Genomic DNA, 72,089 nt, shown 5'->3' with positions numbered 1-72,089 from the left:
CATGGAGTTGCGAGAGGTGCAGCGGGTGCTGAACCTAGCTGGCAAAAATCGAATGGACCATGAGAGAGCAGTAGAAGGAGACTTAACGCTGAGTGAGCTTCTCATGAAGCGGCTGCTCAATAACACGGCTGTAGAGCAAAGTGCCACGGCTCTAGCAACATCGCTGCTCGTAGGATTAGGAGCAAACTAGGGCTCAAAGAGCCAGTCTAAAATCCCTATTGTTTCCAAGCAACTCAATAAGTACCAACCCCATGATGATCCATACAGCTTTGTTGAGCAGTTCGAGCAGGTCTGCGAAGCCAACGGCCTCAACGACCTAACTCAACTCTCTCAAGCGTTCGGGCTTTGCTTGGGCGACAAGGGTAGGACGTGGTATATGAGCATAGATACTGCAGAGTGAGCCAACTTCGATGGCCTCAAGGATCTCTTCATTAAGAGATTTGCCGAGCCCGGATACTCCGATAATCTACTAGTACACTTGATGAATGTCAAGCAGAAAGAGAAGGAGGACATTCGCGATTACGTGACCCACGTGAGGAGTCTCTTCAAGAGAATCCCTACTGGAGAGCAGCTGACTGAAAGAGCAATATCAATTGTATTCATCAGCGGGATTCGGAACGAGGAACTATATAAGGCTTTGGTAGGCAACTGGAGCTTGTAGTGAGACGCGCTAGCTAGGGTCTTTGAAGAAGCCATCCGAGTTGACGATCAACTAAAGGAACGAAGCTCTAGGAGCTTGAACTCTAAGTAAACCAACTTGCAAAATTCAGAGAGAGCATCAGCCCTCGAGTGAGCGATCAGCCCCATCATCTCAGGATAAGGGGAGAACCACCAAGACGAACCAAGACTTCAAACCAAGACTTGGCTGACGTTAAGATGGAATTAGCCAAGTTGTAAGACATGTTGAGATGACCAATGCGCCCACACATCCAATGCATGTACTGTGGTAGAAACCACTTGCCAGTCGAGTGTCAAGACCCTAGGTCAAGACCTTGGGCTAACTATGGTAGGTTCGGTCATGACATCGCGCATTGTAGATTGCCAGGAAGACTTCCATACTCACAGCCATACGGCCAGCCTTACCTAGCAAACATGACATAGCCATTTTTTGGAAGGGGAGCCCCATTGGCCCTCCCTACGCCTAACGACATTAAGTCGGCTGTTCCTAGGATGGAAATAAATCCTACAGGCATTCCTAGACTGCATGGTCCTTACGTAACCCATCCACCGAGTGACGCTCCTGTCCACTATGTGGAAGAAATAAATGAAGAAGAGACCTACATATATCCTTATGTCTCGCATGACGACGAGGGAAAAACAGTCCTTATGGATTATCAACTAGTGCCGGTGATGGCATTGGGAAGAGGGCAAGGTAGAGGCCTAGGAGGGCAGACGCAGGATCCAATGTTGGACTTGTGGTCACCCTAGTTATGTCTCATCATGCTGCCCTGAAAGGGAGTAGCAAAACAGAGACAAGGCTGATCAAAGATGTGCAGAGTGCGGAATCACTCATCTTTTTGTTGATTTCCCAAAGCGGAAGCCATCTTCTAGTTCAGCCAACGTGCGATCTGTCCCATTGGGGCTATTTGGTGTCCAGAACCTCGATGGGGAGGCCATGCCTATCCCATTGCGGGTCATGACCATGCCCAAACGAAACACGCCGGCATCTCTCTACCAGGACCTAGAAATCTCGATGCAGCCTTGATAGGAAAGAAGAGCTGTAGATGGAGGAGGAAGAGGTTAGAAGCTAAAATCGCGCTAAAAATGGAGAGTGCTACAACTCTGCCTGCTGGAAAGAAGGTCTTTGACGTAGAGGCAGAGACTTCAGCCCCTAATATGGCGGCAAAGGAAAGTGCTAAGGTAGGGGAATACTCGCACCCGAAGCGACAGTTAGAGGCCATAGAAAAAGTGAAGGAATGGGTGAAGGAGACTCAAGAGTATCTAAAAGACGCTAAGCCCATCCTAGAGGATGAAATCGATGACCTCTCTAGCATAAGCGTGCCAACCTCACCTCCTCAACCAAGGTCGGGTGAGGGTGAAGCAACTGCACCACAAGCAGTGCCGCTGAGGCCAAGCCTTGATGCTACAGGGCCACAGATCAGTCACGGCCATTGGGCCAGGACAATCCAGGTTAGGAGAGAGACAAGAACCCAATGATCTCCTGACCACAATGGTGACTACCCCTGTAACACTTAGCCTGGGAGATCTGCTTAGGCAGCAGCCCACCCTATGGAAAGATCTTAAGCATTGGGTTGAAGGGTCAGGAGAGCAAGTCACGGTAGACTCTCATGACCATGACATAGAGACAAAAATACCGAGTTTGACACCGCACTCTATGCCTAAATCCTTACACGTCAATGCCTTCTGGGAAGGTTCGGAGATGCATGCGGTCTTACCGGTTGTAGCCCTAGGTGATACAACGAGAAAGGGAATCGTAGACATAGGAGCTGGGGTTAGTGTGCTTAGCCATGCAGTGCTTCAGACTTAGGGAAACCCACCTATTGAAATTTCTAGGTTTAATGTCACACTAGCAAACGGTATGAGAGTCAAGCCATTCGGGGTGCTTAATAATTGGCCAGTGAAGATTGTTGAGATGACAAGCTCAACACATGTGGACATTGATGATGGACCGCTTGGTTATATGGGTCCACACGTCTACACTTAGCACATCGTGGTTATTATGACTCTCATATGGCCACCACTGACTCATTACTTATCATATTCAGGTTGTTACACCTATTTACAGATGGCATAATTATAGTGCCAGTCGGCTAGTGTAGTTGGTTATGCATTGTTTTACTTAGTAGGCCACATTCCTTTATGTTGTATCTTATCTATACTTTGTGTACATTGTAAAGTGTGTGGAAGAAGAAGAAGAAACTAGCAAGAAAACGTTTTTGGCCTCCATCTCTCTTCTTGTCTCTTGAGTGAGCTTCTCCGTGTGCATTATGTGTGTGTTCGGTGCAGCATCTTGAGCAAGTCCCCCCACCAAGCGATTCTTGATGCGATTCTTGACATGGTATCAGAGCCACGCCACTGAGAGGTTGATTTTGAAGGCTGAAGTGAAAGAGAAGAAGCAAGGTTCGAGCAAGCAGGCCACGGGTAAGAAGCTCTCCCATCCTTCCACTCTTTCTCTTGGATAGTGCCTGTGGAGGCATCGGAAGCAGGGCAGAGCAAAAATCTCAGATTGCAGTGAGATTTGGTGTGCACGAAGAGAGCTGTGTATTTTGCAGACAAGGCCTTTAGGGCTTGTCAACAATTATTTTGGGCATTTGAGGCCGTTTCAGGCCTCGTTTTAGAGCCGCAAGGTTGTGGACAACAGTTTCAGGGTACATTGTGATTTTGGCTGTTTTGACCGAAAGTGGGTGCGCAGGTTACAGATTGCAAATCTGTAATTCTTGAGGTGTTTGTAGGAAGTAAACATAAGGTTTATCTGCAAACAGGTTGCAGATTGCATGTATTGTTGAGCAGACAGTGAAAAAGGCTGTCTGGTATATTGCTGTGCATTACAGGTCGAGGGTTGCAGAAGATTTGCTTGCTGTTTGGTATTAGTTTTGTGATAATGGCAGAGAATAGTGGAAGCCCCATCATTGAGAAGCTCGACAAGAACAACTACCCTTCATGGAAGTTCCGTGTCACAAACTTCTTTATTGGAAAAGGCCTCTACGAGTTTGTTTCGGGTGAAGAAAAGGAGCCGGAGGTGAGTGATCCTCCAACTGCAGAAGAGGCAAAGGCACGGAAGGAATGGAATGCAAAAGATAAGAAGGTCATGTATTGGCTGTCTGTAGTAATTGACAATAATATGCTGGGACATATTAGAAATATAGAGAATTCATATGTAGCTTGGACCATACTTGAAAGTATGTTTTCTGTAAATACAAAGGCACGAAAGATTCGACTCAAGCAAGAGTTGAATACATTGAAGAAAGGGAAGATATCTATCAATGAGTATGCACTACAGATAAGGAGCATTGCAGATGCATTGGCAGCGATTGATGCAATGCCCGATGATGATGATAATTTAGTGTCATCTACCTTGGGTGGACTTAACAATGAAAAGGCTTGGAAGTATTTTGTAACTTACGTATATGTCAAAAAGCCATTTTCGGGTTTCGATGAGTTGATCTCCCTTATGATCACTGAAGAGATCAACATGCAGAGTGATACATCTGAAAGAAGTGGTGAACAGGTCCAAGCTTTCTACTCCAGTTCAGGAAGGGGACGTGGCAGGTTCTCTTCAAGAGGCCGTGGTACAAGACGTGGTAGTTACAACCAACAAAACAGATTAAATCAGCAATTTGGCGATATGCAGGTTTCAGGAGGTGGTGGTAACTTTAGAGGCAAGGGGAGCTTTAGAGGAAGAGGTGGATGGTAGAACAGAGGTTCTAACAACTCTAGTATTGTGTGTCACTACTGTGGCAAAACAGGTCATATTGCAGCCCAATGTTATGCTAAGAAAGATGATATTTGCAGTGGTAAGTTGTAGCAAGGAAACTATGCATCATCTTCACGATAGAATGAAGACAAAAATGAATGTCTGTTTGTTATGCAACATATGCTGAATGATGTTACAGGAAAGGGAACACATGATGATGTTTGGTATGTTGATTCAAGTGCATCCAATCATATGACTAGCCATGTAAAATGGTTTGGAGAGATGTAGGATTTGCAAAATGCAGGTTATGTGCAGACAGGTGATGATTCATGCCACCCAATTTCACACATTGGAAAAGTTCCCTTGTCCTTGCATGATGGTAAGACAAAGAGTCTTTCAGATGTATTACATGTGCCATCTATTACAAAGAACTTGGTGTCGATCGGTCAAATGGTAAAGGGTTACAAGTCAAATTTAATGCAAAGGGCTACTTTGTAGAAGACTTCAATGATAAGTGCAGGTTGGTAGCAAAGGGAAGTAGAGTTGGATGTATGTTTACTCTGGATGCTAGAATTCCTACTATGAATGCTGCTATGTATGTTAAAGGAAAAGGTGTTGTTGTAAATATTGAAATTTGGCACAAACGCATTGGACATGCAAATGTACAAAAGCTAAAATTAATGCAATCCAAAGGGTTGGTTACATGTTTGCCTACATTTAGAGTTGCAAAATTTCATAAGGTATGCAAAGCATGTCAGTTTGGTAAGCAAGCAAGACAACCCTTTTCACTTGACAGAGATGCAAGTGGAAATATCCTTGATATTGTGCATACAGACATTTTGGGGGCCTACAAAAAATGTATCTCTTGGAGGCAGTTCATACTTTGTCACATTCATTGATGATTGTTCTAGAAAGCTGTGGGTATATTTTATGAAGGAAAAGAGTGAAGCGTTTAAGCACTTTAGAACTTTCAAGGCTGTAGTTGAAAGAGAAACAGGCTTGAAAGTAAAGTGCTTGAGGTTAGATGGAGGGGGAGAATACCTCTCGAATGAGTTCAGTGATTTTCTAAGGTCTCATGGGATAAAGATACAGTTCACATGCAGATATACCCCACAACAAAATGGGGTTGCAGAAAGGAAAAATAGCATATTGCAGAAGCTGCATGCGCCTTGATGGCTGAAAAGAATATGCCTAAGCATTTTTGGTTTGAGGCTATTCATACTGTTGTTTATATTATGAACAAAACTCCCACAGCTGCAGTTCATGGGATGACTCCTGAAGAATGCTTTACTGGCAAGAAGCCTGATGTATCGCACTTGAAAGTATTTGGGTGTGTTGCATACATTCATGTGCTAGATGAGCTATGGAAGAAGCTTGATCCAAAGGCAAAAAAATGTGTTTTTATTGGATACTCTTTAGAGCAGAAAGGGTATAGTTGTTATAACCCTGTCACATGTAAGTTTAGAGTGAGCAGGGATGTTATCTTTGATGAAATGAGCAATTGGTATGCATCTAGTGGTGACGCATTGGATGATGATGATTATCATGACACTCATGTGCAGACTGAAAATCAAGAATCACGGACTCTTAATGGACTAGAGACATCATTTGATAGTCCATGGTATGGGAGACTAAGGAGTAGCTCTACATCTTTAGGTGCATCTAATAGCACTACAGGTAAAGACAAATGAAAGAATAAAGTGCTAGATGGCATTGATGCAGTTCTTGATGGAGACTCCAGTGGCTTAGAGAGCTTAGATGATGAGCTTGGTATTCCTTTTGTTAGGACACCAGGTGTACAGAGAGCTCATAATAATATAAAGGCTCCATTGAGTGATCCGGTGGTACACAGATCTAGCAGGGTCAGATACCCTATTAGAATATTTGGTTTTGAAGGTTATGCAGCTCACCATTATGCTTATATGGTGAAACTAGTTGAGGATGTTGAGCCCACTTGCTTTGAGGATGCTGTTGGTCATACTCATTGGGATGTAGCAATGGATGAGGAGATGGCTGCATTAGAGGCCAATAAGACTTGGGATCTAGTATCATTGCCGAAGGAAAAGAAAGCTATTGGATGTAAGTGGGTTTATAAGATTAAGCACAATGCGGATGGTTCTATTAGTAGGTACAAAGTTAGGCTGGTTGCGAAAGGCTATGCCCAGACATATGGCATAGATTATGAAGAAACCTTCAGTCCAATTGCTAGGATGGCAACTATCAGATGTGTGATTTCTTTGGCAATAGCCAAAGGATGGAGGTTGTAGCAAATGGATGTGAATAATGCCTTCTTGCATGGTGATTTGCAGGAAGAAGTGTATATGGATCAACCAATAGGTTATGAAGATTTAGAGCATCCCACGTATGTGTGTAGGTTGAAGAAGGCGCTCTATGGGCTCAAGCAAGCACCTAGAGCATGGTTTGACAAGATCAGAGAGTATCTTGTCAATATTTTATTTTATGTTTCTGATGCTGATCACTCACTTTATGTGAGAAAGGGAGATGCAGGTTTGGTCATCATAGTCATCTATGTGGATGACTTGATTATTAGAGGTGATATTGATAGTGGGATTGCTGAAGTCAAGGATTTTTTGAAGAAGAAGTTTGACATGAAGGATTTAGGTGAGCTAAGGTACTTCCTTGGCATTGAGGTGATCAGATGTGATGATGGTATATGGCTGTCCCAAAGACAGTATGGCTTGGATATGTTGTCCAAGTATGGTATGACAGCATGCAAACCACTTTTAGTCCCATTGGAGCAGAATGTAAAGTTGAGTGCTGATGTTGGGGATGAGATAGAAGACCCTACTATGTTTAGGAGGATAGTGGGGAGTTTGATCTACATGACCATTACAAGGCCAAACTTGAGCTACGTTGTTGGTCTTGTGAGTCATTTTATGCAAGTACCTAGAAAGACACATTTGGATGTAGTTAGAAGCATATTGAGATATGTGAAGTCCACATTACATTATGGACTTTTCTATGATGCAGGTACAGATGTATAGGTGTTTGGATACACAGATGCAGATTGGGCTAGTAGTATGTCTGATAGAAGATCTACCAGTAGATACACGTTCTCTCTTGGTAGTGCAGCAGTCACTTGGAGCAGCAAAAAGCAACCTACAGTTGCTTTGTCGACTACAGAGGATGAGCTGAGGATAGAGGTGCTGCAGTAGCAGTATGTGAGGTAGTATGGCTACAAAAGTTATTGGCTGATTTAGATGTGCAGGTGGAAGGTCCAATTGTCATTTATTGTGACAACATGAGCAGTATACAGTTGGCTAGGAACCCTGTGTTCCATGCCAGGACAAAACATATTGAGGTACACTACCACTTTGTGAGAGAGAAGGTACTAGTAGGTGAGATTGACTTGGTGTATGTCAGCACACAGGATCAGATAGCTGACATCTTCATGAAGGCATTGGGTATAGAGAAGCTTCAAAAGTTTCCAAGCTTACTTGGAGTTGCAGAGATGCAGTTGAGCTTGAGGGGGAGTTTTGAGATGACAAGCTCAACACATGTGGACATTGATGATAGACCGCCTAGTTAGATGGGTCCACAAGTCTACACTTAGCACATCGTGGTCATTATGACTCTCATATGGCCACTGACTCATTGCTTATCATATTCAGGTTGTTACACCTATTTACAGCTGGCATAGTTATAGCGCCAGTCGACTAGTGTAGTCGGTTATGCATTGTTTGACTTAGTAGGCCACTTTCCTTTATGTTGTATCTTATCTATACTTTGTGTACATTGTAAAGTGTATGGAAGAAGAAGAAAAAACTAGCAAGAAAACGTTTTTGGCCTCCATCTCTCTTCTTGTCTCTTGAGTGAGCTTCTCCGTGTGCATTCTGTGTGTGTTCGGCGCAGCATCTTGAGCAAGTCCCCCCACCATGTGATTCTTGACAAAGATCGTAGGTGTCTAGTTCTCCGTTGACTTTATAGTCATGAAGGGAGTGGACTAGGACATCCTATTAGGCCGACCCTGGATGCGCAACGCTAGAGTCATATGTAATATTTCTACAAAAAATATATTATGAGGCCATGTGAATTCTCAGCAAAAGACAATGCTGGCATTGGGTCTCAGACGGAATGAACTTAGATACGATGTATCGTTATCTCCTTTGGCAAAAACCGGGACTATGAAACCGCATATGTCGCATGAATCCCATCTTGGAAAGAGGTCATGGGGATAATATTTGAATTGGATAATGGTAATTTTTTTTATTATTCCCCTTACCCCCCAGCTGACAGTCGTGCTGGAGGGGAGGGGAATAGCATGTATGAGCAAGCTCCTTGCTGGAGCTTGCTAAAGGTAGGGGACCATGCATTATGGCCGCGTGGGGGCGGGAAGAATCCCTCCCTCATCTATAAATACTATGGGAGGGACCGTCAAGTGGAAGGCCGACACACACTGATGCTGCCATAGTGGTGAGAGAGAGGGAAAAGATTGTCACGCTATGGCGGAGAAACTATAGCTGTGAGGGAGAGTGTGGGTGTGGAGAGAGGTGGAGGGACGGACTACTGTCATTGCCATTGGGGAAGGAGTCGAGACTGCTGCGTAGTCGTGAAGGAGGGAGAGACTGCCGACGCCGTCGTGGAGATTCTGTGCTGCTACCGCCGCCACAAGGAAATGCGCCAACTGCCGCCCAAGAACCATTTTCTTTTTCCTCTCCTCCATGTGAGCTTTCCAGGTGTCAAAAGCTCTTTGGAAGCTTCCAAGGGGGCTTCCTAAGCCCCCTTTCATACCCTTTCCTTACCCCCCACACAAAAATTCCCTCCTAAGGGCTCTTTAAGCCCCTTTTCCCCTCCCCACACAAAATCCCCTATTTCCTGTGGGTCTTAAAAAGGCCTTTCTAAGTGGGTTTGATAAATCCCCCTCCCCGGGACTTAAAACCCTCCTCGTGGGTTTATCCCACCCACCCCAATCCAAAGCCCCTTAATCTTTTCTTGTGGGCCTTTCCCAAAAGTCCCTATCATGGTTCTTATACCCCTACCCTCCGGGATTTTTTCCACCCATTTCCATGCGAATTCCACCAAATTCCCTTCCCATGAGGTTTCCCACAAGTCCTCAAAGCCTTCTTGTGGAGTTTTCCTCCCCTAACCGGTTTTAAGGCCTTCTAAAGCAAATTCACAAAGGGAGTTCGTGTATAAAGGAGATGGACAAGATCGTAACTCTGCACCCAAGGCGAAAAGGCTGAATTCGCAATGACTCCTAAGAAAGCACAAGGCGCCGCCGCAGGAGGATCGTCTCCTAGCATCCATGTGGACATTTCACCACAAGCCCACATTTTTTTCTTCCTAAATTTTGATTTATGTCATTATAATCCAATCATGCGTGGATCATTTTTGGAGATAGGATGCATCTTTCATACTTTGACTAATTTAAAAGAAATAGCTCACGAAGAAAGAATTCGATCATTAGTATTTTCAATAAAATGAACAAAATAAAGTGAGCAAAAGATTGATATGCATTTCTAGCAAGTAGTTCATGCATTGCGATGAATTGAAATTAGATTAATGTCCATTTTTACATAACGGAATTATGATAGTACACGTCGATTAAGCATGGAAGAAATAAACCGCATATTGCATTATTGAACATCTTTTTTTTGAAATGATTCCTAAAGAAAGTTGCTAGAAACCGTAGGAAATTACTAGGGTTGCATGAAGACGATTTAACTCTAGGCAAATGGCCTAAAAACTCAAATCAACGAAAGAGTGTGTAAGTTCTGCATACAATGAATTCATTCGGAAATGAAAGTAAAAAAGGCTGCATGGTTCAAAGGAAAAAAAAAAACCTAAAAGTTTAAGAAGCATGAATGCATGTTATAAAGAGATCAAATAGAATTATGCTATAACTTATCATATGTTTTGATTTTTTTAAATCTGAAAAGTTAGGATTGTAATTCAACTTATACATAGGTAATGAATTATGTGGTTACGGAAATGATAGCGTAATTATCTTCTAAAATAGACAAGTTAAATTGGTTTAAACCTAAACACCTAAAAACCGCGAAGGGACTCGTTTAAAAAGAGTTAATTCAATGCAACGTATCCCAAAGAACTAACTAGGGTTAGCATGTTGAAGATATTTACCTTGTCACTCGTATTACCAAAACTGAAACTCCTATACCCTAAAGACTTGCCCGCATTCGTGGAACGTAGGGACATTGGAATTTACTTGCGAGAAGTGATCTAGGGTTTTCCTAAGAATCTCTCGCTAAAAGGATGGAACTCGGAACCCTAGGACCAACAATGTTGGCCTAATGCAATCAGGAACGGATTGTTATATCTAATCATAATACCATGATTAGAAGACACCATTGATGGGTAGAATAGTCCCATAGTTTGATGCGACACTAGGCAATAAGTTTCAGAGTAGCATGATCTTGTGATTTGATCACAAGGGAATAGCCAATTACTCAGAATGAGATTGGCAGATTCTTACACAAGTTTATCTTGCAAGAGGATGAATAATTGTCATGATATAGTACCTTTCTTGGGTAAAGATAATTGCATGGAAGCAAAAAATCAATCAATAAATTGGGATAACATATGAACTTAAGGTATTGATCAAGTTGGGTTAATAGGGTACGCCCTAACCCAGGATATAGGGGATCTTGCGAAGTTGAAATTAATCCTGGATCAAGTGTTGGATGCATTTGGAAAGAAGGATTCACTCCTTAGCAGTTGGCCAAAAAAATAACGACCAATGGAATTTTTTGTGCTTGTAAGAATTTTAAGAGCACTGTTTTGCTTTGTTTGCTCAAGGAATTAAAGGATAAATGGATATCTAATGCTTCAGGTTGAAGGCCTGAAGGGAGAGGCAGCTTCAGTTACCCTCGACTGCCTGCCTAACCCTAACCAAGGGGGTTGTTAACCGCGCCGGGAAGGTGGACCGAACCCGCCGCGAGAGGTCTCTCCATTGAGCGTTACTTGGAGCAGGAGGATGCTTGGGTGCTAGGGGGGCTCTGGCCGTAAATCCCTCACCTTCCGGGCCCTGCACAAGAGGCCAACGTGGCTCAGGATTGGATCTTAAGGCTTGCATACTAGTCTACGGGTAGAATCTTGGATTAGTAATCCCTATGGATTGCTGGATAGCCTTCGAGTGGATTATAGATAAGCTTACGGGCTGGACTTTATGTATTTCAAATATAAATATGATAACCAGTTAAGAAGGAACTTGTTTGACATTTCCTTTCTATGTCAAGTGTCATTATTACGTGAAGGAACCAATGCTTATCGAGCTAATTAAGGAAGCTGATTGTTACATGTACAACTAAATGTGTTAGGTAATTAAATAACTAAAACAACTTGAGGAAAGTGCGGAGGATGTGGCCATAGGTCCATCCTATGGATGGGTGGTCTCGGCTGGCCGGGAACTTTTCTCAATCATAATGGACAGCAAGAAGATCGTTCAAAGAACACGAATAGCAAGAGCGTTGACCTAGAGTCTAAGTTATAGATGATCCCGATTTACACTGTTTTAGGGGAACAGAATGGGACTATGCCTTATGGCAGATAGATTAAGCTTCGCATCCCTCTCGTTTCCCATTCTCCTTGAACCAAGTGCAACGTGAATCCGCTTCGGACTTGGCGTTTCTGCGTAAAGTAGTTCGCTCGGGTTTGACGCTAGTTGCCATTAGGAAATGACGAATAGGAAAATCCCTAATTCAGGTCGGTCCTAAGTGGGAACGGCCAGAATACTTCCGCTACGTGGAAGATGCAGAAAGCCCTAGATCGCAAACCCCGTAACATTCCATGGGAGTACCGGGCGGAGCTTTCTAGACATCCTTTCCAATGGACTGCTAAGATGTGTCCTGAAGATAACAGGTGGACATGTTACATCATCAAAGATTGGGGTAACGACTTAATCTTTCTTGGCAATAGGACGGACGCCGTGAGAGTAGAGATGGACACCTGGAAGACCTCACCAGTCAACTTAGATGCCATCTCCGCTATGCTCAAGGGTAACGCCCAGGTCAAGAAACCCTATGGGCCCTTGACCAAGTATATCCCATGTCCAGAGGATGAGCGGGATTGGATGCACGTCCTCGCTACAATTGACCTATCGTTCTCAGATCATGAGGCGTATGAGCAAGCCATCAAAACAATCGGCAAGGCTAGCGACACACCCTCCGTGCCAGTCTGCATGATGGCACGAAGCCTTCGTGGGAAATCAAAGCCCGTCAACTTCCAAGTCCCAACCAACAAAAGGAAACTCCAGGAGATATTGGAATACCTAACGGACAAGCTAGCTAGCAATCCAGCTGCAAATTTCAAACCACTCCAGGATCTCTTAGATGAATCCAAGTAGCAATGGACCAGAGTGCATGACTTAAACCTCATGTATAACTGGGCCCTAGTTCTTGACCAATGACAAGAGATATACCAAGCCCTAGGAGACAATGAGCAGTCTGATGAAGAGGATTCTAATGCGACAAATACAAAGACTGCCAATCCTTCACTGATGAAAGTAAGGGTGAGGTAGATACCGTGGAATACGACACTGAAGGACAAGAAATAGAGCAAATACGAGTAGACTCCAAGCCGTAGAAAAAGAGTATCTTCAGGATGGAGCGAGGAATCATGTGCATGGAATAAGATCATGCCTGGTTGGAACATGTAGGAGCCATAGACCTTGAGCAAGCAGGCCTAGCCCAGCCAGGAACGACATCAATGCTTAGGACTGAATCACCATCTGAACTGCGCCCACCAGGGGGAGACCACTTCTTCTAGCGACGACAAAGGGTTCGACTCTAAATCGGAGGTCAGTTCGGATAGTGATCTAGAAATTCCTAGGCTGCCCACAACTACATGCACCAAGGGGGACCTACTCATCCACCTGTGGCGCAGACAATTAAGGCAGGAAAAGGCAAAACAACCCAGGGATACACGAACAGAAGAACAACGAAAACCGCGAGACCTCCCTAAACGATTTACAAAATTCAAAAAAGGGGATAGGGTGGTAGTTCTATTAGGTGCCAAATGTCAAGCGCAGATGAGCGAACCAATCAAGGGACCAGCCAAGGTCAAGGAGGTGGACCTAGCCTAGGAAGGGGAAACACCCCAACCAGTCTTCATTGCCGATGACTTGACTGATGAAGAAGAAACAAGTCTTGTCGCTCTCTTGCGAGAGTGCATAGACGTGTTTGCCTGGTCCTTAGAAGAGCTTAAGGGGGTAGATCCGAGTGTCGTGACTCACAACATACCCATGACGCCAGACGCAACGCTGGTCAAGTAGTAACCGTATCCTATGAATCCAAAACACGTTCATGCTGTCAAAGAAGAGATTGATAAGCTGATGAGAGCGGGATTCATTTACAAAATTGAGCACACAGACTGGGTATCGCCTATAGTCATTGTGATGAAGAAGAATGGAAAAATCCAAGTGTGTGTCAATTACAAGAAGGTGAACGCTGCTACCAAGAGGGACAACTATCTGTTGCCGTACAGCGAGCATATGCTTGAGAGAGTGGCAGGCAAGGAAGCCTATAGTTTTCTAGACGGCTTCTCAGGGTACAACCAGGTACAAGTGTATCCTGCGGACAGGCATAAGACTGCCTTCGCCATTGAGTGGGGTGTCTTTGCTTACATAGTCATGCCCTTCGGGTTGACTAATGCCCCTGCCACTTTCCAACGCCTCATGTGCACCATCTTTAAGGACATGCTTTGCAAGGAGTTAGAAGTCTTTGTCGATGACCTCTGTGTTCACTCGACCTAGATCAAACACCTAGACAAACTCCGAGCAGTCTTCGAGTGGTGTTGCTTATATCATCTCTCCTTGAACCCCTTAAAGTGCTAGTTTTGGGTGAAGCATGGATGCATCCTAGGGCATGTGGTGTCGAAGAACAGCATTGCCACTGACTTCTCGAAGGTCAGGGTTATTGTTGACCTTCCACCCCCAAACAACTATAAGGGAGTTTAATGCTTCCTAGGCCATACTAGATACTATCGGCGGTTTGTACTGAATTATGCGTTGATCGCTCCAAATCATGCCAATGAGAATACGAAGAGTTGAAGAAGGCTCTAACCACATCACCAATCCTACGAGCCCCAGATTGGACCATTATGTTCCAGTAAGTTTTCCGTGGGGGAAGTGTTGTGCCAACCTGGTGAACAAAAAGTAGACTATCCAGTGAGCTTTGCTAGTAGACAACTCATTGAGACAAAAATGAACTACTCGACGACAAAAAGAGAGGGATTAGATATTCACTATGAAGAAATTTCGGCATTATCTTTTGGCCACGCCCTTTACCTTCTTCGTGGACCATCAAACCTTGCTCTATCTAGTAAACAAACCTTGCGCTATAGGATGCATAGCTTGATGGCTCCTTCTGCTTCTAGAGTTCGACTTCTCCGTGGTGGTACGAAAGGGAAAATAGCATTCAATGGCTGATCACATGTCACGCATTCCCACCGGAGAAGGCGCTGGACAAGGTGTTGTTGATGAATTACTCGACGCCCATCTGTTTAACCTTTCCAGCACGAGAGAGATCTATTTAAGGCTGATCTAACGCCATATTGGATAGATGACATAGTCCAAGTGCTTGAGCTGCCTGGCCGACCGATAGAAAAAGCCCAACTTAGGCGATTAATCCTTAAGATCCAGCCCTATCAGCTAATTGCAGGCCAACTCTATAGGCTGGGGCAAGATGGATTCTGCGTAGATGTGTTTGCGAGCATGAGATGCACGATGTGCTCTCAGAGGCACACATCTGCATTGCTAGAGGACACTTTAGCAAGGATACGACAGCATGAAAAGTACTGCAGTCTCAATTGTGGTGGCCCACGCTTTTCCGCGACGCAACACAATTTGTCAAGCACTGTGATGAGTGCCAGCGGGACAAAGGTTCCAATTCGCAAGGATCAAATGGAATTAACCCTAGTTATTACTCGACAACCCTTCGAAAAATGGGAAATTGACTTCATTGGACCCACCAAAACTAGGGCACAGTATTCGCAGGCCAAGTATATAATTGTGGCCACGGACTACCTCATGAAATGGGCAGAAGCAAGAGCAACACGAAAAAATGACACTAGAACGACTGCCAAGTTCTTATGGGAGCAAGTGATTTCACGATTCGGCTGTCCCATCGAACTGGTCAGTGACCAAAGCACACACTTCATCAATGAAGTGATCGCGTATCTCCTGTCCACCTTCCTCATCATCCATCACAAATCCTCGCCATACTACCCTCAGGCAAACGGCCATGCCAAATCAATGAATAAGATTCTTAACCAGGGTTGTCTTTGCTTCACACAGCGCTGGGACAACAAGCTGATGGCAGCTTTGTGGGCTTACCGCATAACTTATAAAATGGTTGTCGCTCAAACCCCCTTTAGGCTGACGTATGGAACATAAGAGATTCTACCATTAGAATTCTTCGTTCCTAGCTTGAGAATAGCGCTTCAAGAATGATGGGAAGGGAAGGAGGCATGGACACAATGCCTAGTTGAACTTGAACGCCTCTCGGAGACTCGTCTTCTAGCCACCCATGCGCTGATATGTGAGAAATCTCGATGCAAGAGTTGGTTTGACCAGCACATCAAGCAGTGCAAGTTCGAATAGGGTGACTTAGTGCTCCTCTACTCAATTAAGGGGCATAAGCAAAAAATGAAATTTAGAGGTCTTGGACCCTTCAAAGTTCGTGCGATCAGCAGAATAGGCAATGTCGAACTTGAGACCCTAGATGGTGAAGGAATAGGCTTCTTTAATGGCAGTCGTGTCAAGAAGTACTACCCTCCTACGCACCCTTTGTATGAGCCACCAATGTTAGAATCGCCTGTCAAAGTACAAGTAGCCACAATCACAAAAATCGACGATGAGGAGGAGGAAACCGTAGAGCCCGCATACCTCCATATCACGGTCACTGCCAACCAAACATGTGCTTTTAATGACCTGATCGATGGGGGAGCAGACTGCAATGTCTTAACTCATGATCATTGGACCCAACTTGGCAAACCACGACTTCAACCCACCACTCCCAAATTAAGCCCATATGGGGCCCACTCATACGCACTTCTAGGTAAGTGCAGAGCCACCGTCTCTATCGAGTTTGTGACTGTACCACTGATTTTTTACGTTTTGCCAGACACTAAAGACGCAGGCCCATAGAGTCGCTGCTGGGGTGAACTTTCAAAAAGCAGGCTCACTGCAATGTTGATTACGAGTCGTAGCGCATCTACCTCGCAATATGCAACGTTCACATTGTTACAGCTTTCAGCAAGGGCTGTGGAACCTCACCCCGGGCCACAAAGCCACCAATAGAAACATATGTAGTCAAGTCTAAGGAGGGGGTAGTGCATGGCCGCCACTCCCCGAATTTCATAAACTGCAACTCATAGCAGCCAAAGCTAAGGCCCAACAGCCTTGCCTTCAATGGATGCCTAAATAGCTGCAACAGCCGCCTAGGAGTCGACGCTCCTATCCTCATAAGACCAAAAAATCTAAACCTAGGAGGCCCATACGCAGTTACATCAATAGACGCGTAATCAGTCAAAGATGGGTCCCCAAAGCCCTCTTGCACACACAAGGCTACTATGAGGGCAATGCTTGGATATGGATACCTAAGGCCCACACGACCAAAGGCACCACTCGTACGCTAGCCTCAAGCTTGATCATCCCAAAAATCGTAAAACCTCAAAACCACAAGCTGCAGAGACTCTCTGACCCACAACCATCAAGCTCATCCACGCGTGAACCCAAAAGAGTCACCCAAGCCTATCGACCCAAGCGATAGCCAACGTCACATAAACCCATTAAAATGAGTATCTTTGTGGAAGAAGAGTTTAAGCAGTATAGTTGGTTTAGCTATACAAGGAGTTTAAGAATATTTTTTCTTGGAAATATGTAGATATGAAGGGTTTTGATTGATAAATGTGTTAGAAAATAAATTTATAAGTGAATGCTAAACCCATCATACAGAAAAGGTATCCCAAATGATGCTAAAGAAGTAAATGAAGAAATTAACAAATTTCTTAGAGTGGGTTTTATCAAGTTTGTTGAATGAAGTCACTTGGTTGTCACTAATTGTAGTAGTACCCAAGAAGAATGGCAAAATATAGGGTCTATGTTGATTATAGGAAATTGAATGTAGCTACCATAGTGACTCATTTCCTCTTCTATTTATAGATTCTTTGTTGGGTGATGTAGTGGGCCATGAGATCTGAAGCTCCTTAGATGGATTTTTAGGTTGCAATGAGATTAGAGTATACCTTGGTGATATGGAAAAAATTGTAGGCAGATCACTCACTCAAAGGCCACCACGATTTGAAGGGCTTACATCATTTGTAAAGTTTGTTTATGAAGGCAATGAAGGATTGCGTTGATACACATGCAAACTTCTCATATAAGGATTAATAGGGGTTCATCAAGCCTTCACAAATATGCAGACAAGATTACAAGGGAATATGCAGTCTTTGATGAAAAATGATGGATTGTTGATTGAGGAAGATAGGGAGAACCAAAGCTTACAACAAGCACTCACTCAAAGGCCACCGCAATTTGAAGGGCTTACATCATTTGTAAAGTTTGTTTATGAAGGCAATGAAGGATTGTGTTGATACACATGCAAACTTCTCATATAAGGATTAACAGGGGTTCATCAAGCCTTCACAAATATGCAGACAAGATTACAAGGGAATATGCAGTCTTTGATGAAAAGGGATAGATTGTTGACTGAGGAGGATAGGGAGAACCAAAGCCTACAACAAGCAATGTCTATCATTGAAGATTCTATGCATGCTACACAGATTTAGAATATGGAGTTACACTCTAAAGTTATGGACTTGGAGAAAGAGAATCAAAACATAAAGAGGAAGCTCCCAAAAACTTTGGAGATTGGGCTCACTTTAAAAACCAAGAAGCACATCGGCGCATTCGATTAGTTAAACCAATTCACCAATTAACCAAAGGAAGTGGACAATATCATATATGGATATATGCTCAATCAACTATGAGAAATATGCTCCCTCATGCAGAGAATGATACTATTGCCAAATTCCTAAGCAAGAATATGGTAAAAAATGCATTGAAAAAGTATAAATTCAAGGACATTATAGATGGTGTCGTAAGTGAGCATCTTAGAGATGTGAGTAACTTGTTTATTGCTATAGATTCTTAGGGATTATGTGAGAAGGTGGGAATGAGTTTTGAGTCATACAGTATGCTCTATCAACAATTAGATATAGGTTTTAAGCAAGTCTTCAAGGCTAAGCAAGTAATGCCTTTGCCAAAACCATTTCACATGAAGAAGGCAAAAATAAAAAACTAAATGAGAAAGTTTTAGAACTAATTGGTGAGCCTATGCATCTAGAACATACACACATATTAAAGTATGGTTCCAAAGAAGTTGCTTTTGTATATTGAATGCATCCAACTTTATATTGGATATATGTAGGGTTGAGATTGTTATGGTCAAGTTCTACAATATATCTATGGAAGAATATAGAGGCAAGCCTAAGTTGTCCTCAAACTTGATGAGAGTGAGATTACGAAGGGGAAAAAACTTGAGCATGCGATTATTACACTTATGAATCGAGCATTGAATCCCAACATCAATGAAAACCATCCTTTATACTTCAGTGTGCAATCAAAGAATGAAATATAGTGACTTGCAACATTTGAAGTACCAAAGGAGGACCATGAAGTACTTAAAGTTTTTTTGAAACCTCACTAATATACCTAGTGTTATTCAACAATAAAAAAATGGAGCAATTTTACATGTCGAGGGGATTGGAGACTATCAAGTTGAATAGCATCTTGCATGTGATTTAAAAACATTGAAGTGTATGTTTGGTTTATCAAATGTGGCAAATGCAAAATTTCCATGTATATATTACATGCAAACTAGGAAGAAAGGGAAAGATGGAAAGAAAGAATGGCTTGCCAAGGCAGGACAGCAAGGTGCTCCAACACATGATCAAAAAGTCATGAGAAATGGAATGCTAGTTCTAGTGGATCCAAACTAGCATCCTATTTTGGAAATAACACTAACAAGGGTTCACTTTTGCACATTGCATTGTTTGGTTAGAATAATTGAGATGGTTAAAATAATTGAGAAGCTAGTATATGAATATATATGCTTTGTATACAAGATGCAGCCCATGTTAGAAGCTAATGCTACATGTAAGAAGGTAGAACAAGTCCTCTTTGAAGTTGGATTACATGGGGACCAAAGAGAAATAAAAAATGACGATAAAAATTTGGCAAGAAAAAATCAGGCAAGAATGGAAGTATCCCTTGTAAACCATCTCTAAACCATGCTTTGGTAGACCTAAGGCTAGGAAGTTTATATCTCCACCTCAAGATGAGGAATGCAATATACTTGTAAAACAATCAAAGAAGTATGAATCATGGAAAAAGTTGCACCTTGCTATTCCACGTCAAGGGGAATAGCAAGGTGCAACTTTTTCCATGATTCATATTGCAGGTGTTTGGGGACTATTAAGTTGAATGGCATCTTGCACGTGATTTAGAAACATTGAAGTGTATGTTTGGTTCATCAAATGTAGGAATGCAAAATTTCCATGCATATACTACATGCAAACTAGGAAGAAAGGGAAAGATGGAAAGAGAGAATGGCTTGCCTAGGCATGACAACAAGGTGCTCCAACACATGATCAAAAAGTCATGAGAAATGGAATGCTAGTTCTAGTGGATCCAAACTAGCATCCTATTTTGAAAATAATACTAACAAGGGTTCACTTTTGCACATTGCATTATTTGGTTAGAATAATTGAGATGGTTAAAATAATTGAGAAGCTAGTATATAAATATATATGCTTTGTATACAAGATGCAGCCCGTGTTAGAAGCTAATGCTACATGTAAGAAGGTAGAACAAGTCCTCTTTGAAGTTGGATTATACGGGGACCAAGGAGAAATAAAAAATGACGATAACAATTTGGCAAGAAAAAATCAGGCAAGAATGGAAGTATCCCTTGTAAACCATCTCTAAACCATGCTTTGGTAGACCTAAGGCTAGGAAGTTTATATCTCCACCTCAAGATGAGGAATGCAATATACTTGTAAAACAATAAAAGAAGTATGAATCATGGAAAAAGTTGCACCTTGCTATTCCACGTCGAGGGGAATAGCAAGGTGCAAGTTTTTCCATGATTCATATTGCAGGTGTTTGGGGACTATTAAGTTGAATGGCATCTTGCACGTGATTTAGAAACATTGAAGTGTATGTTTGGTTCATCAAATGTAGCGAATGCAAAATTTCCATGCATATACTACATGCAAACTAGGAAGAAAGGGAAAGATGGAAAGAAAGAATGGCTTGCCTAGGCATGACAACAAGGTGCTCCAACACATGATCAAAAAATCATGAGAAATGGAATGCTAGTTCTAGTGGATCCAAACTAGCACCCTATTTTGGAAATACCACTAACAAGGGTTCACTTTTGCACATTGCATTGTTTGGTTAGAATAATTGAGAAGGTTAGAATAATTGAGAAGCTAGTATATGAATATATATGCTTTGCATACAAGATGCAACCCATGTTAGAAGCTAATGCTACATACAAGAAGGTAGAACAAGTCCTCTCTGAAGTTGGATTACACAATAGGGGCCAAGTAGAAATAAAAAAGGACGAGAAAAAATTGGCGAGAAAAATTAGGCAAGAGTGAAAATATCACTTGTAAACCATGCTTTGGCAGACCCTAGGAAGTTTATATGTCCACCTCGAGATGAGGAATGCAATATACTTGTAAAACAACCAAAGAAGTATGAATCATGGAAAAAGTTGCACCGTGTTATTCCAAATTGGAGGGGACGAAGGAGGATTGCGAAGGCAGAAGTGTGGATACAACTAGATAGATTAGTAGCTCTCTTACAAAAGTTGAGGTTTATAGATGGTGATGTAATACATTTAAAGAGATAGTTGCTAAATTTCATAAGTCTATGGTGGAGGCATGGACTACAAACAACATAACACACTACATGGTCAGTATTGTCACCATTACAAAAAAATATCATCATTTAGAATTATTTTTTGTTTCTAATCTCTCTTCTTGTGTAGCATATTCTTGAAGCACATGGTCCGTACTTTGTAGATCAAGGAAGTTTGACAGTATGGTCAACACAAGGTATGGAACGATCTCACTGGCAAGCTCACTATGCTTTTCAAAAGGTAACTGATCATGGAGGTGGCATCAATGATTCCAATTCTATGAGACAATTATTCCAATGGTGGTATGGAACGATCTCACTGGCAAGCTCACTATGCTTTTCAAAAGGTAATTGATCATGGAGGTGGCATCAATGATTCCAATTCTATGAGACAATTATTCCAATGGTGGTATAGGAGATTAGAGATATGATACAAGGAAAAATAAAATAGGTCCAAAACCTCTCAAGCTGAATTTATAAGTAGGACAATATATGAAGTGAGAAAAGCAAGATCTCAAAACAACACATCTAGACAACACCACATAGAATGGTTGGAAACCCAAGAGAGAGATGGCAAGAGATGGAGACCTAGATAAAGAAAAACAATTTTGATGCATTTAGAGTCCATGAGAGAGCATAGGTACTAAGGATATGACACATCAATACTCCTATCTTTAACATGAGATGTATTACAAATTTTGTTTAAATTTTTGAAGGTTTGCCACTATGGTTTTCAAAGTCAATTTTGAGCTATACTTTTCAATTATGAAAAGTCGATTTCAAAATCCTAAGACAAAGATATGAAAATTCGAAACCTTGGAACATTCACTGGCCTAGAGAGAGAGGGGCATGAGGGGGTGGCAGGAGACAGAGAGAGGTAGAGATGGGGTGAAAAATGAAATGAAATTATAATTATAAATTTTATTTATTCCACAATAAGTTTAAAGTCTTGTATTTAAGTCAAGTCTCTCCTTTCATTTTTTCCCATTACTCTTCACTCTACCCTCCACCCTTCTATCCTTCATGATCACAACCAATGCACATTCCAAGCTTCCTATCAAGAAGGCACATGTAAGAGCAAGAGCTCAACACTCTTTTGAATCTAGTGAGCATACTACGAGTGATAAAGGCAAGGCTGTTGGCCAACAATGGTGGTTCTACTGCATCTAATAATGGTGGTGCTACTGTGGGGAATAACGGTGGCCCTAGTGTGGTCAATAATGATGGTTCGCCATTGTCTAGAAATGGTGATCCACATGCTCCAATTGCTCCACCTCCCACTACTGCTCTAGCAAGTAATACACGTTCTCCAACACATAAGAAGCAAAGATGGAGACCAAGCACAATTGTGCTAAGTGAGATAAGGAAATTCCAAAAGAGTTCCAACTTGATTATTCCTAAGGTATTATTCTCTAGATTAGTGCGAGAAATACTGCAGGGCGATGGTCAGCGAAGCCTTGCTTGCTTGCTAAGAAGCAACTGAAAGCTATTTGATTGATCTAATGAGTGATGGTTAACTTTTAGCCATTCATGACCAATGTATTACTATTAGGCCCATAGATTTGGTTCTTGTTTGCAGGATCTGCAACAACAAGGATGCATTTAATCTTAATGTCAACAATATGCTTTGAGAAGCTACCTTGTAATTGGATCTATTATTTTAGCTTAGGTTTAGTTGTAGATTGTAATGAGCCTAGTTTTGGATTATCTTTCCAATAGATCTTCAAGTAATTGATAGCAGTGGTTTGCAAAATGGAGCTAAATTTTGCTTAGCTCTAGTTATACTTAGTGCTATATACTATTACCATGTATTTCATGGTTTCATATTGCTAAATCTAATATGTGATATTCTATTTTGACCATGATTTGCATTGTGTGAATTTTCAAGTTTCAAATTTTGTAAGTAGTTTCGTTGAGGATAAATTCCAATGCACTATATCTTTATTGTATTTAGTGGTTTGGCAATACTATATCCGATATGCAATATTCCATTTTACCCACGATTTATTTTTGTGAAATTTTAAGTTTCCAACGTTTCACGTAGTTTGGTTGGCAATACATTTAACATGTAGTTGAACAAACTCGTCGGTGAGTTTTTCTCTTATCAGTGAAGTATAATCTAGCTAAGGAATTTTCAAAGGAGGGTTTAACCATCAATTTTATAAATCAAAATTTGGTGAAACTTCACCCACATGTAAGGCATAATAAAAACTCATGGATATTAAAAAATTGGCAGACAGATGTCCTAGAGGCTTCTGATGGGGCCAATTTTTTTTGAGTAGTTGATGTGTCCTAGAAGATTCCACATGTAAAATTTTATGTCAATCGGATCATTGGTCATATTTTTCCAAGCATGGATACATTAATTCAAGTTTAAGGGTTTTTAAAAAGTTTGCCTATAAGTTTAAAGTTTCATCACATTTTACACATTTCACTTTTGAGCTTTGAGTTTTTTCTCCTCGAAGACATGGCAGTACTAAGCAAGTGGCCCGAAGACACACCCGCAGTTGGTGCAAGAGATCATGGATGGCATATTGATTAAGAACAATAGGACACACTTTCCAAATGTATCACACATTTACCTGGTTTTTGGACTGCCCAAGCCCCCCTTTGCACTATAAGAAGCTCTTGAAACTTATCGACTTGTTCGAAGACTTTGTCTATGTAGAGGTGCATGTAAGGAGGGTCATCGTCATTGGTAGGGATCTGTGGATAGTAAGGTTCTTTTGGTGATGGAAGGATAGTCCTCATGCATATCAACAACGATAGGGGTATACTACTTAAACATATATGGAATGTAGCTTTTGAAGAGATTTTGTAAAACCTTAGTTTTAATGGATCCCATGCAAATTTTTATGAATATCTATACAAATTTTTTGGCGTGTCTTATTTTTTTTAGTCACTTATTATTTGTTTTATTTGTATTTGAGTTATTGTTACATGCATTCAAATGAATACATGTTATATGTAGGAAATCAATAAAGAAATACACATTAAATTTAGGGTACGAATCATGTTGCCTATAAATTTGACAAATAAACGTAATACTCATGTAAAAAACAATAATGAACGGCACACATAAAAAACCTCATTACATGCAAATCCAACAAACATCGATTTTCATTACTTCAAGAGAGGATTACAAAGTGCATTACATTGGTCCAAGTGCTCCATGATCCAAGTGCAACAAGCTCCACACTCCAAGCTCCATTTCCATGAGCAAGAGAAGAGAAGAGAAGAGAAGAGAAAAAGAGAGGAGAAGAAGAGATGAGAAAAGTGAGCTTACCTCCATGCCGATTGAGTTACCTCCTCTCTCGCGCACTCACCATGATTGAGTTCCTTTTCTAATTGCATCTCCTATGAATGAAAGTTCAGATGAAGAAGCTTTACCTTTCTTTTCCGCATGCATTGCATAGGACCATAAAGGAGACTTATCTTTCAGTAACTGCTCCAATTGAAGACCATAAGCAGTAGCTTCTCTTGCTGCCTCTTGCTTTACATAAGAGGAACATAAAAGAGTTTCTTCCAATAATTTATTCATACCTCCTTTGCAGAAATTTATTTTGAGTGGTTGCTCTGAATCTTCGAAACATATCATCCTATCCTTCCACACCACCAACTTCAGTCTTTCTGCCTCTTTGAAGTCTTGACAATCCTTGCGCTCATGGTCTGGACTATTGCACCATATGCAATGGTGAACACGATCATTTATGGAAGAGTTCATAGGAGTAGAAGAAGTGGGAATAGAAATTGGAGCTGGGTTAAGTGGTTGTTGATCTCTTATGGCCATCTTTATCTGAAGATCCTTCAGGTTCTTTGAAATTTCTTCCACCATGTCTTCGACAGTTGGTTTGGCAGATGGCCTGACAACTACCACGGGAATAGGCATAGGCATAGGCATAGACATAGAAGTAGGCAAAGACATGGGATGGGAGGTAGAAGAAGTGGAAGGAGCAATAGGAGAAGTGGGAGAAGTGGAGGTAGGAGAAAACATCGTTAGAGGTGTTTTCATACCGTTTTGTAAGCGAGCCTTCCGTCTCTGCCTCTTCGTCAATGTGGAAACAACATCAATAGCATCTTGCCAATCCGTCTTCAATCCCATAGGCTGCATTCGGTCTTCAAGAAGCTCTCCCAACTTGTCTTGAAGTGTAGGATCATCAACCTACAAGAATAACTCCACTTTCTCTAAGTTTAGGGCTCTTTGTTCAAGTGTGTCCAACTAGTTATAGCATTCTTCAAACTCGCGCAATAACTCGGAAGCAACAAGTCCTTTGTTGGGCTGATAGACCCACTCTCTAAACGTCTTCCGAGTAGCAATACCATAATTCTCCAAGAAATATTCATCTTTAAGCCTCTTCTTGAAGACATTCCAATTTGAATCTTGCACAAATAAATCATCGCTCTAACCCGTAAAGCATGCGTGACAAGCTGCAAGAAATAATTGATCTAGTTGGTAGGAACTCCAAAAAAGTGCATCTGGCTTTCAAAAGTTTTAAGATAAGCTAAGACATTTCGACCATTGAATAATTTACATTCACTTACCATGGCCTCGATTGATTTGGTTGCTCCATGTGTGTGCTCTTGATCTTGATGTAGCATCCGCTGTTCATCCAATTGTTGTTGATGTAGCTGCTACTGCTGCTACATAGATTCCTGCATCTGTTGATTCTCCATCATAATAGCCGAAGATAGAGTTTACAATAAATTCTTCATTTATTTAGTTGAAAAGGAAGAAGCACTCGATGATGAAGTGGGTGGAGTATTTGAAGAATCTCCCATCTCGACAATTAGAAGCGATGCTTTCACGTTCGATTCACGAGATGTCGCACAAGATTCGTGCGGGAGTTTGTGAAGTTGCTCGTCAGAGGGATGCTTAGCAAGATGGGAGAAAAAGATAATGAAGAGTACTCATGTCAAGAAGAATACATGGCGCAATGTGAATGAATTCATTGTTTGTCCCATAACATACAAGCATTTCAATAATGTCATTTGGTAGACTATTCCACAAAGCAATTGTATAGATAAAAGTGTTATTCAATTTTCTCTCCTTTTTCTATTTTCAAAGACATAAGAATAAGTATAGGAAAGAAAGAGATGTGGTAATATTTGGGAAGGAACAAGAAGGAGAAAGGAATTAAGGTTATATGGAGAATGTACAGGAAAGTAATCATGCTACTCTTCTCACAAGATAAATGATTTTCTTCATCCTTCGACCTTCCACCCAATCGCCAAATTGAGCTAAATCTCTTGGTCTTGATACTTTCTCTTGATGCAATGGGAAACCTTTGAGCTCTTCTTCATTTTGATTGCGCAATCATCTAACTTTCTTCCTCCGATTCTAATGATGCAAGTAGCTTTTTTAGCTTGTAGAAGTTGTCCTCTTACTTTGATTATTTCCTTTAATGTTGGTATGCACAGTGCACAATTAGCTTTTTCCTCTAGTTACAATGCCAAAGGCACAATGCAATACCCCATCTGCCACTACATGGAGTATGGCCATTGGCGCACCATCTTCCCAATTTGTCCCTTCCAACACATGCAACATGCCCTGATGGGACCTAAAATGGACCAGCACTGGCTATGGCACTAGCCGGACCTCATGCTCATGACATACAAACACCCTCACGGCCTCGCGGACCAGGAGCATCAATCTAATGCTAAAGGACAAACTGCCGTAAAGCTTAATCTATGTGTTTATAGTTTATAGTCCAACATTTCCCTAAAACTCCTCAAAGGGAGAACCCTTACACATTGGCAATGCCATGATCACACACATATAGGAGGCACTCTATCGACTAATAGTCGGAGCCCCACTGCAGCTCTTCTACATCGCACGGATTGGCCCTTTGATGCGTTGCTAAACATATAACACAAACAAACACAAAATCCTCTCAAGGTACCAATATTTTACGTTCCAGGATGTACCATTTCTCACTACACTTTTCCCTTAGGACCCAACGGCTAACCTACAGCTTAGGACATCCTCTCATGCTCATCATTGGTCACAACCTAAGGAAAACAGGTGCCATGCATCCAGGAGGTTTTTTTTAATACCTTTTAATTATTATGCTTAATGCAAATCGTGTATGGCTATGTGCTTAGACAAAAGAAAAATCAGCATCGTGAATGGTGCATAAAGCATTCTTTCCATGAATTTTACTAGAGCGTGCTGCATTGAAAGGAGGCACCGAGCCATATGCTCATGCTACCATCCTCTTTATTTAAACCGTTTCTTATATGCCAAGTGCAATGCATAAATCAAATCTTTTCTTTATCTTTCAGTGTTTCAACCCCTCTTCATCCAACTCTTAGCATTTTGTATTATTGATTGGTTAGATATGGTTTCTATGATTTTTTCCCTTTTAAAAGAACGATAAATACACACAAAACATAGAAACGGGACCGAGGCCAACCTTATGCTTTGACATCATTATACATTGCACAAAAATAGATATAAATTTTCCTAATTTTACTTAGCCCGTTTCCTATTTTTCCCTAATTTTAAACCCATTTTTTCCATGTTTGGGTATTTTTTCCTATTTTTCTTTAATAAATAATGACTGAAAATGAAAGTTGATTCATTGACAACAAAAACTCAGATTTAGTTGGTGTGACATATATTTCTCATTTATATAGCAAAACCCCCAATTTTACCCTTAAAATGCATGTTTTTCATGCATTTTGACATTAATTCCGGCCATGTAGCCTTATATTTTCTGATTTTCAAGTTGCAAACAGTTGAACATCATGGCAAACAATATCATAATGAACTTTCATCCCATATGAACAAGGTTTCATAAAGCAAATAGCATAAAATGATCATTTTTCTTTGTAAAAATAGCATTACCGCTTATTTTCAGGTCTCGGTTTCTTAGTCTTGATTACAGGACTGATTTCCAGCATTCATTTAATGCTCAGCATCTTTAAGAAAAGCACTCTTCATGTCTTCATCCATCCGGAAGCAATCCGGTCTCATCCGGACAAGCCTTCCTCCATCATTCTTCATTGTCTTCTTCCACACAAGAACAACCCCTTAAGGGAGAGAGAGGGAGGAGAGAGAAAGACTAAAACCAGAAATCTTCATCTAGGCCATCATTGCGCACGTGAGAGGCGGCAATATGATCAGCATACAGGAGGGAATCAAGGCCCAAGATCTGTTGTATGGGTTGTATGCAACCCCCATCCTTGATCATCAACATACAAGGCGCAATTTTCGGCGCCTACAGGCGTATTCTCTCTCCACGCTTGCTTCTTCTTTTTTCATGTGAAATTTCATGCTACATTAAGTTTTGGGGCTCGCAAAGGTCATGCCCACTTGGCCCAAGTTTTGTCCACCCCTTCGCATCTTGACTGGTTTCTTGGCCATTTCCCCGTCCGAACTCCAAATTGAGCTCTGAAAAATCATGGGCGTCCGGCTTGACATCTCGCATTGACTAGAAACTCCTGACAACCCACACGGTATTCTAAAAAATTATCAAAAATCAACAAGTGTTGCTCAGGCGCCTTTTAAGAGTCGTATTTCACTTGGTGCTTAAAATCGTCCTATAGCTGGAGCCGCCGCCTTCGACGTTGAATATTTTTCCCCTAAATTCCAGATTTTTTGGCAAATTTTAGGCACATCCCGAGCTCAAAACTCGGCTCTCATTGTGGACCACGGGATAGGGTGACTCAGCCCATCAAATTTCACAATAGATCTACACAAAACAACCAAAGAAAGCATCAAGCTTATACAAACTTAAACATAGCACAATATTCACTCTACCCCTTGACAGAACCAAGGCATGACATCCACAAGGAGTAGGCCTAGCATAATATGATAAAAGGTCCGAAGCTAGTCAGTAACCAACTGTTCTAACACGGCCAAACTAAAAAGAACTATAAAAGAGGTTGTCCTAAGTGGTGGTTTGAACTACCTACCTAATAAGGACAACACAACCAGGAGATCCTGCTAGGCCTGATCAAGAAGTATTTTCTTTTAGCACATTTCTTCTGTTAGGGTTTTATTTTTCATACTCGGGCATGTAAAAAGGAGGGAGCTGAGCGTAGTGACCCAAGGAGAACAGGGCATCGGCCTCAGGTCCTATCTCAGTATCCAAGAATCTACCAAGCTCTCGCAAGGCAACACTTAATCCTTTTTTTATGCTCACTTTTATTTTCACTCCAACCTTCCTTACTTTCTTCTTTTCCAGCAAGAAGCGACCCCTAAGAAGATAAGGCATCGGCCCCAGGACTGACTCGTCCCTAGGAACCTACCAAGCCCTCACAAGGCAATGATCAACTACTTATAAAATTTCATTTCTTTTCTATTCTATTCTTATAGGGGTTAGAACCCCTTTTTACACACCTCTGTATATATTTATTGTCTTTTGGGATATTTAGGGTTTTTATCATCATCATTATTTTTTCTTCTGCAGGCCTCTCTAACTGTCTCACACAACTGCCAAGAACTCCTAGAATGGCTGCCTAGCAGGCTAGCAGAATAGGGTCACTAGGACTCCCTTCTAAAACAGGTCTTTCAATGCTTGACAATGTCTTTACAGGAGGCAACGACTACTCAAACATCCCCTCAGACATACCTAACCTAAACCTGGGACTTCATGCCTTGGTTGCCGGTCCCCAACAAGAAAAGTAAATCCCTTGCAAATACACAGACACAAATAGCATAAAATACAGTACTCATAAAGGAGAGATATCACCTGGATAGAGCCACGAGAAGCTTCCACGCAACAAAGGCTCCTTCCAAGCTCTTCTTCCAAACCTGTCTAGCACAAAACTAAAACAAGAAACCATTAACTACACCTGCACTAAACAAACAATTGGCCCTCTTGACCTAATGAAATAAAGCATTTAAAACCTTGCAAAACGGGCCCTCTTGGCCTAACGAGATCAAACAGAATAGCACCTACACACCCCTCCCCAAAATAATACAGATATACAATAATGGGCTCCTTTCCAAGGAGGAAAAACAAGCTTGCAGCCCTAAACTAAATGCATAAGGTTATGACCCATCCCTCCTACATATACAGCAAGAGGCGTACGCATGACATGTTGTCTAATCAACCTATGGGTCTAGGATAATAACGGTAGATTGATCTCGGCTACTCTTTGCATCACCCATATCAACCATCGTCTGCCATATATTGCATGCTCGGATAACATTCCCCACAAGTGACCGGGTCATGTTTCATCATTGATAACAATATCCAAACTAGGACCACAATTGAATAAGAGGTCTTCCTCATAAGCAATATTTGCCAGTGAATCCGCAAACTGATTCCAGTAACGTAGAATCAGCTGAAAAGACACTTTCTCAAACTCCTCAAGTAGGGTCATAGCAGTTCGATGATATATACAAAGAATGGGATTCTGCACTGTGTATGTCCCATCTAGCTGATTCAAGATCAACTGGGAATCCCCTTTTACTAGCAAGCGACAAATACCACCTTGTTTGGCAATATGCAGTCCCATAATCAAGGCTTTATACTCCGCCATATTGTTAGTGAATCCTACCTCGAGATAAGCAGCTAACTTCATTGTAACTCTACGTCGCGGATCACGGATTACTACTCCAACACTCCCTTTTTTATTAGGGCCCCTGGACGCTCCATCGAAATATAATGTGTACGTCCACAATGGGTTTACACAGCTTGCCATCATGAACTCCTCTATTCGTAATTATGATAATCAAAATTTAGCATGTTGAGAGGATGAACTGACGGCTCCATCCTACCTTCTTCATTGAACTCAACAGGGATACTTGTCAACAATCGTAAGCAGTGATGACAGAAGACTTTGATCTCCCACACAAAGGTTTCGTCTTCTTGCTCAATCACTTTTTATCCTTTACTCCACCAAATGAGTTTCCCCTGATGGTATCACTACTCCAGATATGGGTGCTCCAAATAAGGAATTAACCGCCCCATCAACCAGCTTTAAGCTCTTTTGCAGGTCTGAAATCATCCCCAGCATGGACCTGCAATGCATTTCTCCATATTAGCATACTTAAAAATGATAAGGTTTAATCTTATTAAGATTAACCTTATTTTTAAACTCGACTCCCTGTAGATCAGCTAGTAGAGCCGTAGACATATTTTTCCCTAGCCTCACAATCTTGTAGGGGCCATTCCATTTAGGTTCCAGCTTTCCTGGAAACAGCTCCCTACGCGCATCATAATATAGGACTAATTGCCCTTTTTTAAAGATATACTTCTTTGCTCTAAGGTCATGCAACTGCTTCATCCAATGTTTGGCTACCTCCTCTTGTAGTAAGCTCAGAAACTTCAGCTCATCCAGGTGGGCTATGGTTCGTGAAACGTTCAAAGAGAGAATCCTCATCTCCCAAAGAGTGGTTAATTGCAAACCATAGGGTTGGCAACTCAATTTCAAGGGGTAACACACACTCTTCCCCATAAACCAAATTAAATGGAGTATGGCTAGTAGCTCGCTTGAATGTTGTATTGTACACCCATACTGCCACATACAACTTCCTGTCCCAGTCTCGTTTCTTCTCAGAGACTATTTTAGACAAGATCCCCACAAGCTGCTTATTAGTACTTTCAACTTGTCCGTTTGCGTGCAGATTATAAGGAGTCGTTTTATTATGCTTGATTTGCCAAGCTTTAGTCAAGCTTTTGATCACTTTATTCAAAAAATGGGTTCCACGATTCGACACTAGTTCCTTCGGGGGACCGAAACAGTAGATAATCTGCTCTAAAAGAAAACTTGGTAGTCTCTTTTGCATTGTCCTGCCTCATCGCCCACGCTTCTGACCATTTTGTGAAATAATCAGTTGCTACTATAATATACCTCTTCTGGGTAGTAGACGACGGGGTGATAGGACCCACAAAATCAATGCCCCACTTCTCAAACGGAAGGATAGCCATGATAGGCGTAAGTGGGCGTTTCCTATTCTCTCTAGTGTCATGTCTTTGACAGGTATCACATCTCTTAACATACTCAAAAGAATCTTGGAAGATGGACGGCCACCAATATCTAGCTCGTAAGGCTTTCTGTGCTGTCAACCGTCCCGCAAAGTGCCCTCCACATGCAGAGTCATGACACTCCTCCAAGATGAAAGGAACCTCGTCAGGCATCACGCATCAGCAATAGATAGCGTCAACAGGTTGCCAATATAGTGTTCGTGCGATCAAGGAAAACTTCAAAGCCTGTTATTTGATTTTTCTCTTTTCAGACTTTGATAAACCAGCTCCAGTCTCTCCTGTCGATAGATAATGTGTAATAGCAGCATATCAAGATGGAATGGAAGATGTATTAATTTTAAACATTTCCTCAATATCACTTCCTTCAGCCAAAATCTCTTTCGGCTCCCCGAAATCCACAAGACATTCCACAATACCCTGCAACCTCGGTGCCTTACTCTTAATCTCATAATCGAACTCCTGCAAAGTGATTAACCACTTTGCCAACCAATCAGGCGGCTGCAGCTTATTCATAAGCAATCTAAGCCCTTCCGCCTTCATATAGAAAACTACCTTTTCATAGAGGATGTAGTGCCTGAATTTCTTAGTCCCAAAGACCATCGCAAGACACAAATTCTCCATGTAAGTATAATTGATCTCTGAAATGCCCAATTTTCGACTAGCAAAAGCTATCGGATGATACCACTTTTCCTCCCAGATTTGGGATTTTGCTAGTGGTATCATCCTCTTTTAGGTGCTTTTAAAACTGGTGCTTTTACTAGCTCGTGGTTCACATCCTTGAAAGCTACCTTACAATGGTCACTCCATACAAATGAACAACTAAAGGATAATAAATTCGTTAATGGCAACGTCCTCTCTACCAAGGCATTTGTAAACCTTCGATAGTACCCTATCGATGACAGAAAACTATGAACCTCTTTTGGAGTGTGTGGTGGGCTCATAGCAACTATAAATTGCATCTTTTCAGGGTCAGTTGCTATTCCCACTGAACTGACCACATGGCCTAACAATAGCCCATAAGGTACTCCAAAAATACACTTCAGTGGGTTAAGAGCGATACAAAATTGTCTGCAGCACTCAAAGCATTTTCTTAAGATAACCAACATCCTTTCTCTTACAGTGGCTACCCCCAGGTCATCGATAAATACTTTCAACTCATCTGAGGAGATGTCACCAAAGGTCTTGTCCGCTGTTCGTTGCCATGATTCAGGTGCATTGCACAAACCAAAGGCCATCACATGGTATGCAAAAGTACCAAAGACAGTAATAAAAGTTGTTTTCAACTTGTCCTCCTTTGCAATTGTCATCTGATTATATCCCGCAAAGCAATCCATAAACGAATATATCTCCGTACCCGCTAATTGATCCAAAATCTGTTCAATAAACGGCAATGGGTAGTAATCCTTAACTGTCTGCTTATTCAGCTCTCTAAAATCTACACATAAACGGATCTGGTTATTTTTCTTCTTCCTGATAACCACTGGTGAACACCATTCTATGTGTTGTACAGGAAAGATTAAACCAACTTTGCTTAGCTTTTGTAACTCCTCAAACAACCCGTCCCTCAATTCAAAAGGCATACGCCTTACTTTCTGACGCACATGACGACTGTCTTCTTTTACAGGAATAGTATGAACAGCCAGGCTGGGAGGAATGTCTCTCAGCTCATCATAACTCCAAGCAAAGATGTCGGGGAATTCTTGAATCAAGGACACATAGTCCTCCCTTTCTGCTGAACTGAGCATGGAACCTAATTTAATTGGCCGCGAATCATTCGGTGTCAAGGTCCAACTCAATCACATCCGCATCTCTTATTCTATATTGTGGTTCTATCGGCTCATTTAGAGTTATCTGATAAATATCCTCTATAGTGGACCCCTTTTTAGATTCATCATTGGATGATGTCTCACTATCAGATGGATCGTCTGCTGTCTCTAATTTAGTAGAAGATAAAGGAGCTCTCTCACTATGAGGAGACTCAGGGTAAGCATCGACTATAACTTGATTAGCACGTCTACCTAGAACCACTCGACCGGTGGGTATATCGACTTGACAATTTGTTCGTAAGATCCAAGGCCTCTCTAGAAAGACTCAATAGCTAGGACGTCCTACAAATCTTATCACCCTAAAGTCCAAGAAACATTCTACACTTGCCATTGTAACATGGACTCTAGTAATGCAACCTTCTGGTTGTCTCAGACTATCATCAGCCATTCTAAGAAGGGTGGAGCTATCTTTTTGGATGCCTAGACCTAGCCTCTTCATCAACTCTGAACTCATAATATTGATGGAGGATCCAGTGTCTACAATGGCATGTTCCACTAATATTCCATCCACATAAGCTGGAACCCTAGGGCAGTTCTTTTTAGCATGATTAAATCAATCTTCCCCTACTCGTGCTATGCCTAGAGGTTCTACAATATACCCAATACGCAGGATCTTCTTAAATTCCTTGCATACTCTTGGGGATAATTTAATCAATTGTAGAAGGTTTACATCTGGTTTAACTTCGCAAAGAGAACTCGCTAAATCAAAGTCATGATAAGTAGCCAAAGCTCTCTTTTCTCGCCAAACCATTCTCTCTTTTGGTCTTTGGACCGGTTTTGGTGCTTCTTTTTTGGCTCTTACCTTCTTTCTTGGCACTTCCTCATCCTTCTTAGGATCGACTTTCTTGTCAATGGGCCTTAGAGATCCCCCTTTTATGCTAGGATTCTGGACTTGTGTCCCCTTATTCCCTTGTTTAGGGTTTGCCTCAACTGGTTTTGCATGATCTTTATTGACCTCTTTAGCCTTTTGGCCTCTTGTCACAGCTCTTAAGTTAGAGGTTTCAGCATCATTGACTCATACAACCTCAATAAGGCTGACTCCATTGCCTTGTGGCAACTCTTCTACAGTTGGTTTTCCCCTCTACAATATTTGTCTTGGTGCATCATTCTGCTGCAAGTTATTTCCTTGCGCTCTATGATTCACTGGGCTCGACTGTTTACTCCCTTGTTGGAGAGAACTAATCTTACTCCAACATGTAGCAGCTAAATGGCCCAACCTCCAACAAATGTCACATTTCACATTTGGACAGTTTCTAGGGAAATGCTGTCCACCACACCACTTACAACTAAATCTTGAGGGTCCACCCTCTTTAGGGCGTTGACTCCCTATCAGATTTTGTTGCTTCTTCAAGAAATTAAAGTTGACAGCTATTTGTCGATATTGTTCAAAAATCATATCGGTATAATCCTTCATCATATCCTTGACTTCGCCAAGGACATTAGATGCACTCAATTCATAGCCTTGATTGTCGACCCGTCATTCCATTGGCCTAACAATATGATTTGGCATGGGTTGTTGACCCACAGGAACAACATTAGAATTCAAAAATTGGCCTCCAACATTTGGCGGAGCCAACTGACTTGCCATAGGCATAGTCACACTAGGAGGAGCTGACAGTAACGGTACATTCTGAACCACACTCCCCCTTCCATTAGGGTTAGCCATAGGCATCCCTTGACTTCCATTCGTCAATGATGGATTGCCGCCAAGTACTAAATCCCCATTAACATTCATTCGAGAGGAGTAGGCCATTTGTAATCTTGCTTCCACTCCCTCTACCCGCGTAATAGCGGTGTCTATATATGCCAAGGCCACACTGCTCAATTGTACTTGGATATTAAAGTCTAACCCATGCAAAAAGTATTGCAATTGGGCAGCCGACGGAATGGGAATGTAAGTTTGTAACTTATGAAATACTTCCTTCAACTTCTTGGCATATGCTTTCACATTCTCATGAGGATCTTGACGTGTTACATTCAAGACCCGCAACCAATATTGGCCATCTCTTTCAGGGGCATATTCCACTTGGAAAGCTGCATAGAATTGATCAATTGTGGTTATGGTCCCAGACTCTATGCTGTGATACCATACCGCAGCCCTTCCTTTTAACATCATATTAAAGAACATCATGAGATGTCCCTCGTCTTGGATGCGATAATTGAACATCAATCTTTGGAACTCACAAATGTAAAATTCTGCATCCTCTTCCGCTAACCCATTAAAAATGGGAAAGGGAACTCCTAAAGCTGGTAAATCCGGCATCCCTACAGGAATTGCAACGGGTTGTGCCATGGCGACAATCAGATTAACAATAGTAGCTTGAATGGGTGAATTCACCCCCCCACTTGAAGTGGGTAGACTTGGTGGGAGAGAGGAAGACCCTACACTTCCTCCTACACCTAACAGACTATGTAGAGCAGTTGGGTTACTAAGACCAGTGTCTCTTATACGTACTGGGCTACTCCTTTGAGGAGAATAATGACTTACAATCTCTAACCACCGCCTAGCCCTCTCAGCATGTTCTGCTTTTTGGATTTTGGCTTGACGGTCCTTATCAGAGAACATAAACCAACTTCCTTTTGGTCCCTAGAAACCCTAGATCCGAAAAACCACCACTTATAAGCGGCTCCCAGCAGACGCACCATTGATGGGACCTAAAATGGGTTGGCACTGGCTATGGCACTAGCCGGACCTCATGGTCATGACACACAAACACCCTCACGGTCTCGCGGACCAGGAGCATCAATCTAATGCTAAAGGTCAAACTGACCTAAAGTTTAATCTATGCGTTTATAGTTTATAGTACAACATTTCCCTAAAACTCCTCAAAGGGAGAACCCTTACACATTGGCAATGCCATAATCACACACATATAGGAGGCACTCCACCGACTAATAGCCCCACTGTAGCTCTCCTACATCGCAGGGATTGGCCCTTTGATGCACTGCTAAACATATAACACAAACGAACACAAAATCCTCTCAAGGTACCAATATTTTACGTTCCAGGATGTACCATTCCTCACTACACTTTCCCCTTAGGACCCAACGACTAACCTACAGCTTAGGACATCCTCTCACGCTCATCGTTGGTCACAATCTAAGGCAAACAGGTGCCATGCATCCAGGAGGTTTTTCTGATACCTTTTAATTATTATGCTTAATGCAAATCGTGTATGGCTATCTGCTCAGACAAAAGAAAAATCAGCATCGTGAATGGTGCATAAAGCATTCTTTCCATGAATTTTACTAGTGCGTGCTGCGTTGAAAGGAGGCACCGAGCCATATGCTCATGCTACCATTCTCTTTATTTAAACCGTTTCTTATATGCCAAGTGCAATGCATAAATCAAATCTTTTCTTTATCTTTCAGCATTTCAACCCCTCTTCATCCAACTCTTAGCATTTTGTATCATTGATCGGTTAGATAGGGTTTCTATGTATTTTTCCCTTTTAAAAGAACAATAAATACACACAAAACATAGAAACAGGGACAAACCGAGGCCAACCTCGTGCTTTGCCATCGTTATACATTGCACAAACATAGATATAATTTTTCCTAATTTTCCTCAGCCCATTAGCAAAACCCCCAATTTTACCCTTAAAACACGTGTTTTTCATGCATTTTGACATTAATTCCGACCATGTAGCCTTATATTTTCTGATTTTCAGGTTGCAAATAGTTTAAACTCATGGAAAACAATATCATAATGAACTTTCATCCCATATGAACAAGGTTTCATAACTCAAATAGCATAAAAAGATCATTTTTCCTTTGAAAAAATAACATTATCGCTTATTTTCAGGTCTCGGTTTCTTGGTCTTGATTACGGGACTGATTTCTAGCATGGATTTAATGCTCAGCATCTTCAAGAACAACACTCTTCATGTCTTCATCCATCCAAAAGCAATCCGGTCTCATCCGGATAAGCCTTCCTCCATCATTCTTCATTGTCTTCTTCCACACAAGAACAACCCCTTAAGGGAGAGAGAGGGAGGAGAGAGAAAGACTAAAACTAAAAATCTTCATCTAGGCCATCATTTCACGCGTGAGAGGCGGCAATATGATCAGCATACAGGAGGGAATCAAGGCCCAAGATCTGTCGTATGGGTTGTATGCAACCCCCATCCTTGATCATCAACATACAAGGCGCAATTTTCGGTGCCTACAGGCGTGTTCTCTCTCCACTCTTGCATCTTCTTTTTTCATGTGAAATTTCATGCTACATTAAGTTTTGGGGCTCCCAAAGGTCATGCCCACTTGGCCCAAGTTTTGTCCACCCCTTCGCATCTTGACCGATTTCTTGGCCATTTCCCCGTCCGAACTCCAAATTGAGCTCTGAAAAACCCTGGGCGTCCGGCTTGACATCCCGCATTGACTGGAAACTCCTGAAAACCCACACGGTATTCTAAAAAAGTATCAAAAATCAACAAGTGTCGCTCCGGTTGTAACGTGTCCACTAACATCCTCTAGGACACGTCTTAGCAGTCCATCGGAAAGGTTGTCTAGAAGACTCCACCCGGCACTCCCATGGAATGTTGCGGGTTTTGTAATCTAGGACTTTCCGCGTCTGCCCCGTAACGGAAGTGTCCTGGGCGCTTTCCACTTAGGATTGAACGGAATTGTTTGGTCGTTTGCTAACAGCGACTAGCGTCAGACCTGATCGAACTACTTTACGCAGAACGCCCGGTCTGAAGCGAATTCATGCTGCACTTGGTTCAAGGAGAATGGGAAACGAGAGGGATGCAAGGCTCGACCTCTCTGCCAAAGGCATAGTCCCATTCCGTTCCCCTAAAACAGCCTGAATCGGGTAATCGGTACTTCCAAGTCATTGTTCTCCTTGCTTGTTTTGGTGATGACGATCATCCTTCTGTTCGTCGAAGACCTTGAGAAAAGTTCCCGGCTAACCGGGACCACCCATCCATAGGACGGACCCATGGTCCATCCTCCGCACTTTCCTCGGTTTGTTTTAGTTATGTAATTATCTACCACATTAGTTTGACATATACAAACAGCTTCCTTGATTAGCCCTGTTAAGCACTGGTTCCTTCACGTAATCTTATCACAGGACATAAAGAAAACAATGTCAAACAACTCCTTTATTATCATTATATCCTTTTATCTTTGAAATACAAGGAGTTTCCCGCCCGTAGGCGCTTTCATAATCCGCCCGAAGGCTATCCAGTAATCCTTCCTGTGATTACTATCCCAAGTTTCCGCCCGTAGACTAGTATGCGGGCCTCGAGATCCAATCCCGAGTCACGTTAGTCTCTTGTGCAGGGCCCGGAAGGCGAGGGATTTACGGCCAGAGCCCCCTCTGGCACCCAAGCGTCCTCCTGCTCCAAGCAGAACTCAACGGAGAGACCTCTCACGGCGGGTTCGGTCCACGTTCCCGGCGCGGTTCACAACCCCCTTGGTTAGGGTCAGGCAGGCAGTCGGGGGTAACTGAAGCTGCCTCTCAGGCACCAACCTGAAGCTTTAGATATATTTTCATCCTTTAGTTCATTGAGCAAACAATGCAAACAGTCCTTTCTAAACTGTTACAAGCACAATCAATTTCAGTGGTCTTTTAGCTGGCAAACTGTTAAGGAGTGACTTTTTTTCTCCAAATGCAACCCGCATTCGATCCGGAATCAATTGCGACTTGGCAAGATTCCTATCATTCTTGGGTTAGGGTCATACCCTTCCAATACTTAAGGTTTTGTTGTGGCAGGATCCAGCGACCATGTCGCCTTAGTTTATTGTCGGTCATTTGCTTCAAGGCAACGCCTAATCTTCCTTTCCCTTGGCAATTACTTCCCAAGAAAAGTGAGTTAACAGGGTGATTACTCATCCTCTTGTAAGTTAAATTCTTTCAATAACTTGCTAACCTCATTTCGAGAGATGACAAGACTCTTTGCGGACAAATTCCAAGACTATACAATGTTGCGGCTTTGTGCGCAAGTATTGCATCTATTCCATGGAATTTATCCATTGCTTAGCGTTCCGATCACAGAATTTAACCCTAGCTGAGTAACAGGATTTTGGTTATCCTTCAAGTCATTTCTAATTAGGTTTGGCTCATGATTCTAGATTATGCAACTCCGTCGGAGTTCCTTCATTAAGACGACTGATCCTTAGGATAAAACCTTAGATCCTTTCATGAATAAACAACCGATCGCTTCGACATTTTGTGAATGCATGTAAGATCCCTAGATTCACAGTTTTTGTCTTAAGCGAGGTCGAATTATCCTTGCACAAAATCCTAGTTATCTCTTAGGATTCCTATCATATTGACTCAGTCATGTTTATACGAATCCTTGATGTTTATATTACCTAGTCAATTTCAATTATGCTTGTTCTGCGATAAGAATGATCCTTCTAGGGTGATAAACCAAATCTAACGGAATCCAATTCGCGTAAACATGCGATTGATTGCCGTTTCCTTGGTGAGGTAAAATTACTTGCTAATCTGTACGCTAACTTTCTTAATTAATCAAGCCTATACTTTGTAGTCTATACTCTCGAAACTTATGCATTGGCGAATCATACAATCTTTCCTTGGTGCACGATAATTTGGTTACTAACTTTTCCTAGGACCTCCTACTAGGTCTTACATCAATAGTCGTACCTACAACCTTGTTGTTTATCCTTTTTCATCCTATGCTTTTACACCTAATTACTGCTCTTAATGATTGACCTTTTTCTCATGACGACTACGCAATTTCTAACATTCTCCTAGCCACGAAGTCGTTGGTGAAACACAAGCGAAACTAGTGTTATTCTATTCCATCTTATAACTATTTTGCAAGTCATATGTTCACTTTAGTACCCTATTAATTCTTTCCGAATGAAACCTTATGGCGCTTAACCTTTTCCTATGAAATCATTACGAGAGGTATGTTACCTAATGTGCAGTATACGCTTAATCTACCATATCTAGGATGACAAATAATGCACATATAAATTCCGTTTCCTTGCTTAGGATTAGATTCCTTACCTTGATAAGGTACCAACTACATGCATCTAACCCTCTAATCGTTCAATCTTTCATAATGTTCAAAAGATGCATTTCTTTCAATTTCCATATGCAAATTAAACGTAAAAGTGCAATTTCCTTTCTAAACGCGCCTAATCATTTCCTTATGCTGAATTAACACGGAAGAACCTGGACTTGTGGAGTCGGGGTGATGTTCACTTGCACATTCGGAGTCGAGCCTCCCGCGGTCGCCTCTTGGGATCTTTTTGGAGCCATTGCACACGTAGGTTAGGTTTTTGAACTCGCTTTCGTCGCCTACGGATTGTTCTGCTTTGACACGCAACCTTCCGGCCTTTGCTTTCCTCGTAGGCGGAAGATCCTTTTACGGTAGGTCGCTTGCGGAGAAGGGCCTTAAAGGACTTCGCGGGACCCTTTTCGTCGGTCTAGTGGGATCCTTATAGACCCTCTTCAATTCCCGAAAAAGGGGTGTTAATGGTCCTTCTTCGAAATTGTGGTGGGAAGGGTATTTCGGGACGGTGGTGGGAAAGGACCCTTGGGAAGGCCTTTGGGAAAAAGGGTGTAAAGAAGTCGTGGGAAAGGGGGTTTATGAGGCCCCCTTTGGAAACTTCTAAAGAAGCTTCCAAAGAAGCTTCTGAGCTTCTTCAGCTCCACGTGGAAGAAAGGGAGGTCGTGGACGACGTGGTGGACGGACTGGCGGCAACGTCAGCGGCCTGGCGGCCTGGGCGATAGCAGCGGCGGTGGACTGGGGTGGAGCTGGGCGGCAGCACGGCGGACTGGCGGTGATCAGCACGGCGGCCGCTTCACGCTCTCTCTCTCTCTCTCACAGAGCCTCCCCTACTCTCCTCTTCCTCCTAAGCACACCCCCTTGATGGGGGGTGTTTTTATAGCCTTGGGGGTGGGGAAGGGGGTCTCCACCCACGTGGGGAACTCCCCCATGCAACCCCCCACTTTGCCATCCTCCCCCCACACACTCCCTTTCCTCCAGCCATGCATCGGCTGGGGGAAGGGATAAACATAAAAAAATTTGCATTTATTTAATTAAATTGCCCCTCCCAAGAGGGTGTTTCCGTGTGGCTTGCGGTTTTGAACACCCGGTTCGATTTACCATTCGCAGAGGACCCTATTTCCCGCACGCGACTCACACATTACGCGGTCAATGATTTCAATGCAAAGAGATACCCTTTGTGCAGGGTTTACACGGCGTACGCAAGGTTAATATTTACGGTACGATCACACGGAAATATTACATTCTCTCCCCCTTAGAAGAATCGAGATGTCCTCATCTCGAGATAAACTGGGGATATTGAAGATTGAGAGAGCTTTCATCCATCCAGGTAGCATCCTCTTCGGGATAATCTTGCCACTGGACGAGGCATTCTCTCAAGGTTCTAGATCTCAACTGTCTCTCCCTGACCGTGGCCAATACCTTGACGGTGTCCCTCGCTGAGGTTGGGGCATTGCTTTCTGAAGTGACCGAGTTCATTGCAGTGGAAACATCGGATGTTTCGGCCATTACTGTGAGTAGGAACAAAGTTGTTGACGTTATTTGTCCTTGCCTTCTTTCTTTGTCCCTGATTGTGGCCTTGAACTCTCTTAACCTGGGGTCTGAATGCTCGTCCGCTTGGGTCGCTATAAGACCAATTCTTAATGCTCCTTGGTTTAGCTTGCACTTCCTGAATTATGGGTGCCGCTCGAATGAGTGCATCCTGAAGATCTGATGGTCTCATAGATTCGAGACGGGTATTTACAGGTGGATTTAAGCCTGCGCAAAATTTGGACACCTGCTGTGTCGTGTCCATTCGTGGCGCATACTTCAAGAGTGAGACAAACTTAGAGTAGTATGCGTCAAGCGTGAGTCCTAACTGTTTTAGCTCATAGAACTCATTCATTTTCTGTGTACGATATGCGGGTGGCAAATATCTCCCTTGCACGGCTTGCTTTAACTTCTCCCAGGTAACGGACCCCTCTGAAATCCCTTGATCCCTGCACCATTGTTTCCACCATAGTCTGGCTTCACCGGTGAGTTTTAATTTGGCAAGCATGGCCTGATTGGTTGGTGCAGTGCCAGCGGCTTCGAAGTAGTCCTCCATAGATTCAATCCAAATCTCAGCGTCCGACTGGACGAATCTGCCTCTCCCGTCAAACTCGGGTGGCTTTATTTGTTTGAGGAGGAACTTCTTCTCCTGGATCACAGTAGTACTTGATGTAGGGGGCGAATTTGGAACCTGTACCTGGGGTTGTGCCTGGCGTAAAAAGTTTTCTTAACGTTATTATATGATAATTGCCATTAGCTTATCTTTAGTTCAGCTAATTCGTAACTCATGAAGCAACTAGACTTTTTGCAACAACTTTGATGCACAATCGGATAGTGATAAAAGAAGTCCTTATTTATATTTATATGGCGTAGCCTCATACAACAACTCCAGTCATTACATCTAGTTTGGGGAGAACAACATAGTATTGGATTTGTCTACAGGAACTGTGTAGTAGTAGGGTTTTGGGTCATGTATCTTTAGGAATCGATAATTCATCGGAAGTTCGGGATGTCCTTTCCGCTGGAAACCATACTTCCCATGGCGTCCCAATACCTTGATCCTATCAGCTGGAATTACACGGGTTACTTCCTCATAACATATGAGTTTAATTCAACCCTCCGACCTTGAATATGCAAAGTCGAATTCATGTGAGCTTCCACAAAAATGAACAGCTTCACGACTTTCAAATCTTCCAACCACTTGATCCTCTTCAAGTTGGTCTGTAGATAAGCGAACCGGTGGGCAGCTATGTAGTAGATTCCTGAAGACCCAGTCCATCTTCGCTCTATATATAGATGTGATGGGTTATAAGTTTGCTCCAAGATGTTCATCATTTCAATTCTCTGCCTATAATGCGGAGAATGCATCACAGTCATGAACATGATCCGGAATACCAAGAACTTATTCCACGCCTCGTAATTCTGCAAGACAGTATTGAAGATGAGAAAATGTTTGGACAGGAACAATTTCTTTACTTCACTTCTAATGAAATCTTATGGAAACAATTCCATTATAAGTCGGCTCTGATACCAACTGTAACGTGTCCACTAACATCCTCTAGGACACGTCTTAGCAGTCCATCGGAAAGGTTGTCTAGAAGACTCCACCCGGCACTCCCATGGAATGTTGCGGGTTTTGTAATCTAGGACTTTCCGCGTTTGCCCCGTAACGGAAGTGTCCTGGGCGCTTTCCACTTAGGATCGAACGGAATTGTTTGGTCGTTTGCTAACAGCGACTAGCGTCAGACCTGATCGAACTACTTTACGCAGAACGCCCGGTCTGAAGCGAATTCATGCTACACTTGGTTCAAGGAGAATGGGAAACGAGAGGGATGCAAGGCTCGACCTCTCTGCCAAAGGCATAGTCCCATTCCGTTCCCCTAAAACAGCCTGAATCGGGTAATCGGTACTTCCAAGTCATTGTTCTCCTTGCTTGTTTTGGTGATGACGATCATCCTTCTGTTCGTCGAAGACCTTGAGAAAAGTTCCCGGCTAACCGGGACCACCCATCCATAGGACGGACCCATGGTCCATCCTCCGCACTTTCCTCGGTTTGTTTTAGTTATGTAATTATCTACCACATTAGTTTGACATATACAAACAGCTTCCTTGATTAGCCCTGTTAAGCACTGGTTCCTTCACGTAATCTTATCACAGGACATAAAGAAAACAATGTCAAACAACTCCTTTATTATCATTATATCCTTTTATCTTTGAAATACAAGGAGTTTCCCGCCCGTAGGCGCTTTCATAATCCGCCCGAAGGCTATCCAGTAATCCTTCCTGTGATTACTATCCCAAGTTTCCGCCCGTAGACTAGTATGCGGGCCTCGAGATCCAATCCCGAGTCACGTTAGTCTCTTGTGCAGGGCCCGGAAGGCGAGGGATTTACGGCCAGAGCCCCCTCTGGCACCCAAGCGTCCTCCTGCTCCAAGCAGAACTCAACGGAGAGACCTCTCACGGCGGGTTCGGTCCACGTTCCCGGCGCGGTTCACAACCCCCTTGGTTAGGGTCAGGCAGGCAGTCGGGGGTAACTGAAGCTGCCTCTCAGGCACCAACCTGAAGCTTTAGATATATTTTCATCCTTTAGTTCATTGAGCAAACAATGCAAACAGTCCTTTCTAAACTGTTACAAGCACAATCAATTTCAGTGGTCTTTTAGCTGGCAAACTGTTAAGGAGTGACCTTTTTTCTCCGAACGCAACCCGCATTCGATCCGGAATCAATTGCGACTTGGCAAGATTCCTATCATTCTTGGGTTAGGGTCATACCCTTCCAATACTTAAGGTTTTGTTGTGGCAGGATCCAGTGACCATGTCGCCTTAGTTTATTGTCGGTCATTTGCTTCAAGGCAACGCCTAATCTTCCTTTCCCTTGGCAATTACTTCCCAAGAAAAGTGAGTTAACAGGGTGATTACTCATCCTCTTGTAAGTTAAATTCTTTCAATAACTTGCTAACCTCATTTCGAGAGATGACAAGACTCTTTGCGGACAAATTCCAAGACTATACAATGTTGCGGCTTTGTGCGCAAGTATTGCATCTATTCCATGGAATCTATCCATTGCTTAGCGTTCCGATCACGGAATTTAACCCTAGCTGAGTAACAGGATTTTGGTTATCCTTCAAGTCATTTCTAATTAGGTTTGGCTCATGATTCTAGATTATGCAACTCCGTCGGAGTTCCTTCATTAAGACGACTGATCCTTAGGATAAAACCTTAGATCCTTTCATGAATAAACAACCGATCGCTTCGACATTTTGTGAATGCATGTAAGATCCCTAGATTCACAGTTTTTGTCTTAAGCGAGGTCGAATTATCCTTGCACAAAATCCTAGTTATCTCTTAGGATTCCTATCATATTGACTCAGTCATGTTTATACGAATCCTTGATGTTTATATTACCTAGTCAATTTCAATTATGTTTGTTCTGCGATAAGAATGATCCTTCTAGGGTGATAAACCAAATCTAACGGAATCCAATTCGCGTAAACATGCGATTGATTGCCGTTTCCTTGGTGAGGTAAAATTACTTGCTAATCTGTACGCTAACTTTCTTAATTAATCAAGCCTATACTTTGTAGTCTATACTCTCGAAACTTATGCATTGGCGAATCATACAATCTTTCCTTGGTGCACGATAATTTGGTTACTAACTTTTCCTAGGACCTCCTACTAGGTCTTACATCAATAGTCGTACCTACAACCTTGTTGTTTATCCTTTTTCATCCTATGCTTTTACACCTAATTACTGCTCTTAATGATTGACCTTTTTCTCATGACGACTACGCAATTTCTAACATTCTCCTAGCCACGAAGTCGTTGGTGAAACACAAGCGAAACTAGTGTTATTCTATTCCATCTTATAACTATTTTGCAAGTCATATGTTCACTTTAGTACCCTATTAATTCTTTCCGAATGAAACCTTATGGCGCTTAACCTTTTCCTATGAAATCATTACGAGAGGTATGTTACCTAATGTGCAGTATACGCTTAATCTACCATATCTAGGATGACAAATAATGCACATATAAATTCCGTTTCCTTGCTTAGGATTAGATTCCTTACCTTGATAAGGTACCAACTACATGCATCTAACCCTCTAATCGTTCAATCTTTCATAATGTTCAAAAGATGCATTTCTTTCAATTTCCATATGCAAATTAAACGTAAAAGTGCAATTTCCTTTCTAAGCGTGCCTAATCATTTCCTTATGCTGAATTAACACGGAAGAACCTGGACTTGTGGAGTCGGGGTGATGTCCACTTGCACATTCGGAGTCGAGCCTCCCGCGGTCGCCTCTTGGGATCTTTTTGGAGCCATTGCACACGTAGGTTAGGTTTCTGAACTCGCTTTTGTCGCCTACGGATTGTTCTGCTTTGACACGCAACCTTCCGGCCTTTGCTTTCCTCGTAGGCGGAAGATCCTTTTACGGTAGGTCGCTTGCAGAGAAGGGCCTTAAAGGACTTCGCGGGACCCTTTTCGTCGGTCTAGTGGGATCCTTATAGACCCTCTTCAATTCCCGAAAAAGGGGTGTTAATGGTCCTTCTTCGAAATTGTGGTGGGAAGGGTATTTCGGGACGGTGGTGGGAAAGGACCCTTGGGAAGGCCTTTGGGAAAAAGGGTGTAAAGAAGTCGTGGGAAAGGGGGTTTATGAGGCCCCCTTTGGAAACTTCTAAAGAAGCTTCCAAAGAAGCTTCTGAGCTTCTTCAGCTCCACGTGGAAGAAAGGGAGGTCGTGGACGACGTGGTGGACGGACTGGCGGCAACGTCAGCGGCCTGGCGGCCTGGGCGACAGCAGCGGCGGTGGACTGGGGCGGAGCTGGGCGGCAGCACGGCGGACTGGCGGCGATCAGCACGGCGGCCGCCTCACGCTCTCTCTCTCTCTCTCACAGAGCCTCCCCTACTCTCCTCTTCCTCCTAAGCACACCCCCTTGATGGGGGGTGTTTTTATAGCCTTGGGGGTGGGGAAGGGGGTCTCCACCCACGTGGGGAACTCCCCCATGCAACCCCCCACTTTGCCATCCTCCCCCCACACACTCCCTTTCCTCCAGCCATGCATCGGCTGGGGGAAGGGATAAACATAAAAAAATTTGCATTTATTTAATTAAATTGCCCCTCCCAAGAGGGTGTTTCCGTGTGGCTTGCGGTTTTGAACACCCGGTTCGATTTACCATTCGCAGAGGACCCTATTTCCCGCACGCGGCTCACACATTACGCGGTCAATGATTTCAATGCAAAGAGATACCCTTTGTGCAGGGTTTACACGGCGTACGCAAGGTTAATATTTACGGTACGATCACGCGGAAAAATTACACCGGCGCCTTTTAAGAGTCGTATTTCACTTAATGCTTAAAATCGTCCTAGCTGGAGCCGCCGCCTTCGACGTTGAATATTTTTCCCCTAAATTCCAGATTTTTTGGCAAATTTTAGGCACATCCCGAGCTCAAAACTCGGCTCTCATGCCTAGAGGTCAAGCCGCCACACCCGTACCACTACAACATTCACCAATCAAAAGAAACCAGTAGCAACAGAAGATGACCAAGCAGAAGCTTGTGCTACAGCATCACAACAAGAAGAAGTACAAATTGTGATAGTCACACAGATTAAGCAATTTGCAATATGGCGGCACCTCCTCAATTAGCTTATCCGCATGATAACACACAACAAGCTGATCGTCCTCGCCGTGACTTGTTCTCGCTTGCACACCAATTGAGGGCACCTATCATGTGCTTACAAGTCATATCACAGAGAAGCGGCTTCTTCCACGTTGTTTTTGGATTCAGGTGTCACCTCTCTCTTCTTCATATTCAACACCTCTGTCCATTCCATTCTTTGCCAATGTTCTATCTTCACCTCCATCATTCGTCTTCCATTGGCATGATGTTCCCTTTCAGCCTCCTGCAGCATTATCTCTTCTTCTTCGCGTCCGATCTGCGTCCCCTCGTCTTTACTGATGATCATCTTCATCACCCCACTTTGTCAACTTCGGCCATCTCTTCTGCTGCAACGCCCACGTTTCTCTTCTTCAACAGTTTCTTTTGTTGCAGGTCTTCTATTTGATCCGCCGCTACTTGTCTCCCTTCTCCTTCGTTGTTCCATTCACAGTAACCACCGGGGAGCTTCCTTCCCTCTTCCAACTCCTTTTTTCTACAGTTGTCTTGATATTCTTCTTGACTCCTCTTTGTTAGCTTTCGTCGTTTAGTAGCACCTTCGTCCTCCATCATGCGAGCTTTTGGGATGTGGCCTCAGCATCTAGTTTCGTTGTCAGGATGTCTTCTTTCTCCCCTGGTCCGTCGATCGTCTTCCTCCTTATACTTCTTAGAAGATCACAAAAGCTTGATGCTTTTTATGCGTAAAAAATCTTCATGATGTTTTTGTCCCGACTTTATTGATGGCTTCATCCCGTCCAAAAGCTTCAAAAAGCTTTATTCTTTGATACCTTGCTATGACGTCAATGTTGACACCTTGCTTCTAAAAAATCTTCATGATGTTTTTGTCCCGACTTTATTGATGGCTTCATCCCGTCCAAAAGCTTCAAAAAGCTTTATTCTTTGATACCTTGCTATGACGTCAATGTTGACACCTTGCTTCGTACTCTGTTTTTGTCTCCAAGTCAGTTCTCCCCCCCCAGATCTCAGCCTTGCCTTTTTTGAAAAACCTTAAATCACAAGCAAATAACAACCATATTGGCTATCCACAATGTCTCTTATGAGGATAGTCTTTTTAGTATTTCAAACATAAACAAGGTCACCTCTTGTGTTGAAATTGGGAGTATATATGTGATATCAATGCCTATTCATTGGCATTTTCCTTAGTACTTTATCCTCAATGCTATCTTTGGAAAATGATAGAATCTTACAAGAAAATCATATGAAGGTCAAAAAGTTGTTTTGAGATAGGAAAGAACTTTGTGCGGCCTCATTGAAATGAATACTAAACCTATCAATGTTTTAATCAATATTTCAACCTCCCCTTTCACAATAGGAAATAGACCTGAATGAAGCATTGCTATGCCTCTCTTCACATATCTGATTCTTCTCATCAACAAGTCATCAACAACAAGATACAATCTAGCATAACATTGTAATGGTAATGGTCTGAAGTCAATGTATACAACATTGCATAGTTGTTTGTGCAAATAGTATATCCATTATCGAGGCTATAAAGACATTTTTAGTCTTTTCCTTGAGGTCAAATCTCATTATCCTAAATATCCTTGAGTCTTCAAGATGGAATCCTTCGTATGAGCCTGTTTTTCCCATGCATTGTGCCCTATCAAAAATATGCTTTGGAAGAGAAGCTCGTGCCCAATCACTCATGCAGTTTGGAAATTAAAATCCATGCTATGCAATCAATCGAATGATGCTCCACACAAAAAATTATGAATGCATTGAAGAATTTGTGCCTAGCCTATCTATATGTGCTCGTGCGTCATGCAGATGCAAACACAAAAGATACACACAACAGAAAATAAATCCCTAATGACACTGACTTAAGAGTTCAAAATCTTGGCAGAAAATTCTGCCCTTAAGTTTGCAGTGGTAGACACCCAACGTCATGACAGCAATTTATGTCAACATGATGGTTGCATGGATCTTTGACTGTAATGTCTCGCGAAGGGGCGGAGGTCTCAACTAAGGAGTGGGAATTCTTGAGGGGATGTAGTCCAAATGTGACGACATGTTTAGGGTTTGTCGTATCCAGATTTTATATACGATAACTAATGGATTATTTCAATGTACAATACAAAATATTCAATGCGGCATGGTCACGCGGACGGCATTTCCTTATGGAGCATATCAATAAAATGTGCTCCACAACAGATTGTGGCATCATAGCAAAGTTTGAGCAAGAGAACCGACAAGGAGCAATGGATCTAAACAATGTTATAGATGAGATGGAGTATTTTGGAAACTTGTAAAGTATTATCACAGTGGATTACCATAGCTTCTCCATGATCCTATTTGATGTGCAGTGGTTCAAAGTGGTACTTGAAGGAGCTAGGGCAACAATTCGATAAGGTCCATCTGGATCTCTCAAAATAGATTCCAAAAAAAGATGGACGGATTTGCGCAACACATTTGTATTGCCAGCCCATTGTGAAGAGGTGCATGAACTCATGTTTTTTTAAATTTTATCACGACATGGTACATGTCACAAAAGTTAAATCTCTCTTATATGTGATTTTGAACATGTAATTTTCTATCCAATCCCCTGACAACCTCGATGGTGGTATGTTGTACTTTCAGCTCCCCAAAGTGCGAGAGTATATGATCAAAGTAATGTTCCTAGCGTAGTTGAGAACAGTATGCAAATAGAGGGGTCAATATTGTAAGGGGTGGAGGCTGTCGAAAGCTTGGAGCATATAGACGAGCCAAAATTGGGTAACAATGATGGAAATACAGGAGTCCAAGAATTCTTTGAGAACGAGGCCGACTCATCCTTTTGTGGTGACTTATCTATCGATCTTCCAGCGTATGCAGAGTTGTGTTAGGAGATTGACATGGAACCATAGGGTACTTCATACTTGGAGCATCCACCTACTCAATTCATTGATGAATTGCTTATAAGGGTATATAACATATGTGTTTTAAGTAAGATTATTTTTTGAAGATTTATATTACCGTGCTTTGCTTGATTTACATTGATTATGCTAACTTCAATTTTTGTATGTGCAGGTGACCTTTGTGGATATTTGGATCCACAAAATGAGTCAAGGGATGAGCAACAAGGAGCTACAAGAGATCTTCACACGTATGTCTTTAGATCAAATGGCTTGATTAAGAGATATGGAGAACTAGGAGTTGTCTTAGACACCATCAGGCCATTCTATTAGATCTACTTCAGTATGCTCTATTGCTTTAGTTTCCAATAGATGAGGTCGATGCTCTAGACTTGGGTTGAACAGAGGGAGTGGTTCTGGGGGATGCTGTGGAGACATGGATGTGGTGAGCCCGCAGTCTGCTTGGGATACAAGTGCTACTCCTCGCTCTCGTACATGTTCGAGAAAGCGTGGATTAGATGGTTGTTGTGGAGGTACCGATGTAGTGTCTCCGTCTTGTCATTCTGTTGGAGTTGCATCACCTATGTGATTTGTCACACCTATGGGGATATCTATTCCAGTCACTCCAGCTTTTTCTCAATCACCTGCAGTGTAGGTGGCACCCCTATAGATGCTACTCCGAGAGATACTACCCCCATAGGTACACCAAATGTACATGGGTCTCTTGGATATGCATAGGAGCATGGTCAGAGGAGGGAGAGGACATATCTTAGGCATACCCTAGTTGGGTATGGATACCATGTAAATGATAGGATAGGATCCATCATCATGAATGATGAGGGGAGGGTGATGGTTGGTATGAGAGAGTTGTGCCAACAAGTTTTTAAGCACAACTTCTTGGATCATTGGAAGAACATACCGGAGGGGAGCAAGGACTACGTAGTAGCATCCTTGCATGATGAGTTTTCAGTACCCACTGTAGCAGATAGGTTTTCCATAGGCTCCATGATGGAGTGCATGCGTGTGTACATGTCACACAGACGATCAAACGCATGCAAGGCACTTAAGAGTGGGGCCTCAAAGCCCAAGTGGCTAGACGCAGATGACTAGCGCCGACTCAGGGAGGAGGCTACAGATTCTCCAAGACATTGGAGACAACAATGAGAGTTGGCAAGGGCATGACTGGAGGCAGGAGTGGTCCATCATCTTGGGAGTGGTGGGCATATGACTTATCTAGAGGACTTTGTAAGTTTTTCTTTTGTTCTACTTGCTTATTTTTTACAATATCCCTTGTACTGACAATCATATTTCTAACAGTTATATTTTGTTTTCTTTGCAGCACTCCATTAAAAATCGTGATCCCACCAGTTTAGAGACTCAATATTCAGAGAGACACGGTCTCACTACATTGATCGAATGATTGTATAGATGCGACGGCCTAGTAAGTCACTTATCTTTCTTATCTGTAGTTACTAATTTTAATTAAAATGCATTATTGTATGGTGGACTGATATGTGTAGTTGTTTCTTTTTTTTCACAGTTTATTCAATGCTCCTCTGCAGCATGACGAGCTTTCAGATGGTAAGGGTGTATAGCTCACCCTTGGATCCGTGGAGCACACATCCTCTTCTTTTTTGGTCATGTGATTTAATAGGCATTTTCTATAAACTATCTTATTATCATCCTTTGTATCTTACCATGATTTTACAGTCACTTTTATTACGTGACCTTGTATTTATTTTATATATCAGTCTTATGGATTCAAGTACACTTTGCCTTCATGGAGACGAGAATTGTACACTTTACTATAACTCTTTTGTATGGCCCAAATAAAGCACATACTGCTATTTGCCCTGCCACAAAATTTTTTGCCCTTGTAACTGTCGATATTAGCGTCGCAAATTTACTGCACGCATTTCTATTAGTGTCGCGTTAACGTCACAAATCGTTGCTATTTGCTTAGCGGTGCATATAGCGACGATAATAGATATCGTTCTATGGTGTCCCTAATATCAACATTTTTTGAGACGACGGAGGTAAATTTTTTAATGAACATTTTTGTCACTTTGAACGTCGGTATGAGGCATGTATCTTGTAGCGATGCTTTAGAGATAATGCTATTTTGAAAGATAGGTGAGTGCACTATAATGATTCAATAAACACAAAGAATAGATGGATGCAAAGAAGATCATGTGTCTAGCCTACTCTTGCACTTGTGCTCTATGCATCAATGCATACACATATGTGCATTTATTAACTTATAGTCCTTTGAAACTTTGTCTCTTACCCTAAAGATGGTGAACATGGGACTCTACCTACCCCTCTCATAAGAAATCTTGATAATAGATTCAATGAAGTTGGTAAACCCCTCATGCAACTAATGGAGTCTTTCATAACCCTCTAATCTCTCTTTCACCTTACTCTCTAATCCCATGGTTCGTATTAAGTGTATGAATCCTTTAGTGTGTCATGCCAAAATCTCTCTCCTACATGTGTATCTAAGTTTGTTGGATATAGCTCCAATGGGATCATGTTGTGCAAGTGTATTGGATGGTGCATTTTAGTGTGTCAATCTCCCATGGTATGGATGTAATTCAACAAATGGCATATATGAATCCCTAGTGTATGTTAGAAGTCAAGCTCTCCCGTCTGTCCGTCTTTATGTATGACCGACATCTGTGACAGCTAGTGTGCAGCTGTCTACATGTGACTACATTGAATAAGTCGGTTTAGCTAGTCGGTGACCTGACAAGAGTTAGTCAGTGAGTTAGTAAGTCTAGTTACACTTACACTAGGTTACTCTTTGTAGTGTGGGTATTACTCTAGTGTTGAATAATGAAAGAGAAGAAGAAGAACTTGATGGTTCTCTGTTAGCTCCATCCATGTCTCTCTCTCCCCTCTTTCAGCATGGTATCAGAGTGGGACTTGGTGGACTCCGTGAAGCTGGAGGAAGTGAAGAGGACCTGACTTAGGTTTTTCCCTGCATTAAACAAGCTGCCATTATGGGCTGCATGAGCATTTGTTCATTGCATACTCCAAGGTAAAGATCAGTGCTTATGCCTTGTTGGGAGCCTTGAGGAGGCCAAGAAGACCACATCAGAGTGTGTATCACTCACTACCATCATCATCATCTTCAGCAGCGTGCTAAAATCTAGGTTTGCAGGCAGCGTGAACTGCATCTGTTTGTTGTCATCATTTGTTGGGTTGCACTTCATCAAATGCTAGTGTCTTTGGTCATCAAATGCTTGGTTATGTCATGTATGAAGTGCTTTGAGATTGCAAGAAGCAAATGCTCTGACATGAGCTGAGATCAGAGTGGGCAGATCTTTAAAAAAAAAAGGCTTGCACTGTTGTATACACAGCATACATGGTATATGCGACACATTGAAGAGTTTTGGAAGATCTCTCAGACAAGCCCAGAAGCACTCTTGGAGCAAAGGTATATGCTGGAGGTCATATGTACCTGTTGTGATCCATTGCAAGCTGATTTTGGTAACTGAAATACTCAGATGTGGAGCATTTTAGATAGGCTGAAAACTGTCATTTAACATGGATATCAAGCATTTGTTCTTTACTAAAGCATAGTGTGACATTTGATGACATCTATGAGATGTATGTACTGACATATGTGTGTCAGAATGTTCATGGTTTGAGAAAAGCATTAAGTGCTAATGAATGCTGAAATTTTTGGAGCTAAAGCAAATGCAATCTTGTTTTTTTTGGCTCAATACAAATTGTAGAAGTAATGTATGACTTTGCTCATTAGAGACAGACAGTCTATGGTCACTACATAGTCATGCATTGACCTTGCATATTGGAGCAAATGTATGGTTTGGTTGAAGACACTTTGAAGAGGTTTGAAGCTGGTTATGTTGTTTTTTGGTTGACTGCAACCTGCAAACAAAACTGTTGACACTTGTACTTGCTGATTATGCACTATTTCGTGCTTTTATGCTCATGTCTGGAGTGACATATGTACTTGCAGTCATCTGAGAAGACTTGGGACATATATGGCATGTGTGCATGTTGTTTTTGGCATTGAAAGTGCTGCTATTAATCATAGTTTACAGGTTTAGACTGCATGTTTTTGGACCCTGGCAGTGGATTTGCAGGAGTTCAATCTAAAGCAAGTACACGGCATATGTATTGACAGTTATTTCTACGAGCTGGACCACTTGATTGTGGACTATTTTGGGCTGATACTGGGCTGAAATTTACTGGTTTTTTACTGCAATTAATTGCAGAAAAATGTCATTAAGTGTAGTGGACTAGTCGGACTTATTGACTTGTAGGGAGTCAGGCATTTGACATACAATCTATTGCATCATGGCCAATGCACATGGGACTGATAATATCACGCAAATAGTGGAGAAAAGATAAACAACAAAAACTTTGCATTATGGTAATTTAGAATGAATTTTTTTTTGGTTGGCAGAGGATATTGGGACTTATGTACAGGAGATGAAGCAGCTCCTGAATTGCCTGAAGCAAATGCAACAAATGAACAGAAGAGAGCTCACAGGTTATGGACTGAAAGAGCATGTAAGGTACTGCATTGGTTTTCACTATGTATATCCGATGCTATGGCTATTCAAATCACTGGTTGTGAGTCTATGAAGGATGCTTGGGATATACTGATGAGAAATTATGAAACCATGACACATGCACGGAAGATCCAGTTGAAATAGTAGTTCAATAATATGTCTAGAAATGGCAGGAGCATCCGGGTGCATACCACGGAGATCAAAACCATAGCTGATCAGTTAGCTACCATTGGTTCAAGGGTATCAGAAGATGATATGATTGCTGTTGCATTGAATGGTTTAGGGAAAGAATACAAAGCATTTGACACTTCCATCTCAGTTAGAGCAGATCCCCCTGACTGGGAAGAACTGGTTGCATTGTTGTTGCATGAGGAGGTCAAACTTGGCCTAAATACAGGTTCCAGTGCTTCTCAAAGCGGAGACACTGTGTTATACTCTAGCTAGCGTGGCAGAGGCCATGGTTCATATCAAGGTCGTGGCGACACTCATAATGCCTATGGACAGTAGCAGCAGTAGGGAAATTGGCATGGTGCCAATACACATGGCCAGCGAGGATTTAGTGGTTTTAGAGGCAGGGGGAGATCACCTTGAGGAAGAGGAGGTGGATCTAGATCTTGGTAGTCTTTTGATCAATCCAACAGGGACAAAGATTATCATTATTGAAGCAGGTATGGGCACATAGCGAAGGAATGTTACAAAAATCAGAATGACATGAAGGCAAAAGGGAAACAACATGGTCATTATGCATCCTCTAGTGGTGGTCAGGATGATCAGGTTGATAGACTCTTTGCCATGCAGCATGTGCCCAAGACACCATCAATGCAAAACAGAGATGACAGGTGGTACATTGACTTTGGTGCGTCAAACCACATGACTCCGCATGGAGAGTGGTTTGATGAGATGGTTGCAGGTACACATGGTCATGTATGTACTGGGGATGACACCCAACATGACATAAAGCATAAAGGGATTGTTCCATTGATGATGCCTGATGGTAAAAAGAAAGGCCCGCTTGATGTCTTACATGTACCGACCATAACGAAGAATTTGTTGTCTGTGGGTCAAATGGCAGAACAGAATCTCCAAGTGAGGTTTAACAAGGATGGATGTTTCATTGAGGTGTATGGAAATGGCTGCAAGCTAATTGCCAAGGGCAGAAGGGATGGCAGGATGTTTACTTTGGAAGCGACCATTCCTAAACTTAAAGAAGCTATGTTTTCTCATGATGAGAGTGCCATCAGAGATGTAGAGATTTGGCACAAGAGAATTGGACATGTAAATGTACAGAAGCTGAAATCCATGCAGCAGAAGGCAGTCGTACTTGGATTACCGAAATTCAAGTATAATGACTTTGGGCATGTGTGTCCTGCATGTCAGTTTGGGAAAGCAGGCACGATTTCCTTTCATGAGACATGTACAAAACAACACTAGGCCTTTGCAGTTGGTGCACTCTGATGTCTGGGGACCATCACATAATGCGTCTTTTGGAGGTGCACAGTACTATGTCTCATTTATTGATGATTTCAGCAGTTGGCTATACATTTTGAAGCATAAAGATGAGGTGTTTGAAGTCTTTAGAGACTTTTAAAAAAATGCTGAAAATGAACTTGGCTGCTACATATCATGCTTGAGATTAGATGGAGGAGGTGAATATGTATCCAAAGAATTTGACAGATATCTTGCCAAGTATGGGATCAGAAGGCAGCTCACATGAGCTATACACCGCAGCAGATCGGTGTTGCAAAACAGAAGAACATAGTCTTAATGGAGTCAGAAAGAGCTATGCTAAATGAGAAGTGTTTGCCTAATGCCTATTGGGCTGAAGCAGTAATGACTGTAGTTTATGTGCTGAATCGCACTCCTACAGCAGGAATACATGCAGTCACCCCTTACGAGAAACTGTATGGTAATAGACCTGACATCAGGTACTTGAAAGTCTTTGGATGTATTGCATATGTGCATATATCGGATGAGAAGAGGAAGAAATTGGATCCTAAGGCAGTGAAGAGTGTATTTTTGGGATATGCACAGAAACGGAAAGCATACAAGTGCTATGTACCTTCTAGGCATGAGACACTCATCAGGAGAGATGTAGTCTTTGATGAGCTAGCATCGTGGTATGGGAATCCAGTTGTGGTGCCTACTGATGGAGCACCTAGTATGAATCATGCTGAAAATACTCCTGCAGAGAGTACTTCTATGAGTGGTTAGACAGGTCCGCAGTGAGTCCTTGGTCAGGATGCTTACGGAACCGTAATTCTACGTCCACTGACACGGACATGTCAGTGAGGGGGAGAAATGACAAGGGAAAAGGAAAAGATAAGGTTTTTGAGGATGTGACAGGACCACTCACAGCAGGCTATGAGTCATCGAGTAGTGACAGCTTAGACAACGAACTGGGGATTCCGTCTGTTATGACGCCAGGTGCTAGGTAGAGCCGTTATGTGCCGCCTCATGAGAGGCAAGCTTAGAGTGAGCCACAGCTCAGGAGATAAGAGAGGATCAGGAGACCTCTTGACAGGTTTACATACACTGGTTATGCTGCAAGGCACTATGCTTACATGACAAAAGTGATGGAGATCAAAGAACTAGGTACTTATGCTGAAGCAGTAAAGGATGAAAATTGGTGCAATGCTATGGACAAAGAGATTAATGCCTTGGCTGAAAATCAGACTTGGGATCTGATGCCACTACCTGTTGGGAAAAAGACCATTGGCTGCAAATGGGTCTATAAAATCAAATGTAAGTCTGATGGCAGTGTTGAAAGATGCTTGATATGGAGGACAATGAATCTCATTCAAAACAAAGGATCTGAATGGAACTGTAACACATAATCTCTTTTCATAAAACATAAATCCATCATTGTAAGATAGTGAATCAATAGGAATCAAGTTATTTTAAACTAATTTATTCCAATCACTATGAAAAGTATTATCCTGATGATAAGTATCTTTCATAGCAATCAAAGAATCAAATGATATAACAGAAATATTATGAATGGCAGGTCTTCTACTTAATGCATCGGCCATACATTTTCTTTACCGAGTTGATATTGAATGATAGGATGAAAACCCTGAATAAAGGATGCCCATTTGATATGTCGGTCAGATATTTGGGGTTGGCTAAGTAAATGTCTAATACTTTGCTGATCGGTCTTAATCATAAATTCAGAACCCATTAAATAATGTTTCCACTGTCTTAAAGGCTTGTACCACAACTCATAATTCTTTATCATATGTGGAATATTTCAGTTCGGAGGGTTTCAGCTTACAACTAGAATAGGCTATGGGATGATTGTCCTGCATAAGTACGGCTCCTATTCCTAATCCACTAGCATCAGTCACTACTAAAAAGAATGGTCTATTAAAATCAGGCAACTATAGTACAGAAGCATGGGTTAATGCATGTTTCAATAAGTCAAAAGATTTCTCTTGACTATTGGACCAATGATAAACAATAACTTTCTTCAGAAGTTTAGTCAATGGTAAAGAAAGTAATGAAAAATTACGCACAAACTTCCTATAGAAACTAGCAAGACCTAGGAATGATCGTAACTGATGGACATTTTTAGGTACAGGCCAGTTCAATATTGCTTCTATTTTCTTAGGGTCAACCTTAATTCCATCAGATGATACTATATGGCCTAAATATTCAATTTTTGTTTTAAAGAATTCACTCTTTTTCGAATTTTCATACAGTTGATTATCTTTTAATAACTGGAAAACCAATGACAAATGCTCATAATGTTCTTTCTCATTTTGACTAAACACCAAAATATCATCAAAGAAGACAATAACACAATACTGATATTTCAAAAATATATGATTCATCATTCTGCTAAATGTAGCAAGTGCATTAGTCAATCCGAAAGGCATCACTAAAAATTCCTAATGACCAAACTGTGTCCTAAATGCAGTCTTGAATATGCTAGACTTATCTAGTCTTACCTGATGATAACCAGATTTAAGGTGTATTTTACTAAATATGACAGAACCTTGCAGTTTATCCATAAGGTCATCGACTCTAGGAATTGGATACCTATTCTTTACAGTGATCTTATTTAAAGCAATATTTTCAATGCACATACGATAGGCATTATTCATTTTCTTTACTAATAGAACATGTGCACCAAATGGAGAACTACTAGGTCTAATCAATCCTCTATTTAGTAATTCCTCAACTTGACTTTGAATTTCTTTTTGCTCTATCTGGTTATGCCTATATGGTGCTTTACAAGGTGGTTGGGTACCAGGAATCAAATCTATTTTATGGTCTTCTGGACGTGAAGGAGGTAAACCAAGTGGTAGATCTTCGACAAAACAGTCTTTAAAATGTGCAAGAAATTCTTTATGCCTAGGGTACATATGATTTTCTTTAACTTGCAGTTCATTTACCCAAATGAGATAAGATTTACTACTTTTGCGTAATCCACGTTTAGCTTGAGTATGCGAAAGCAGTTGAAAAGCATTAGATGCATGCATACCATACAATGTAATATATTTTCCTTGAAATTGAATATTAATTGAATGTGTGGAATAATCTATATCAGGGTTATGCCGATGACGCCGAGGCATACCTAAAATAATGTCACTGGACTGTAATGGTACAACTAGAAAATTTATTCTTTCAGTGTATTGACCAATTTGAATTTCTAAGTCATGCACTTCCTGTGTACCATTATACCTAGTGCCTAAGAATGATGCTTTAATGCGATAATGCGTAGGTACAGTCTGTAACTTCGATTCCTTTACTAGCTTTGCAGAAATAAAATCATGAGTACTACCATCATCATGCAAAATAATCTTTTCATTTCCATGCACTAAACATTTCATTGTCAATAAAGAATGTGGAGTTGTCATACCTGGTAAAGTATCCGAAGGAGTAGTAGTGTCATCCCCATCTTCCGTGAAATCAGGCATTTCTTCATGTTCGACATCTTCCATTGCTCCAAGGTAGTTGATATGGATAGGTGGCTTCTTCGAATGGCAATTTGCTACTAGATGTCCAAGTTGGTGGCATTTATAACATACTATAGGTTTGGCTTTGGTTACATTGTTTGCAATGGCGGGAAGTCTAGGGACATTAGGATTTGGCTGTGAAATAGGCTTAGGGTTTTGGTTGGTATTGGATGGTAAAGCAGGTGGTTTTGCCCAATTTTTACGAAAAGATGATGAAGAGAAACGACCTTTATTAAATCTTCTAAAATTTGAGTTGAATTTCTTAGATCCATAATTACCATTGGCTTGGAATTGCTGTGGACGTCTATCTCTACCTCGCAGCTTGTCTTCAGTGTCATGAGCTAATGAAATTGTGTCTTCCAGAGTTGCACGCTTGAACATGTTAACTTCAGCGTAGTAATGCCCAAGTAGTCCAGACATATACTTGCGCTTGTGTATCGCTTCACGTACATCTTCAAGCATGCGTAACTAGAGTAATGCATTCCAAAAATGCTCAGTGTACTGAGGAATAGGCTCACGATCCCGTTGCTGAAGAAGGTCCCATTGCTTTATAGCTTTCTCATGAAATTGTGGAGGAAGGAAATTCTGCATAAACTTCTTCTTGAAATTCTCCCAGGTAGTGGGACAATCTATACTTTTACGAATCACTGTCCACCAAAGAGATGCTCTATCCACTAAATGATTAGTCACACACTTGATTTTATCTTTTTTTGCATAGATTTCCTCATGAAAGTAGTCATCAAACCGACTAATGAATGCAAGAATAGTTTTTCCCTCTCGAGTGCCATTGAAAGTATGGAATTTGAAATTTATTTTACTTATCTTTGATTCCTTGCGGATGGATTGAGCTTCAAGAGTCGCATCGATGGTACGTCAAATAAGGTCTTCAGATTGAGGTTCCTCTTTGTCAGTAAGTCGATCTTTGTAAATTAGCCAATTGAACTTGTAATGCTTGCCTAACTCGTCATTCTTCATCCAACTGCATCATAATTAAGTCCAGCTTTTGCTCCATCGTAGGTTCAGGTAGGTCACCTTCAGCCATTAAATCATCCATATGTGGTTCCGTCATCCTGTAAAACTCAAAAAACCTCTCACTCTCAAAATCAAGTTAGCGGGATGAGCGTAGCTTAAGATCGGGAATACAAGGCTTATATATTTTTGGGTGTGGCTTTCACAATCTTCATCTTCGACTATTGCGAAATTTGTAATCTTTGAAAAATCTGTGTTTTATCCTTCTTTGTATGCTGAAAATGCTTCAGCAAATCTGCATATGCGAAGAGTACCTTCCAATGAACAACTTTGCAGTTCAGAGTTTCTGCGCAGGAACAACCCTTCTATGAGTTTTGAATAGAAGTCAGTTTTGACTTCAGATGACTTGTCTGACTTGCAGAATTTGAAGACTTGCAGAACTTAGTTGCTTTATGTGACTTGCAGGATTTAGACTTAGAATACTTGCAGAACTTGTAGAGTTTTGAAAACTTGGAAGACTTATATGATTAAGCTTCTTTTGAGCTTAATGGACTTAAGCTTTAGAAATCTTAAGTCTGCCACCAATTCGAATCGATTTAGGAAGGGAGGGGCTGTTTTTCGCCGCCGACTGCTAATGTAGCATGCCGCGGCCACAAATGACTAGATTTTTAGCTTTAAGCTATTAAGTAAGCTTTAAGCTTACTTAAGCTTTTGAATTAAGCTTAATCTTTTGGAGTTATGAAAGCTTATCTTTGTTTAACCAGACTTGGAGAAGAGGATGTAGGAGTGGTCCTCTGCTGCTGCAGGCCGGTCCTTCGCGATCTGATGATGGAAACAGAGGTTCTTGATCACCAAGAATTCACCCGTATTGACCGTTCACGACAAGATTGACCGTAGAACTCGATCGTTCCAGGAGCTCCGCCTTCACACAAGATGGGTAGCAATTGGAAGCTCTTGATCTCAGCTTCACTCTGATACCACTGGTACGCAGATCGAATGTTGTATGCTCACGTAGTGAATGCTAGAAGGTCCCCAAGAACAATAGAACTCTACTTTTTGCACAAAATTCAATGTAAAAAGCATGAACGACATGAACAAGAGGCCAATTGGGTGCAATCTCCCTCTATGCCTTGTGTGAGCGCTCCACAAAGCATGTATTTTATGTATTAATCATCTTCAAGCTCAAATAATAGCCCAAATTACAAAATAGCAAGATTTTAGCTTTTGAGTTTGCTTTAGCACAAAATAGGAATAAAGCTAGTGGGCGGTGCCCAAAGAGTCTGGCATGCCCAATACAATGTCCAAGTACAAATAACATAATTGTGCGCCCATGCACATACAAAATAATAATAAATATTCAATGCCTCAATAAATAGACGCGACAAAATATAGGGCCATGCCTAAGGTATACGCCCATCAAAATATAAGTAATAAATCAAATACTCGCTATCCTCCAATGCTTTCATCCGCCGCTGCTGCTATCTCTACACGTCAACTGAAGCATTCACAATCGTTAGTAAAATAATACAATTAAACCGACAAAAGTGAATACCTAGCAGTCTTCAGCTACATAAATAAATCAACTTGTTAGAAATCAATCCTAACCTTAATTTATTACGAGTGCGCACTCTAAACTCATAAACGTTTATTAATTTAATATGCATTTTGCGGAATTACCCGCTATGGAATCACCCATGTATACACTAAATTAATGAAACGCCTGAAAAGGACAGGCGTCCCCATCAACTTCTCGCACAAAGAATCCACTTTGTGTATGAGCCCCGGTCAACAAAGTTTACGGAATCCACTGTAAAACCTCACGGAATCCACCGTGGCACAGAATCCACCGTGAAATATGCCTCCTAGCATCACTAGGGTACAACCTACTCTCTAATATAGAGACTACCATGATCTTTAAAAAGTTTGGGAAGAGAGTATTCTAGACAATAAAGTTTAGTTTATATCAGCAAAGCAGCAGGTGATATCTTTGGAATAGTAGAAAGAGAGTTTCATGAATAAATTTTAGACATTATAAGAAGAAGAATGTAATTTTTGGCTCAGTAAACTTAGGCTATGATACAAAGTGAAGAAGAAATAGTTTTACAAGGCACACATTTGGTTTTTGAAGATGATGCAAATGCAGAGGTTGCATGTGAAGAAGTAGAAGAGTTGTGTAAATGGTGCTAAAGTGAATAGTGTTGCAAAGAAGATTGCGATATGTAGTAAAGAGACAAGATAAAATGTATGGCCTTTGCAAGATAGAGCATGAAGTGGCTTTGGGTGTGATGCCCAAGAGTCATTATTGGAGGAAATATTGGGGACATGCTACCAAAGAGACTATAATGAAGGTTGGAGAGCTAGAAACTCCATGTGTTGTACTAATAGACCATGGTTCAAATATAGATATCATGGTGAGGAGTATTTATGAGAATGGATGATGACCAATGGATGCGACCATGCATGGAGGATGTGGGCAACCAACAACTCCATAAGAGATCTATATGCTACATGTCCAAACATGATGTTTATCATAGGAGATGTACATTATTATCACCATTTCTTTGTAAAGGATTATTCATCATACCTAGTGATCTTAGGGCAACCATTCATAGCTACACTATGGATGGAGAAAAAAGTTTTGGATGATGATTCTACACATGCAAGAATCAAGAGCAATGCTAATAGAAGAGCAACGCAATCAATCTATGTCAATAATGTGAGAAATCAAGATACACTAAGGGATTACCCATTGCCTCCCAATATCAAAGAAGTTTGGGAGTGGAGTTTTAAGCAAATACTACTTTAATACAGGACTACGGTGATACTAAAAGGTTAAAGATCTTACCTATTGATGCAAGAAAAGATGGTTTTGCTTCAAACTTCACAGGATTCTTAGCACAACAAGTTGCATGAAATTCCATTAGGGGGAATATGGAATCCAAAAAGGCCTCGTAAGAAATTGATTAGGGAGGAGATTAGGTTGTTAATCTTCAACACATTACACTTAAAAATGGTGATTAGAACTAGAAGAGTGAAGTATATAAGAGACATTTGCATACTTGGTGTGACATGATTAGTTGCTTTACCTTGATAGCAAGGCAAATGGCCCATAAGCATGGGGACAAGGGATCAAATCCCACTCATACATGTGAAATTTCATATCTAGTTTCTGTAGATGAAGGGGCGTGAACCAATGGCACATTGTAAGGGAAATCCAAAAAGCGGAAGACACTTGGTGTAATCCTATGCAATCCTAAAAAGGGGGGTTTTTAATTGAAATCCCTCCCAGTACAATCAATAACGAAGATTCCTTTTTAAAATTTGAACTTATCCCTTACCACATGTCATTGCACGATTCCATTTCAAGAAAAGTAGGATCCATTTGAAGTCACTTGCTTTCCAAAAAACCACCCACTCCTTTTCCAAACCAGATAAATGTGCATCTATGTCATAAACTTTACTATTAGAAAAAGAATCAACTCTTAATCTAAAGGAAGATTTTTGAGTCCATATTTTGCCTAATGTAAAGGATTGAAGAGATGAGTGTGTTTATAGAATAGAAAAGAGTATGAAAGAGCAGGGTTATTGTAGGATGATGAGAGAATTATTAGATTATACAATGGGGTATCTTTTACAAATACAAACACTTTCAGATCCTAAGAGCTAAGAGCTCTTCTTTGGTTTCCTCTCTAGCTACGTTGTAAACATATCTAAGTATTGGGTCTACCATCATACAAGTAAATTATTTGGATATGTTTCAAGTGATTGCTAAATTCATTATGCGTGAAGAGTTGCATGGGGAAAACAGAATATTGATGCCTACAAAGATGATGACCACTATATAGAGCATGATTCCATAAGAGGAGGGTTTGACCAAAGAAGAGCTCTTAGCTCTTAGGATTTGACAGCTAGAGAGGAGACCAAAAGATATTAAAGTTAGGGTGTAGAGAGTGAATGATGTAAGATTAAAAAACAAAGGGAGATTTCACAAAAGACACAGGTTGAGACCCAAGGCTATTGATAAGGGTGATTGGGTGTTGGTATATGATAGTAGTCTTGATAGTCAACACAGTATACTCACGAAGGTATCTAAGAGGTGGTTTGGACCCTTTATTTTAATGTAGGTTTTTGATACTGCTACATATGCCTCTCATGTGAACTAGATGGGATAGAGCTTAGCATTCAAGTTGTTGGTAAAAGAATCAAGGTATTCAAGAGAAGAGAATCAAAGAAATATGAAGATCCAGAGCTTGAAGATAAAGAGGAAAAGTAGAAGATTAAGGACCAAGAAGATTTAGAGCTTATGGAAGCTTATGAAAGCCTTAAACAGATAGAAGAGTAAGTGGCACATGTTGGAGAATGTATAGGTTTAGAGGGGGTGGGTGTTGAGAAATTGCAAGTCTAATGTGTGAAAAAAACAAGTTCTTCAATATTACAAGATTTCAATGTGCGTATATTAGATGAGTTATTCACTAATTTATGTGACCTATCAAGAGTAAGTAAGGGTATGACATAATGTAAAATACAAGTTCATATACCAGATATGTAAGTTACAAAAATTAAATATCAAAGACTATTACAATATAAAATGACTTATGTTGAGTGATACATGTTATAGAAAATAGACTTTATCTATCATTTTATGATTTTTTTCTAAATTATAAAGCTAAAAATGTGATTGAGATTATCTTATAATGTGGGATAGTGCAATAGACATTAGATGAATTTAGATTTATGTATTTGTATTAATTTATCTAATTCTTTTTAATTATCTACTCATTGTAACTATATTAGCTCCCTACCATCTATCTACTAAGCATCATGTAGCCAATGTTACATACAGTGCTTACATGTAACAAGTCATGATTATGCAATGATTAAATAGTGAGAATAATTCACCGAAATTTGCATAATAATCTACTCATTGTAATACTAAAATATAATAGTTTCCTACCATCTATCTACCAAGCATAATGTGACCAGCATTACATGTAGTGCTTACTTGTAACAAGTTATGATTATAAAGCGATTAGACAATGAGAATCTATAAATAAATAAATTAAAAATAATTTAATATCTATTTCATAATCTCACAGTATAAGTTGTTCCCTATCACATTCTTGGCCTTATAACCCATGAAAAACTTATACAATGATAAGTAAACTCTATCTTCCATAATAGTATAAGTCTTGCATGTGTTGAAATATCAAAAAATGATACATCTACAGAAAATTAGCTTTTTTAGATATTCTAGTCTAAGAAATATCCAGTGAAAGTGGATGTATACAATGTATACAAATTGAGCCAAAGTTCTTTTTGTAAAAAATATAATAGTCAAGTTTCTTCTTAGTCTTGTGAATTAATTGGAGTTTTCCTTTATCTTCCAAAGAATTTCTTATTTCTATTGTGTAAACTCTTATTACTAGGTCCCCAATGCTTTTAGGCTAGACATGGTAAATACCTCGATGAATTTGGTGAAGACAATGTGAGAGGCCTTCAAGGGAGTTTTGTAGAATGGTAAATGGTACACATCCTTTGGATTATGGAAGGTGATTATTGCTGACCAAGGTGGGGATTTGGACATGAAAAATTTGGATGCAGGTGTGATGCAAATATATCAAGTAATCATAGAAAACAAATTGGCGATCTGCACATTAAGTAGTTGTCAGAGAAGTGGGTCAATTTGATGTGGCAAGAAAAATCAAGGAGCATGGTCAAGACATAGAGCCAAAACATGGTTCAATCTGGAAAAACTTTGAGAAATCTAGTAAAGAAGAGAATTTTTAGCAATATCTAACGCAAGATGGTATTCTAGAGCAAGCCCGTGGAAAGGTCTTAAGAATTAGATTTAACAAAACTATTACAAGAAGCGCATGAGTTGTAGTTAAAGGTTACATGACATCAAGAAAAATGCTGAACAATATCAAAAGGGATGGTTTATAAAGATACAATGATGATTATTGAGCATGAAGTCGATGAACTCTTACATGAATTGCATGAGTTACATATGGAAGCTAACACTACTTGAAGAATATGCTTAGTATACTAAAGATGTAGATGACTTATTTGATGATTTGTATAATATTGCATATTTGTTTTAAATAGATACTTTTTCTAAAAGTGTAGAGGATATATTCCTTGTGAACAAAAATCATACAAAGACAATGAATGTGGAAGATATAGAGGTGGTGAATAGAGACTATTTTCTTGAAAATGCAAATGATATAGTGACAATGAATGTAATTGAGATAATGATAATGCATGCTAATGATGCTTTGAGTGTTTGTGTAGATGATATCTTATGATAGAGAATACATATAATGATTTAATTGAGGATGAAAATGTTATTTAATCTATGTAGACCAAAGAAAATTCTTTTCAAAGTATTTGTCATGTGCCTACTTAATAATTCCCTGGCAACATGTTTTAGTGGTTCATCGGGAAACTATCCTAGATGGCTTCACCTAGCACTCACAAGAATGCATGGGGTCTATCGTCAAGGTGTCCCAGAGTCCACCCCATAGCGGAAGGTACCGGTCATCCCCACGAGGATCAACTTGCAAGCTCAGGGTTCTAATTTGACAACTAAGGTCTCGATACATCAGCTAGCTCCATCAAAGGTGTCCCACAAGGGCTTCTAGTCCAACTGGAGTGATAGTAGTTACCCTTGGTTCATGGAGTGCAATGCTTTTTTCCAGTAAATTGGTTAGGATTCAAGGAACCTTAACGGAGTTCTAGCACCGCCACCACACCTTTTCCCTAAGATAAATTTCAATCAAGATTTTAAGACCTGACCCTAGGTAAGCGGCTCTACCTAATTCTTTCTAATTAAGGTTTCGTTCAATCTCTTAAGAGAAGCTCCCAACTTATCGGGACCACCCATTTATTGGACGGCGGATCTGTTAGGGATCTCGCCCACCTCCTTCCCACAAATGGTTTTCTTTAGTTTTCTAATTACCGATCACATTAAGTTATGGCATATAAAAGCACCTTCATTAATTAACTCGTTATCATAGGTTTCTTCACGTAATTTTATGGCACAATACAATGATAGAGAAAATAGTCTTTTGGTAAAATATATTTATTTATTATTTCACAAAATCATTTACAATGATTTTTTCCTTCTGCCTATATAGAAGATAAACCTCCATTCACCAAAAAATCCATTCTCTCTATGCAGAAGAAAAGAAACCCTCCAAGATTTCCATTCCTTCACTAGTATTGGGGACTCCAAGATCCCATCCTAATACGTGTGAGGGTCCAACAGTTCCAAGGAGCGATTGAGAGATTTACGGCCAGAGCCCCCCTACCACTCCCATCTCCTCTTGCCTAACCGATTCCTTACCAAGTGACCTCTCACCGTCAGGACCGGTCCAAAGCTCCTCGTAGTGGTACCACATAATCCCCCTTGGAGCAAGGTTCCGCGTCTAGCCATGGAGGAGGCGTAGCGCGATCTTTCCTCTTATTATCCTAATTACATATTTACAATCAGATCTAACTGCTACAAGCACAATCAATCTTTCCTATGAAACCATCAATGCATGCAAAAATAAAAAAGAAACAGCAACAAGTGTTTTTAGCATAGGAAGCAATCCCACCCAAATCTAGGGTTTCTATTTTAAGGTCCCACCTTTTTCTTAGGGTTTCTCTTTCTACTTGCAACTCTTTTTCGGGATTCACAATTTATTTCACAAATCTGAAGTCTATTTTATCCTTATGAAAAATTTGATATTTTTGCCCTAAAAGATAATATGGCCATTTATACCTATGGCAGGTAATTTATGCATTGCCTTACCCTAACCACGCTTAACAGGATTTCATATGCTTTTCCAAGTCTATTTAGACTTTAGAATTTGTATCGAGCGACAGATTCTTATCAATGTCCAACAAGTCCTATAGACTTTGGATATTTATTTAATTTCTTAATACTAATAGTTTCAAGGTTGTTGAGTATGCCATAGTTGTTTTTGCTTCAACATTCTCGATATTTTAGGTTAGGTTTTCTCACTAATTCATATATGGGCAACTCATGATATTGACGATCTCGCTAATATAATCATTAATATTAACATTGCTTGTGTTTTTAGTAAGAAAATAATTCTTATTTTATTCTACTCATATTCTATGGTTTAATCAACGATGTCTAACCATTTAGCGAACTTTCAACGTTATCTAGAAAGAACAATTTTCATTTAGCTATATCTTAAGTGCAATGCTGGTTTTTTTTTTTGAAAACTTTATTCTAAGCAATATAAAATCCATAAGTGTATTTTTTTTTCATCTTTCAGATATCAAATTATATTACTACGCATCTAGTTTATGCGCGCCTAGTATACATTTTCATATATAATTTTCTATTGATTTAATGAATTGATTATTTCATGATATTGTCTAAATAACTTTTTATAAACTATTATAAAACTCATAATGCATATATTTATCATTAGAAAAATAAAACAGAGATAGTCACTTTTAGAGAAAAGTTATAAAATATTTACTTCCCTAACATCGTCTATCCTTTTTATGTTATCATGATCACATGCATCATTAATGAAATAACAATTAATATCATGAGATAAACCATAATTACGATATTTTCTTAATGACAGACATATAATTCTTTTCTACGTTGTCGAAGGGTTTCGAAAGCAAAGTCGCAACCACAGAGGACTTTGAATAATTTCAGGATAGAAGATCAAACAGGTAAATAATCAAGATGAGAAAATGATCCCAAGACACTGTTTCAAGAAGAAGAAACTTGAGCAGCCTCTGAATTGTTAGAGATAGTCATCAATTATGGCTAATAAATCAGATTTCTGGCACTCTTTATCAGGAACAAACAAAATTTCTGCTGAGGAATATGGATGATCAAAGGAAAGCTTAGAATCTGCCTTGAAATCTCATGTTTTCTCATCAATCATGATACACAGGCATAAAAGCAGAAATAGCAATCAGTGAGCTGGAAATTTGGACAGCACGACTTCTTTCTTCAAGTTAGTTTGATGGTATGGTTCAAGGACTAATGGTACTTAAATCAAGACAAAACTGCCAACCCTCCAAATGCACAAGCAGCAATTGTAGAGTTTGGAACATGCTCCCCATGTATAGCTATCAATATCACAGGAATTGTTTTCAGAATGAGAAAAGCTGCCTGCGCAAGTGAGAGCTTTTGCAGCTAAATTCTCTTCTCCGCCGCCTTCTTGTATTTGTTATCAACTGTCATTCTGTAAGGATGATCGAAGCCATCCGTTCCAGAGGGCCTCGAAGACGAAGCCCCTGCTCAAGGCCGCATTCCTCTTTCTCTCTTGTAAGTTTCTATTACGATATCGGGTCATACAGCATGCTCGCAGAGACGTCTAGGCAGGCAGGCCGACGTCCTTCCCCCCATCCCCTTTTCCGTTCCCTCCTCCAACGCATACAAAAAGACCAGTGCCCCCTCAGATTCTCTCACAGCAAACACACTCACATGCGTGCATACGACCAGCAATCCAATGCCTCATGATGCTTCAGATGTATACCCCATTCCAATTCAATCCCCAACCATCATGCCCAGTTTCAAGGAGCACCGGATATGCCCAATTTCGATTAGAGCATTTGTCTCATAATATTTCTCAAAAATCCATGCCCAGTTTCATATCTAAGTCCTGCGATCTTTCCCAATTTGCTGGGTGGGCTCCTTTGAGGGGTCCAATGCCGCAATGGGAAAGAGTTGTCATAGGCTGTACAAACCACCCACGTATTGCTGATACGTAAATTTCGAATTTCGATCCGCTAATTTTTGAGATTAGCAAGCTGGGTTAGGGATCGCCGAGATCATATTTGGTGAAGGTTTTGAGCAGATCCACGGAGAGACACAAAGAGAGAGCCGCCGGAGGCTCTAGGATGCAAAGATACCATATATGGGTTCCGTTTTAGCAGCTGCGAAGTCTGTCCGATGCTCCCTCCTGACTCCTGAGTCGTATATTCAAGCAGAAAAGCCCCTCTCAACTTTTTCCTGAAAATCCTCCAGTATGGATCCCCTGTTTTTCTATATTTCTTCCTCTTTTCCCTCAGATTAGCGTGATCCTTTCCCCTAAAGCGCGGCTCCCTTGTCCCAGAAAAAGCCCCTATCCACATATCTTTAGAAGGTGAGGAAGACATCATTTCCAGAATTCCCTCTGAAGTTCAACCAAAAAAGTATAGTGATCTACTGTGAGTGTAATGCCGTAATTATTTGTCGTCAACTTGAAAATATATCGGCCCTCACATGCCAAATTCGCATGACTGCATGCACCCAACAAGCATGTGAACATGACAACATCCCTTTTCTTGCATACACTTGAAGAGATCTATGGCTAGGTTACCATCTAAATTTGTGCCACATCCTTTTATCATTGCATTAAAAGATGCAACATCTTGGACTGGCAGACTGTCAAAAATGTTTAACGCCTCGGAAAGGGAACCACATTTGGCATACATGTCAACCAAAGTGTTGCCAATAAAAATGTCATTTTCAAGATGTTTCATTACAATTTCCATATGGACTTCCTGGCCTTTATCAACAGCCACCATGT

This window comes from Lygodium microphyllum, chromosome 15 (genome assembly GCF_053477565.2).
Source record: "Lygodium microphyllum isolate KBCC chromosome 15, Lygodium_microphyllum_v1.1.10, whole genome shotgun sequence".
Classification (NCBI taxonomy): domain Eukaryota; kingdom Viridiplantae; phylum Streptophyta; class Polypodiopsida; order Schizaeales; family Lygodiaceae; genus Lygodium; species Lygodium microphyllum.
Note: the sequence above shows the minus strand (reverse complement) of the source record.